Raw genomic sequence first — 72,089 nt, forward strand, 5'->3', positions numbered from 1 at the left:
TTGTGGTGGAACTTTAAAACAAACCAGGTAAGAATGCATTTTCTCTACTATCTTGATGGTCTGCATTGTGGAAGCCAGGGGACCTCCTCCTATCATCCTGGTCATGTTATGAAGCATTGACATGAAAGTGTGGGTGGAAATAATGCCATTTTTTTTTTTTTCAAGGTATCTGGGTGGAATCTGAGTGCTATTCTCAGCCAGGAGGAATTCTTATAAGTGTGTAGAGGTTGTGGTTGTCTGGGATTGCCAGTCTATCCCCTCTCTTTTTTTATCTTACACCATTCTGTATTCTAGCCACACAGATATCTATCCATATTCCCGTCTGCTTCATAACCCTTGTGTACATTGTTAACTAAGGCTGGGATGTCTTTCCTTACTGCCTAGAATAGGTCAGGCTCTCTGCTATATGCTTTATAGCACAGTGTATCTTTAATCACATTTACTGCTTGTTAGTTCATATTATTTGTGTGGTTGCTTAATTGTTTGGCTTCATCAGTGGCTATAAACCCCATGAAGGCAGAGACTTCTGAATATTAGCCTAGGCAAATAATTTATTAACATACCCCAGTGGCAGTCACAGTAATAAGAAAAATAAATAAATGGGACCTAGTTAAATTTAAAAGCTTCTGCATAGCCAAGGAATCAATCAAAAGAGTGAATAGGCAACCTAAGAATGAAAGAAAACATTTGCATGCTATACCTCTGATAAAGGGCTAATAACCAGAATCTACAAAGAACTCAAGCAAATCAAGAAAAAAATCAACCACATTAAAAAGTGGGTAAAAGATATAAACAGAAGCTTTTCAAAAGAAGATAGAGTAATGGCCAAAAAATATATAAAGAAATGCTCAACATTACTAATCAGCGAAATGGAAATCAAAGCCACATTGAAATACCATCTAACTCCAGTGAGAATGGCTTTCATCATGAAGTCCCAAAACAGTATGCTGGCATGGATGTGATGAGAAAGGAATACATACTTTGTTGGTGAGACAGCAAACTAGTATAAACTCTATGGAAAATAGTTTGGAGATCCTCAAAGAGTTAAAAGTAGACCTACCATTTGATCCCGCAGTCCTACTTCTGGGTATCTACCCAAAGGGAAAAAAGACATTTCGTCCAAAAGACACTTGTACTTGAATGTTTATTGCAGCACAATTCATAATTGCAAAGATGTGTAAACCCAAGTGCCCATCAATTCATGGGTGCATTAATAATATGTGGTATATATATGCCATTGAATACTACTTAGCTATTAGAAAAATGGTTTAATTTCTTTGGTAACAATTTGGATGAAACTGGAGACCATTCTCCTTAGTTGAAGTATTGCGAGAGTGGAAAAACCAACACCAATGTACTCACTATTAAGTTGGAACTAACCAAACAGCACTCATTTGTACATATGGAAGTAAAACTCAGCAGTAATCAAGCAGGTGGGAGAGGGGAGGAGAGGATGGGAGTGAAACCATGCCTAATAGGTACAGTGTAACAGGTATTATAACTTTGTCCCAAAGAGAACAAAAACAATCCACGTAACCAAAACATTTGTATATCCTATAATATTCTAAAATAAAAAAAAAAAAGATAAGACAGCTGCCCTTTCACATACCAAGATATTGTAACACTGTAATGATTAATGCACAGAGACAGACAGCTGGACAAAGGAGACAGACTCCATAATTCAAGAACAGGCGCATGTATGTGCAGAAACATGATACAATGTGAGGGGAAAAAATTACATACATCCCTGCCACAGAACGTATACAAAAATAACCAATGAAAATCCCTAAAATTTACAGCTACTAGGTATATGACCTCAGTGTGGGGAGGGATTTCTTAAATAAGGTGTGAAAAGCTTAATTCTGAGGGAAAATTATGAAATTTTATAGCACCAAAACTTAATGCTCTTTCAAGAGAAGAGATAATGAGGGCTAACTTTGTGCATGGTAGGGAATTTTGGGCTTTATTTTATGTGTGGTTGGGATAGAAGTCAAGAGGTCATTCACGCTGGAAAATGATACCTTATTTGCCTTCAGAGATAACCCCCATTGTGGTGTGAAAAATATTGGAAGAATTTGGAGTAGAAAAAAGTTATCTCAAGAAAATATTGGTAATTAGGACTACCATGGAAAGGGAAAATATGAAACAAATTTGAGATGTGTCTTGGGTGTAGAGTCAGCAGGACTTGTTGATAAATTGGATATTAGTGGTAAGGAAGAAAGGAGTAAGAACTATTGTGAGATTTTTTTTTTTTGCTACAGTATCTAGGTCTGTTTATAGAAATGGAGAAAGGGAAAATATTTCTTTTAAATGCTTTGAGTTGCCTACATATTAGACATCTAAGTGGAACAATCAGCTTTCAAGCAGACAGATATTTGAGACTGGGTTTCTGTGGAAAGTTCTGCAGCAAAGGATTGGAATTTAGGAGCTACTGGCATATCAGTGGCATGTAAATCATGCAGCTAGGTGAGGGTGCTACCTAGGGAGTGAATGATGAAGTGGGAGACTTGTGACTGAGTTCTGAGGCAAGAGCCTTCAGCGTTTAGGGGTTGAGGAGAGCAGAAACCAGCTATTTCAAAGAAAAGGACACTGACATAGGGGCAAAACTGGGACCATGTAATGTCACCTGATAAGAGAAGATTGGGGGTGGGGGTGGGACACAATTACAAGAGAGACTTTCCCTAACAACTGCAGTCAGTGTAATGTAATTCTTTGTATCCTCAATGAATCCCAAACAATAAAAAAAAAAAAAGAAGAGAAGATAGTGTGAGATTTATTTGCTATTTGTTTGTTGTTTTAATGAGGATGTTAACTGAGAGATCACACGAGATTAAGAGCAAGTTTCTTAGCCACATAGAGAATTGCTGAAATTTCAAGCAATTTTGGGAGTATGAAAGACATAGGAGCCGGTACAGCCTGTGTGTTAGGAAGAGAGAATATGCGGTGAGATCTTGAGTTGGTGACAGTCAAAAAGTATTCATGGGGTGGGGGTGGGGGTGGGGGTGAGGTGCTGCAAAAAGGGGTTGCAGCTACAAAAGCTCATAAATATGGTTTCTGATGGAAATGAAAGATCCAGACAGAAACTGGTAGAGGTCTTTGAGGAGAAAAGGGATGGGATCGTTAGAATATGTTAAAATCATCTCCAAATCTCTAACCAGATCCCAGGGGACCTCCAAAATATAGATTTCTATGGGATCCTGGGCATCTGCATGGTTTAATAGCTTTCCAGGTGAGCCTAATGAGTAGCCAGATTTGAAAATCTCTGACCTAAGTAAGAGTAGTACCAGGTCACTGTAGACCTGCAGGGGGATTTGTTTTGAAGGTATATTTACATTTCAAATACAGTATTTTCATTCACATTTTATGTTCATGTGGCACTGGTGGGTGAAAAGAGATGTGGATGGTCTGGAGAGTTTAACACATACGTTACCTCAATCCTGCACCTTCTCAGTGTAGCAAGCAACCACTGATAGATAACGCCTTAAGTATAAATATAAAATCTAATTTTGATTATTATGGTGGAAGTGCTATTATATAACTCCTTTTTTTTATTAATTGCATATTACAATTTTTTCCTTTAACTTTAAAACCATACCATGTTTTTGTTGGCCATATAAAATTGTAGTGTGTGGATTTGCAAGAATACAATTTAATTCTTTTTTGCAGAATACATTTTTTAACAATAAAAATGATCTGTGTATATCCCTGTATATAGTCTTTTATACATCTCTGTGTATTTCCTGTGCTTTAGTTTCTCGAAAGTGGTTAGTTGGATCAAGAGCTACATTAATTAACTTTTATAATTCATTGGATTTTACTACCAGAAAAGAAATATGTATTTCTGCCAAGGAAATTCACAGTATAGATGGGAGAAGGGGAGAGGAATCCCTTTTCCATGCTTCTTCCCCCATTCCTTTTCCCAGGAGATAATCAGCTAACAATTTCTTGCATACCTTTCCAGAAGTATTACCTGCATTTGTGTTTATCCTTAACAAACAAATGAAAAAACACTTACCAGAGTTCTTTCTTACAATCTTGAACAACTTGCATATTTTACTAAATCTATGGAGACATTACATTGGTCCTTAATAGTTTCATACAGTTCTACTTCACTTTTTCCCCAGGTTACATCAGATTTCCTTATATCAAAGACAGGGTCATTTATTTACTCGTTAATCATCGTTCAATTTCTTAACTGTTTTACTGAATGCAATGCAGTGGATTTCACGCAGTGTGAGTTCTGAGTGGAAGGCTGGCAGGTGTCAGTCGTGTGCGAGGCTACCCGCTCCTGCAAACCGGCGCTGCGGTTTTGCAGTTTTTTATGCAAAGAGTCAGGTCAGGGTTTTTCTTTTGCAGGTCTCCAGGCATTTGTATTTTCCTATGAATTGTCAATTTCCTCCTCTTTGCCCATCTTTCTGGCTTGATTTGGTCTTTATCTTGTTGGTTTCCAAGAGCTCTTCGTTTATTAAGGAAATGAGCTGGGTGTCTTTTGCGTGTCCCAGGTGGAAAGTCTTCCCGTTTATCGTTCATCTTGAGATCTCATTGTGTATGTTTTTGCCTGTAGGATTTGCATTTTTTTCATTTAGAGAAATGTGTAAATTTGTCTTTTTCTTTAGTGGTTTTGCATTTGACCATCATTAGTGGACTTTTCTCCATTGCACCCCCACTCCTTTGTGGGGGGCCGCACCCCCACCACGTACCCCCGACCCCCTTTCGGGGCCCCTTGCGCGGGCTCGGTTGACGTCAACCCCTAACCTTGGGGCCAAGCTGTTACTGTGGCAACCGCAGCGGTATTGGCATGGGGTGGGGGTGTGGCTAGGACCTCGGGCGAGCAGCGCCTGTGCTGATTGGTTGGCGGGAGTCCCGCCTCTGCGGAGCAGCCTGACAAGGAGGCGCTGTCAGCCCCTCGGTGCAGACTCCGGGAGCCGCAGAGGAAGAGGGTCTCGAGGCAGGGATGTCTACTCTGAGCTGGTGGCGCCGCCGGGCGCCGGGTGCTGTGTGGGCACGCTAGACATCCGCGCTCCCAGCCGGGGCGTGAGGTGAGGTGAGTCTGCCCGCCTGGCTGCTCACTGTGCCTTGGCGCCCGCACAGTGTCCTGCGGCAAGTTAACAATCCCCTCAGTAGGGGTGAGCTGGGTGGGGTGCAGGGACTGGGGGCCTGAGTAGATGGCCGCCTTGTGGAGGTGCTGTGGACAGGGGTCCCCACACCATCTTGCCTGCTGGGGTTGTGGGCTGGGGGTCAGGGGCAGCACAGGCTGCCGCGCGGCAATCTTGTGCAACGGACTGAATGGTCTAGGAGCTTCTGTCATGGGCAAGTCTGTGCAGTGTGGATGCCACAGGCGGGCGCAGTCAGTCACTGACTGCGCAGGGTTTCCTCAGGTGGGTCTGGGGGCTGTGGAGGACCACTGCGCCCCGCCCCGCAGGGCCTCTGATTGGTTGGGGCTGTTGGTCGGGGCGCGGCTTGTTTTGCCGCAGTGACCAGGGGAGGAGTTAGGAGCTACAAAGGGGCAGAACGAGGCCCAGGGTAGTTCTGCTGCCGCGGAGCAGCTCTTCCGGCCCCTCCGGGTTGGCCGACCACTGGTGAGGCAGGGCCAATGGCTGAAGTGACTGCAGGTGACTTTGGTCCTTGACGGGTCTCAAGAAGCCCCACCTGACCTGCGCTACCTCTGATGCGGGCGGCTGAGGTCTGCTGCAGGGGCGTAGCTCAGCTGGCAGGTGGGGGTGTGACAGCGGGCCCCGCCTTCTCTGTGTGAGGGGAGGCTGTGGAGGATGCCCTCCGTGTACCTGCTTGCTGTTGGAGGAACTGGCAGCAGGGCTTGACTTCTGACATAGGCCAAGATTTGCCGCAGCAGCTGATGCCGCAAAGCCGCTGCCCTGAAGGATAGGGCCGCAGGTTGTCAGTGTACCCGCGGTTACTCCTTGGCAAAGTCTGGGGACTGCAGAGGGGCACCAGTTCCCTATTGGTGTCTAACCCAGACTTCCTTCAACCTAGTGCGGGGGGGCACTAGCAGGTGTATTGTGCAGGACCCCTGTCTACAGAGTTGAGGGGCTGGTATGTTTTGGGACTGACATCTGTAGAGCCTTGCCTGCCCACTGTGGTGCCATCTTCGCTGGGTGCAGGTTCAGAGCACTTGAGGGTTACTGCGCAGGCGCTTTCTTCTGTGACAGCGAGGCAGGCTTTAGGGGGCGGGCCTGAGGGAGGGCTGTGTCTTCTTTAGTGACTGACAAAGCTGCAGAGCCCCGCCCACATGGGTGCCGTCTTTGCTGGCCCCAGAGGGGTGCTTAAGAGTTACTGCACAGACGTCATCTTGAACTACTGCTGGGTTTGCCGCAGGGGCGGGATCACGGGAGGGGCTGCTTTCTGAGTGACTAACCGGGGCCTGTTCCAGCTCTATGTGGCCAAAGGGGGGCGCCTGTAAACCTCAAGTTTACTGGGCAGGCACCATCTTGAATGACAGTGGGCTGTGAGAGGAGGAACTTTAGTGACGAGGGGTGAAGCCTATTCACTCTAATGCTGCTAGTGTTGGCCAAAGGGTGACAGTCTAAATGTACTGAGTAGATGCCACCTTGAATGACAACTGGGCTAGCTGGTGAGGGTGTCCTACCCTAAAGCTAAGTGCCAGAGGCCCGCTGTGCAGGCGCCATCTTGATTGACAGCTGGGCAGGTTCCTGAAGGTGGGCCCAAGCCCCACCCACCCTAGCACTAAGAGTATTGGCTCATAGTGGGTAGCAGAGGCGCACTGTAGGCGCCATCTTGAATGACAACTGGGCGGGCTAGTGAGGGTAGGCTGGAGCCTCTTTGAGTGCTAAGAGTGTTGGCTCATAGGGACCATCATGAATGACAGCGGGGTGGGCTGGTGAGGGTGGCCCATCCTCGTGCTTATAGTGGGTAGCAGAGGTGCACAGCGCAGGCACCATCTTGTGTGATAGCTGGGCGGGCTGATGAGGGTGGCCCACCCTAGTGCTGAGTATTGTTTTATGGGGGCAGCAGAGGTGCACTACGCGCGCGCCACAGTGAATGACAATGGGGTGGGCTGGTCAAGATGGTCCACCCTAGTGCTAAGAGTGTTGGCTCATAGAGGGCAGCAGAGGCGCACCGTGCAGGCACAACCTTGGATGACACAATCTTGAATGACATCTGGGCGGGCAGGTGAGGATGGCCCACCCTAGCGCTAAGAGTGTTGGGTCATAGGGGCAGCAGAAGCGCCCTGCGCTAGCGCCATCTTGATTGACAGTGGGCGGTTCAGTAAGGGCCGAGCCCCACCCACCCTATTGCTAAGAGTGTTGGCTCGTAGAGGGCAGCAGAGTGCACTGCGCAGGCGCCATCTTGGGTTCGTGAAGGGCCGAGCCGCACCCACCATAGTGTTAAGAGTGTTGGCTCATAGTGGGCCACAGAGGTGCGCTGCACAGGCACCACCTTAAAAGACAACTGAGCAGACTGGTGAGGGTGACCCACCCTAGCACTAAGAGTGTTGGCTCGTAGGGGCCAGCAAAGGCGCACTGCGCAGGCACCATTTTGATTGACAGCGGGTGGGTTGGTGAGGATGGGCCGAGCCCCACCTACCCTAGTGCCAAGAGTGTTGGCTCATAGAGGGCAGCAGAGGTGTACTGCAGCAGGTGCCATCTTAAATGGCATCTGAGCGGGCTGGTGAGAGTCACCCATCCTAGCGCTAGAAGTGTTGGCTCATAGTGGGCAGCAGAGGCACACTGCGCAGGCTTCATCTTGATTGACAGCAGTCGGGTTCGTGAAGGTGGGCCCGAGCCCCACCCACCCTAGTGCTAAAGAGTGTTGGCTCTTGGGGACAGTACACTGTGCAGGCTGGTGAGGGTCACCCACACTAGCACAAAGCCTGTTGGCTCATAGGGGGCAGCAGAGGCACACTGCGCAGATGCTACCTTGAATGACAACCGGGAGAGCTGGGGAGTGTCCCACCCTAGCACTAAGAATGTTGGCTCATAAGGGGAAGCAGAGGAGCACAGACGCCATCTTCAATGGCAGCTATATGGGCTGGTGAGGGTAGGCCCAAGCCCTTCCCGCCCTAGTGCTAAGAGTGTTGGCTCAGGAGGCAGCAGAGGCACATTGCACAGGCGCCACCTTGAATGGCAGCTGGGCGGGCTAACGAGGGTAGGCTGGCCCTTCCACCCTAGTGGTAATAGTGTTGGTGCATAGGGGGCAGTACAGAGGCAGTGCGCAGGCGCTACCTTGAATGACAACCTGGCTGGCTGGTGAGGGTGGGCCCGAGTCCCTCCTACCCTAGCACTAAGAGCATTGACGTATAGGGGACAGCAGAGGTACACTGCTCAGGCGCGGTCTTGAATGGCAGCTAGCGGGCCGGTGTTTGCCACTATCTTGAATGACATCTGGGCAGCCTGGTTAGGGTGGGCTTGAGCCCCTCCCTCCTTAACGCTAAAGAATGTTAGTTTGTAGGTGGCAGCAGAGGCGCATTCCCACTGCGCAGGCGCTACGTTGAATGACAGCTGGGAGGGCTAGTAAGGGTGCGCCCAAGCACTGCCCACTCTACTGCTTAAATGTGCTGATTGGGGGCGGCGCCTGTGGGTCAAAGGAATAGGGCGGCCAGCCCCATATGCCGGAGGTGGTGGGTTCAAACCCAGCCCTGGCCAAAAACTGCAAAAAAAAAGAAAAGTACTGATTGGGGGTCACAGGGACACAATACGCAAGCGCCATCTTGAATGACAGCTGGGCGGGCTAGTCAGGGTGAGTCCAACCTAGCACAAATGTGAGGGCGGATTGGGGCAGCAGAGGTGCAGTGGGCGGGTACCATCTTGAATGTCAACTGGGCTGAGTGGCTTTGGAAGTTAGCGGGGACTGCAATGTGCTATTCATTCATCTGGTGCCATCCCTGCTGGCCGAGGGGTGGGGCCTGGTTTGGAGCCGTCTTGAATGACAGCTGGCTGCAGGGACGTGCCCACCGAGCCCCGCCCCGCCCCGCCCCAGCCTAGTGCCGCAGTGCCGCCATCTTGGGCAACAGCGCAGAACTGGCTGGTGGCGCTGAGCTTCCAGCAGGGGGCTCCAACCCCAGTCCCAGAGAGCTTAACGCCTGAGAAAAGACGGTCCAAATCAGGGTTTTAGTATATTTGGAGGAGGGAGGGGGACGGATTCACTGATGCAGCTGTGGGGTCAATGAGATAAAAGTGGGTCTTTGCCCCAGATTAAGGGGTTTTTAAGAGATTTAGGGAAGAATGGGATTTTAATTGAGCCAATGTATTAGGTTGGCCTCCGGGTATAAGATTGTGGTCTGGATTACCTTTGTCAGCTTGGAGGGGTTTTAGACAGTCTGTGGAATGGCAGATTTGGAGGCACGGTTGGTCTTGTGAGGTCTCTGGGTTGGGAAGGGAGGAAGCTCACGGTTGGTCTCTGGGCTGGGGAGGGAGGAAGCTCAGTAGGCGGTGAGGGGGGGGTCCCAACTTCCATCTAAGCTGCTGGGATGCCCCCATTTGGGAGATAGGGAAAGTGACACTGAATTTCCACTCCCCACTGCATTTGCCAGTGGCTGTAGTGCCACATTTTATTGTGGGATCATTTTGTTATCGTTTTTAATTTTAGAATTTTAGAATATTACATACTTTGTTTTTTGTACAAATTAAACAAACGTGGAATAATTTTTGATAAATGAAATCTTTAACCTCAGGAATGTAAACCAGAGCTGCAATTGTGAAGCTATTAATATTTCCCCCAGGGGTCTCTAACTGATGCTCTGGGGCGCAGTAGGACTTAATTGTGTATGTGTTGTCAGTCTGTTGGGAGCACATTCATAAGTCCTGAACTATTGCCCATGATTAAGTAATTATACCATTAACAAATGACGATGACTACATTGAGGTCCTGATAGATGGATAGCTGTGCCATATAGCTAATCAGTGGCAAATAGGGTTCTTGAATTGATACCTTAATCAAGACCCCAGAGAAGGATCTAAAACAGGCTAGAGATTGCCCTGACATAACCTTGTTGGGGAAAGGGTGCAACCTAGCCTTGGGGAACAGGACCTGTGGCCCTTCATCCTGAGAGGAATGCTCTTCTGGTGTCACTTTGACTTCTGCTGTCAATGGAGATAAAGGTGAAGTATTACATTGATGTTTCCAGCCTGAGGAACCCAGTACTGTAACTGCAAAATAAATTGGGCATTTCATGTTTTTTTTTTCTTTTCTTTCCTTCTACAGCTCTGTCTTCTTGACCTTTCTCCACCCTTCTCAGAGACAACTGGCAAGAGGAAGAGGAACTAGGTCCAAACAATAGGTGGCTGGGTGCAGGTGAGTTGAACTTCCTCCTCACAGGCACACCTGTCCTTGAAGCAACCACTGTCCTTTCTTACCCTGACACTTTCCTGCTGCACACAGTTCCACATAACCAACAAACACTGTGTGTGCTCCCTGCAAACACACAGACTCTTCTAGTGGGTTGGGCATTCACCAGAAATTCTCCTCCTTCGTCTCACACCATTCTTGGTATCCTACTTCTTTTTTCAACACTCAACTACTCTCTCAGGCCTATTTTTTCTTTGTTGTCTGATGGTTAAGAAGCATGAGAGATTCATCGACTTACCTGGTGTTGTTGATGGAGTATGTACTTTGTGCCAGGTACTGGGAAAATGACTCCAATGGGAAAGGAAGTGTTTTCATGGACTGTATAGTCTATTGGGGAATTAAAGATGTGGAAAATACATTTGTGTGATTCATTTCAAGAGAACATTCACTGACAACTTCATCAGGGAGAGTCCACATAGGGCTTCCCTGTGATGATTGGGAAGTCCCTGGAAGGCTGTGAATGGTGTGTGTCATGGGGAGAGGAGTCAAAGCAGAGGGGACAGGGATGTTCCTGAGGGATGCAGATGGAGGAGCCGACACTCCAGGATGCCTAGCACAAGGGAAGAGTTGAGTGGCATCTGACTGAGGTGGGAAAAGGTAAGTTGGGAGTCATAGTAAAAGGCCTTTAATCAGTGGTAGGTATTTGGGCTTGACCTGAAGTACATTGGGAAGTCGTTGTTAATTTTTTAAACATGGGAATAATTGGACTTGTAGTTTTGAAAAGATCATCCATCTGGTTATAGGGTACAGTAGAGGAGGGTGGACCAGTGGGAGGAGACTATCTTGGATCTGGGTGAGGTGGCTTGGCTGTGGTCACATCCTGGGGATAATAGGGTGAATTTGAGAGGTGCTGCAAAGGAAGATTCCACGGGACTCACTCTTTGTCCATGGCTTACTGACTGATGCAGAGCAGGTACAGTGAATCATGATGAGGGCAAGTGAGTAAACACACAAAGGTTGTCCATTTGTTCACTCTGTTAGGAAGCATTGGTACTGGCCCTGATCCAGGACAGGGTCATGTCAGACTTGGGGTCACCAAAGGTGGGTGATGTCATCCCTCGCTTCAGTGTATACTCTTCAGTGTATTCTGAAGGAGGATTCCTATTAGAAAGAGAGGTGGCTATGCTGATCGTAGAATACTGTCTGGAGAGAGCCAATATGCCCAAGTGGCCCTGGGAAAGGGCTGGTATATTCCTGGCCTCATTGATTGCTCAAGGTATCCAGTACAGTGCTGAAGCCTGTGGAGACTTAGAAACCTTCCTTCACCTCAGGACCCAATGTCAGCAAATCTACACCTAATGAAGCTCAAGAGCCTTAAAACCATACTGGAGGCGTGACTTGAGATAGCATGTTCTCAGTCCCTCAATTCCGGCTTGTTAATTCATGGCAGGAGACCCCAATAGCAGGCACCCAAGGACTGAAACTGTGTCTGATCAGCAGATTCTCTCCCTGTAGGTAGACCTACATGGGAAGCAATGCTGTAGGGAGAAGGTTGCATGGTGAGTATGGAATTGGAACCCAGAGGATATGGGTGAGCCTTAACAGCACCATTGTAACATGGTCTGGTGTAGCCATCTGGTCAGAGTGGTAGCCCTTGCTAGAATTACCAGGGAAGCCCCTTTTATTACACCACTCACCCTTCTTATACTCCATGTAAGTTAGGTCTAACTAGAGTAGTTCTTGCTCCTGTAGGTGATTGGATGAACCATGCTTTGTGGACTGCTTTTTCATGCATCCCCACTTAAAAATGTTATAAGCCAATTATTGTTATCAGAATACAGCCAAATAAGTGATACTAGTCTGGAAGACATTTTATCTCTTTAAAGTAGCTATATTTGTCTTGAGCCATTTTTTGTGCTGCTCTTAAAACTGAACTCCTAGATAATATTTCTTCTTTTTCTAAACTTCTGGGGAAGTTCCTCAAGAATGGACAACAACAAGGAGATTTTGCTGCAGTGTGGTAAGTGCTAAGTAGATGTGATAGAAGCAAGCCCAGATGTTGAGATGGAGAAGCCACCCAGCAGAACAGAGGGTGGAGATGGTGGCCTGTGTGGTAGAACTGGTGGTCATTTACTTCTGGGCTCACATTCCCATATAAAGTTGTTCGCTTGACCCACTATTGTCTCGTATGTACCTTGTTCACAATTGAGTGGACTAGACTGGACACCTGAGTCCTAGAACACTGGTCTCAAAGCACAGCTCCTGGGTCACTCAGTTGCCTATTTCCTGGGGAGCCACAGAACCCCTGAGTCATTCCCCCCAAAGAGGCAGCACCCCAGGCAACCCCTTTGCAACCCTGAGTTTGAGGACCACTGTCCTAGAAGGAATCAGACTGCAGGGTGACGTTGAGAGTTGGGGTGAAAGGACATAGGCTGGCAATGAGTCTTTCAGTGTTGGGCACTTAACCCATGAGGTGAGGCTGGCCTAGGGCTGGGACGGCATCTTGCTGTATGTGCTGAAGTGGAGCACGTCGGTCTGCAGAGAGGCAGGAGAATGGAGCAAACAAGAAGAAACTGCATGCCACGCTGTCCCTGAGGCGGAGAGTGTGACCTCCTCTGTTCCTGACTATAGAGTTCTCAATTCCAGCCCTCTTTTATTGAGGTAGGTAGAATGAGTTAGAGGCAGAGTGTAGGTGCACCATGGGGAGGGGTCAAAGTAAGTAGACACAGGGCTGCAGGAGACACAACGGAGTTGCTTTAGTGTCCAGGGGAGTGAGGGAGTCTTAAGATAGTGGGGTCACAGTGTGTCCTCCTCCCTGCCTGCATAGGGCCCAGCCAGCATCTGATGCTCTTCTTCAGTTGACTTCTCCCCTGGTCAGTTCAACACTGACCCATGGCTTCTCTGAGTGAGGAGAAAGATCAAAGATCCCCCCCACTGGTTGTGAAGAGCCACAAGTATTTCATCTTTGTTATACATTATATTAATTGTGAAACTTAGTCCTTATGGGACCCTACTCGTAAAATGGAAGTGAAGTGTAATAAAATAGCTGAAGAAAGGCATCAGTACTACCATGCAGACCCCCGTGGCAACACTATCATGAACTGGCAGTGCCCCTGTTCCATGGTTCCAGACGTTCCAGGCCATGAATGGCTGTTTCATGCTTTTAGACACTCAGTGGGAACAGATTCTTGGAAGGCTGAAGAACAACTAGAGCCCCATAAGCACCCTCTCTGCCCTGCCAAATGGACGGATCCTTCATCACTGGCCCCATTATTTGGCTCCTCTCTCCCTCCCCTTGGAATTGGGGACCATTTTTACTCCCCTGGGACAGTAAGTTGGTCCCCATGGGTCCTACCTGCCCTTGGCTGCTCATGCTGAGATTCCCACTTTAAAGAGAAAGCTAAGGAAACTGGAGGGTTAGTAATGAGGTTATAGGGGTACACAGTTTCAAGCCAGGAAATAAAGATGGATTTGTCCCGGGGCCAAAATTCAGTGTTGACCTGTGAGATGGAGGGGACAGCTATCAGTGAAGTGAGGGGTTGGGATAGGGCATGGTGCCAGATACTGAGCCCCTCGGTAGCAAGCTCACTAGAGAGGGGTCACAGAGAGCAACTAGAGGATGCCCAGGAATGCTTAGGGAAGAGGAGGGGGTCAGGGATGTTGTGGGAACACTAGTGGAGAAGTCAAGGGGCTGATGGGGTATAACAAGAATACCGAAAGGAAAAGGAAACACTCCATAAGATGACAATTGAATTTACTTCCAAATTTTCATATTCCATTTTTTTCTGATTGTGAAATGGAAAAACACAGAAGCATATTTTATTAATGGTTTATTTTTTTTGATATATTTCCCCGTATTATGAATAGTCTTTATACAGGTTTATATGGAAGTTCTCTTCCAGTCTAGTTTATGTGTACTGCCATACATTTAAATAACTAGTATTGTTGTGTTTTTTGCTTCAGTGATTTCGTTAAACATGGCAAACTCAAGTCTTCCATCTATAGCTTTGCTTTCTGGAAACTGCACTATGTTCCATTGTGCGGATATTTTCATTACTTCCTGTGCAAACATAAATGAGTGTATTTGTAGTTGGAACAATATAGGTATAGATTTTAAAAGGTTTAGTACTAATTGCAACAAAATTTATCAGTGGACATGGCTTAGAGTTTCTACATTGAATATTTTGCAGTGCCTGAATGAAGTACCATCTTTTGTTTGTAATCAAAAAATCTACAAAATTTCTTAAAAACATGATTTAATGATTACTAACATTCTCTTAAAGACTTTTTCATTCCTTGTTTATTGAAATCTGAGGAGGAAAGCTGTTTATCGAGTGCTGTGACTTATTAATAGCCGTGGTGGCCCCCGTGGCCTTAGCCACTACCTATCCCTAATTTCCTAGGGGAGGTGTGATACTAGCAATAGTTTTATTGGTCTTTCTTAAGGTCAAAGGCCTACTCTGGTCTTGATAAGTGTTGGCTGTCCCCTCTTGTCCCTATATGTTATCATTTAGTCCTAAGAAATTTCCTAGTTTGTATGTAAATAGTGAATCCTTTTCCTGATTTAAAACCTTCATCATAACTAAGTCCCATGTATGTGAATACTTCCACACAAGCTGATTTCTAGACTCTCTTAGTCGAAGGGTGGACTTGCCCTCCTACCCATGTCCTCATGTTGGAAACAACACTTCATTTTCTTGTATTTAGGCCATTTTATAGACAAATCACCCCCTACCTCATAGACCTTATGCAGAGTTGTCTGGATATCGTGTGCATTTGTTCTTCTAGAAGAACTGCATTATTTGTTTGTCTAAGCTCCCCACCTTAACAAGAGGATATTTTTAATGGGATACATGTATCTTCATTTATTTGGGGCTTATTTCATGTCTAGCCCCACTGCCGGTTGCCTTTTAGGCTGCAAGTGGAGGACAGGGTGAGCCAGGTAGGGGTAGGTAACCTGGCCAGGAGGGCAGCTGATCTCATGTATGGCACATTTGGTGACCGGTAGCCCAGCAGAGGGTGTCAGCCACACTTACTGTCCCTGGCTTTGGCTCTGGGTTGCTGCAACATGACCTGTGGTCATGGTTACATAGCAACACACAATAGAGCACATGCTGACCTCTGCCTGGTGCTCACTTCTCCTCATTTCCTTCACATGCAGTTCCTTTACCTGCCATCATTGTTCAGTGCTCCAACTTTCACCTTTTACATACCAGAAATTAGATGTATATGCCAGGATTTAACCATAGCGTACAGCTAGCTGACTTTTAGCTTTTTAAAAAAACTAATATTTTATCTACTTGACTATCTTTGTCCTTAAATGGAGACTTGCTGGTTCAAAATTGAATCCTGTTTTTGTAATGTCTTTAAAGAGAGGCTAAAATGGCATTCAGAAATACAGCTCATGCTTGCACCAGCGAGCTTCTTCCCACCCTCACCAGTGTAGATTTTTATCTTTTCGTTATTTGCCCATTTGACATCAAAAAAATGTTCATTGTTATCTTTTATGTTTCTTTGATTTCTGAAACATAACTATTGGCTTTTATTATGCCAATTTTATGATCTCTGTGTATTCGTGTTTTTTATTTTCATGTTAGGCTATTTTTTTTTGTAGAGACAGAGTCTCACTTTATCGCCCTTGGTAGAGTGCTGTGGCATCACAACTCACAGTGACCTCCAATTCCTGGGCTTAGGTGATTTCCTTGCCTCAGCCTCCCGAGTAGCTGGGACTACAGGCACCTGCCACAACGCCTGTAGCAGGCGTTGTTGCAGTTTGGCCGGGTTCAGGTTTGAACCCTGCACCCTCAGTATATAGGGCTGGCGCCCTGCCCACTGAGCCACAGGCGCCGCCCATAGGCTATCTTTTTATAATGTTAAGAGCTTTGTACCTTAGAAATCTTTTCTTCTATATTGCAAAATACTTTCCCCCTCTGTTGCTGGTTTGTTTTTATTTTGGTTGATTTTTATAGTGCAGAACATTTGGAACCATCTGTATTTTCCTATCTTCCATATGGGGGTCTTTTCAGCAAGCTCTTCTGTTGAGGTTATGCTTCAGCTCTCTCCCCCTCTCTCTCTGCCATGGTACACAGTGCTTCTGCAAACATATTTACACACTTTTTAACTCTTCATCTTTGTGTACCCAGGCTGATAGTTCTGTGAGCATGATTTCAGAGGGGAAAATGGCAGGACAGGGTATGGCATTATATTTAAGTAGTGGTAATTGCTGGGGTAATTGAGGAGTATATTCAAATTGCAACTGCAATTTCCATAAGTATATATTGGGTCCCAGAGGTTTCCAGGTTGGTTGTTCAGGGTTTTCTAAATTGACTATCAAGTCATTTACAAATGGCCAGGTTAGGACATGACCCTGGACCCAGCTGGGATGGGGGGAGCAGGGGAAGGGAGGAGAGCCTGGGCCCAGCATTGGTGTGAAGCTGTTAGTACTTTCTGTGCCCACTCCCTGGGCAGCACAGCCTCCAAAGGCCTCTGCTAGTGCTTTTGTTTATTGTTTTGTTTTAACTTTGAATTTATTTTTTTGACTAGGTAATACATGCTCATGGTAAAAAAAATAAAAACAAAAAACAAAAGGAGAATATACAATGAAAAAGTAAGTTGCCTTTCCTTTCCTGGCCTCCAGCTCCCTTCCCCAGAAGCAGTTGCCAACAGGTGCCACTGACAGTCTCTTATGTATCCTCCTAAAACTTTCTGTGTCAACGTACCTGTCTTTATAGTTTCTTAGAGTGCTATACATGTCATTGCGTCTGTTTTGCATTTAACTATCTTAAAGGTCATTTCATATCCATTTATTTAGAATTGCCATGTTATTTTAAAAGGTTTTGTAATAATCTGTGATAGGAATATGCTGTATCTTGTCCATAATCAACAGCACTTAAGTGAATACATTCTTGTACACAAACCGTTACATAGGTGGGGGATAAATTCACAGATGTGGAATTTGTAGGACAGGATATGTGCACTTTTGATTGTATAAAATTTTACATTGCCGCAAGCCGTAGACGAGTGTGCCTCTCTTCACAAACACACAGACGTACATACAGGGTGGCCATAAAGTCCGTGTGCAACTTTAAATTGCACACTATTTTAAATTGCACACGAACTTTATAGCCACCCTGTATTGTTCATCTTTATGATTATTCTGTTCTCAAATCTGTTCCTTAATTCTCAAATGAGTTTCCTTTGCTGTGATGGAAAGGAGTAGCTAAGGTCTGATTCTTTTTTTTAAGGTTTTTCTGTTAAGAATCTTTCATTTTTTTCTTTTTCTTTTTTTTCTTAAATTTCAGATTAATATGAGGGTATAAAAATTAGGTTATAATGTTTGCATTTGTTAAGCAGAGTCCCTCTTGTAGTTGTATCCCACACCTCCGAGGTGTGCCGTATACCCTTATGTTGTGCCCATTAGGTGGGAGCTTGCCAATTCCCTCCTTCCCCTCTCCCTCCAGCTTGAACTCCCTGGAATTTGAAAAAAAAAAACAACTTTTATTTTTCAATACTCTTGTTGACCAAAGTTTGTTCTGTTGGCCTGGTAAGAAAATCTTGAGCATGTTAAATGAAGATTGTATTTGTTTACTCTTGTCCTGAATTTCTGGAAGAAAGAAGTGTGATTTTTTTTCTTTTTTTTTTTGCACAGAAGTTGACATCCACTTTGTGGTAAGATACTTACAGACATTCAATTGATCACATTAGGTAATGAGCAGCAGGAAGTCTTTCATCTCTTTTCTGTATTCTGGAAATGTTTTTTTATAACATGGTAAATACTTTGTTCATGGAAAGCCTATTTGGGAAATTGCTCCTAAAATTATTTCAACTTTTTAGATTTCCTCTTTGGTGGTCATATTTTTCTCTACTTCCTTAGTCAGGTTTGGCTATTTATATTTTCTTTAAAAAATTGTTGATTTCCTATTAAACTTTTTAGGCCTATCATTCTGCTACATGGTTCTCACCAAGCGGTGCATTATGCTTCAAAATGTGTCTATTAGAGAGAGAAATTCACATAGTACTGAAACGTATTCATACAAATTTTACATAAGAGAGTGATAATTTATATCTTTTTGTCTTTGTGCCTCGGATTGGTTTAAACGTCGTATCTTGTAACAAGCTAGACTCTGTGGAACAGTGTTCAGTAATAGCAGCATTGACTTTTATTTCTGCTTTCATAAGCAAGTTTGGTCCACAGTGGGTTAGTACTATCTTTCTTGGGTTTTTGAATTGTTCCGGTTTCATAAAGACAATTTGAAAGTTTGCTGTTCCTTATCTCTGGCATAGTTTATATGGCATGGGAGTGCTCTTTCTAGGCCTTAACACTGTTTGAGTCCCTAAACAGTAGGGAGTTAATTCTCTGACACTCCTTGTACATTTCTTCCATGTTTCTTTGTCCACATATTTCTTTCTTTAAAACATCTGTAGGTGCCTGCGTTTTGACACTGTTCCTGTGGAGGGCTGCTTGGTCTGAAGTCCCAGGAAGGACCCTATTCCCACACAGGTGATTACATGCCTGAGGTCATCCCATTGCCCAAGAATGGGGCCCAATGTCATCTCAGACCCCAGAGTGGTCTGAGCCTCGATGGAGCAGGGCAGGACTGGGCCCTCGGCCCTTGCCTGCCTCATTCACAGGGACAGCACTCTGACTTTGGCCTGTCTTGGATTAGAGTGACCACGTCCTGGAGTCTGAAGTGTCACATAGTCATCTGGTGCCTGGTCTCTGACCTACAGCCCTCCCTCGCTGGGACTATTCTACCAAGCATAGTATTATCTGTGCTGTCCTCTCTGTTGTGTCTTAGTCCTCCTCAAGGAGGACAAGGAGGAAGTGGTCAAGTGGCCAACTGTGCACTGTGAGTGAGGTCCCAAGCCTCCCTGTGAACTCAAGTACACAGAGGAGGTTCTATGATGATGGAGGTACTCCTTACTGTCCAGCGGGGCAATCACTGGGCATTTGTGCCTACAGAGCACTTGAAGTATGCAAATGAGAATCTGAATGTTTAATTTGTTGAGTTTTAATGAAATAGCCAGTATGGCCAACAGTTGTATTATACAGCAGCACAAATACAGAGAAATTTATCAGTGAAAAGAAAATGCAATCACTTGCCATCAGAGTTGAGTACTTTTAACATTTTTGAGTGGTGTATCATCATTTACATGTTGTATTCTATGTTCTTGTGACTGTGTTAAGGGAGGAAATGCCTAGAGATGGCAAGATTTGCCTCCATCCCTAGCTCTCCCCTTCCATTTTTGCTAAGAAAAAAAAAAAAATTGACATCTGATTTAGTGATGGCTAGGGCCTTGAGCATTTTTCATATACCTTGTGTTAGACAGGTAAGGCTTTTTTTAGGATATTAGCTTATTTAAGCCTTCTTATTTCTAAAAGGGATATAGGTAGTACTCATTTCACTCTGTACTCATTTCACAGAGTACAAAGACAGGCTCCAGGGTATTAGAGACATTGCTCAGGATTACATAACAGTTGGTAGCAGAGCTAATTCTAGGCACAGGTCTATGCAAAGCGGGGGTGGGGAGGTCTTGTCATAACTGCTGTGCTGAGGCAAGATTCCCATGGTTGTGTGTGTGTGTCTACTGACCAGGGCCTTCATACCCAGAGCATTGCCAAAGTCCCAGTAGGGTTGCTTCTCACTTCTGCCTGGTCCTCACCTTCTGGGACATGTGTATATATATCTCCTTACGATCCACAGGTCCCTGAGTACTGACTGTCACAGGCTGCTGCGTCTTTCCTGTTGACTCATGTTGGGTTCCTCCAGTGAAAATTTTACTTAGAGAAATGCTGCCTCCAAAGCACTTGTCTGCCACCAAACCTAAGAAGTCCTGGGCCCCAAATCTGTATGAGCTAGACAATGACTTGACTAAAGAGCCGGATGTCATCATAGGAGAAGGCCCAACTGACTCTGAGTTCTTTCATCAGAGGTTTCGGAACTTAATCTATGTGGAATTTGTTGGGCCTCGGAAGACCCTGATCAAACTCCAAAACCTCTGCCTCAATTGGTTGCAGCCGGAGACTCGCACCAAGGAGGAGATCATCGAACTCTTGGTCCTTGAGCAGTTCCTGACCATCATCCCCGAAAAGCTCAAGCCTTGGGTGCGAGCAAAAAAGCCAGAGAACTGTGAGAAACTCGTCACTCTGCTGGAGAATTACAAGGAGATGTACCAGCCAGAAGGTGAGACTCTCCAGAGGGGGGATGGAGGTTGGCACAGGTGGCAGACACTCCTGTGGGCTCTCAGCCGTGGCACTATGGACAGACATTCTGAACCAGAGCCTTCTTGGTCATGGGGTGGGGTACAGCACCATCCTGTGCACTGTGGATGTTGAGCCACATTGTGGCCTTTTCCCTCCCACTGGATGTGACCATCAAACCATCTCTACACATAGCTAAGTGTCCCCTGGTAGCTGAGAACCATGGAATCACCACCTTGAGTCAGAGAAGGAAAGGAGCCACTTCCATGGAAGGACTAGAACCTTTCCTGATCCAGGAAGTTGCCCACTGGCTGCTGGATGTGCCATGTCTGGGAGAGGGAGAGGGCTGAAGGGGTGGTTGCAATCATACTCTCCATCCAGTCTTTAAGTATCAGGAGCAGTCAGAAGCCACTGACGGGTTGTTTTGATCTGAGAAATGACAAGATCAGGTCACTCTAGGTGCTTGTGTATTTGAGGGGTGGAGGGAGACTGGTGTGAGAATACAGGCTAGATGTGACAAAGCATTAAGTTGGTGTCTCACATCCCCTCAGACGACACCAACAGTGACATGACCAGTGACGAGGACATGAGCCAAGATGGGAGAGAGACACCCCCACCTCGTGCAGGCCATTCTTTCAGCAGTGAGTAGCCAGCCCTCCCAGTTGCACCACCTGTGGGAGGGGGCAAGGCCTCTGTGGAGGTGACATGCTGTCCCTGGAGTGCTTGGCATCACTCACTGATGGGAGTAAATTAATCGATGACGTATGAAATACTTTTATATGTAAACAGATAGCAATAAATGGAACAAAATACAGGGTTTTATTAAGCATGAAAGTATTCTCAGCTATTTGGAATTTGCAGCAAGCTGTGCCCCCAGCCTCCTGGTGGGGGGCATTAAGGATACAGTGAACTTTTTCAAGGAGTATTGCATTCACAGAGGGTGTGGGCTTAGCTCCTCTGCAATAGAATGATGTGTGTTCTGAGGTCAGCAGCAGGAGCAGATATGGGGGTCTGCCACCCATTGCCTGAGCATGGACTCAGTGCCTTAGGCTCTGGGAAACCAGCAGGGGTCCAGAGGGAGAGCTGGCCCTGACTGAGCTTTGGAACTTGCCTCAGAGCAAGCCCCATGGGGTGATGCCCTGGAACCAGGTTACAGGATGGGGCTAGACTGAGCAGGGTTTGGATCTGTCTCCTGAAAGGAAGAGTAAGGATGGGTTGGGCACAGCAGAGCCCCTTGTTCATACCTCTGATGTCTGATCTGCGCAGGTGACCAGGATCATGACCAGGACTTGGATAGGAGGGGCCGAAGCAGAGATGTGGGGCCGCGAGACCGCTGGTCATATAGCAGGAGCCCTAGAAGCAGTAAGTGTATGCTGGCTGTGCTACAACCTATGCTGTGTGCACGGTGTGTATGTGGGTGGCATGTGTTCTGATCCTGGCTCCCAGCTGGCCCAAGGCTTCTGTCCCCTGTTAGCAGCTGTACCTTCAGGTCCTTGCCCCATGCACCACTCCTGACCATCCCACCATCTGCCCTGTGGATTCTTAAGCTGGCGTGTTTTTAAAACTAGCAGTTTCTATATAAAGGACTGCACTACCAGAAAAATGTAAAACTAAGGCACAATGACCAATAGTTAACACATTGTGGCAGTGTTAACTGACCAGGAGACCTGCCATAGCCTCCACAGGATCAGGGATATCATCCCCAGCACAAGCGAGGACTTTCTTCCTGCTGAGAGGAGGGCTTTATTGTCAGAGTTCCTGCCTCCTGCCATTGGAGAACACCACAGAAGGGCAGTGGGGTATCACCACAATTGTGATCAAGAAAATATTATCAAGAGTCACATCTGTTCCTCTTCAAAACATCTGTGGAAAAAGAGAAAATAATTAAAAATTAACAAAAAAAAGTGATGTCTAGTGATGGCTCGTGACACCTTAGGTACTGTTCAGAGCAGTGACCCTATAGCATGGCACCACTGATGCCATCTCTGTGTCACATCACAGCTGAGGATACCCAGAGATTAAGCAACCAAAGGACAGGGCTGGTGGGTACCACATCCAGACCCACGCAGCTCAGGGTGTGATCTGAGCTGCCTAGGGTTGGGATCACAGTGATAAGGTGCTGTCCCTGGTCTGCCCTGCTTATGGGATGTTTATGGGGCTCTTCAGAGCCTGCCACAGAGTGCAGAGAGTCACACTTGTGCACATACTCATCCCCAGGTGGGTGCAGAGCTAGCTGGGACAGACTGGCGATCTGCTAGCTTAGGCTGGGCCTGACTCCTTCCTCATTTCTCTTCTCTTCCCAGGGCTGCCTCAACGTGATCTTTCCCTTCCTGTGATGGCAAAAACGAGTTTTGAAATGGAAAGAGATGACGACAGGGACTCAATGGATTATGAGTCCCGATCTCAGGTATGCTTAGGTTTCCTCTCTTTCCAGAAAGGACATCTTCATTTCATGGCAAAGATGCCTTTCTTTCCCCAGATGGTGTGTTCATCCACCCCCAGATTCCTTTGAGAGTCCCTTTCACTCCCTGAGGAGCCTGGGCCCACCACTACAGGTGACAAGAGGCCCGGTTCTCCAATTCATCCATATAGACAGAGATACTCTTGACCCCACTAGTGTGTGTCCCTTGGTAGGTTGGTCACATGAGCTGTTCATTTTGGGCTAGGACAGAGCAACTCTGGAGATGTTTTTGGTCCCCAGGAGGGAGCAAGGGAAGCCACAGGTTCACAGAGCAGACTGACCAGGGAGAGCAGAGGCTTTGGAGCTGATGAGAGCTGGATTTGAAGCCTGGCTCTGTCACCTGCTGGCTGCATGGCCTCAGGCCATTTACTCAACTAAGCTGAACCTCAGTTTTCTCATCTGTAAAATGGGCATGGCGATTTCTCCAGGGCTGCTGTGAGAAGCCAGTGAGAATCACTCACATGCACACATAAAGTGCCTACTTGGCATGTGGTGGGCACACCGTAAGAATTAACACTATGGCAGGAGTGGGTGCACAGGTTCACAGAGATTGTGAAGGGGAAAAGGACCTGGAATTGGAGACAGCCCTTAGAGAAGAGGAAAGGGATCACATAGACATGGCGGAGTGTGAGGGGGTCTGAGCACCAGCTAGACTCTGAGGAGGAGGCGGCAGTGAGCTGAGCTGCCTTTCACAGAGCCTGGGTCAAACAGGAGGCCATGGCCTCGGGGGTAGAGCAATGACCAGGACAAGTGGGGCCCTGCCCCAAGAAACAGTTGGCATTTGCACATATAAATATTCACATAAATATGTGTAACTGCTAATCATTCTCATTTTGGCGAATGAAAAATAGAAGGATAACAAGGAATTCTAACAGGGTCTTGATTTACATTGAAGGAAAATGTCTTTGAGGCAGTAACACTTGACATGTCACAACTGGAGGAAGAGGAGGCCGGGCAAGGAGGGTGTTGAGGAGACAGGACCCAGGGCATCAGGAGGAGTGCAGGATCAGGCCCTGGGGCACCAAGGAGGAGTGTAGATGGGCAAGAGGCATGGGTGGGCCTGGTCACTCCTGTCCTGATAGCTGGACTTGACCTTGTTTAGCTTTTTAAGTGCCCTTCTTTGACAACATGGAGAGTGGCAGCATAGTCCAGAATCTGGAGCCCACTGATTCCCACTGACTCAGTATGATAGAAATGGCAGCATCAGTTGATACAAACTACACTCTGAATTACAAAACAGAAAATCCTCTCATCTTTTAGTGTCATTTACCAATTTCTTAGTAGTTCATGTGAACAGGTCATGTTGTGAAATTAAATTGTGCCATGCTGGCCTTGTTCTCAGCATAGTGTCTCTTCCAGGTGAACTTCCTGGCAGCGGTGTACATACACATGCCCTTTGTCAATTTCAAATACAAAGTGAGCAACTGCTTTATGGCTATCGACTAGCATAGATGAACTTGATTTTGAGTCACAGCATCTTTTTTTTTTTTTTTTGAGAAAGAGTTACATTTTTGAAGCTCTTCTTCTTTTCCTTGTCCTGCTTAATTTTTGTTGTTATGTTTTCTTTTTGAGTCTGGACACTGGCAGTTGTGTAAATAGACTTTTTTACTCAGACCCTGATGATTATGTCTCTTTGCCTTTCTCAGTGGGTGACGCACCTTGGTTGGCAATCTCTCTTTTCTCACATTTTTCATGTTGTTATAACATTCATGCCTCTTCCTACCAGTAGAATTCCATTAAACTTAATACCAAAACTTTTATATTTTCTTTACAAAACACATCACACTGTAAAAAATCTTTACCCTTACAAGGCAGGTGGATGCTCTTCTCCCCATTTTAAAGATGAAGACCCTGAGGCTCAGGGAGATTTCTGTTCCCCGAGGTTTCACAGTTTACAAATGGCGTGACCCTCCTTTGACCCAGGGTTCTCTCCAGCTCCAAAGCCCCTGGGCTTCCCCCAGCACCATCTCCCTGTCCAATCTCTCTCTGGGCCTCAGTGCTGTCCTCTCCAGGACCATGACTCATCAAACCTAGTGATATTTTAGTGCAGCCATCTGGCCAAAAGCAAAGATGCTTTAAGATCCTGAATAGAAAGGCTTGTCTGAGTAATTCAGGGGATTCTTAAATTCCTTCTTAGGTAAATGTCCCCTAAAACAGCAAAGGCAGTTATAAAATAAAGGCCCTCAGTGCTAACAGTTGCTTCTGGGTTATTTGGAAATTCTACAAACTGGAAGTGATGGCACTGTAGCCCTGCTATGCAGTGGAGGAACAGGAAGGGAGGTTTAAGTCTTGAGCAGGTGTCTGCTAAGTACATCTCCTTTCTGTTCCCCAAGTACACTACGCATGCTTGAACTTAGCCCATTGGAGCTTTCCCGCCAATCCCTTTCTGTATGTATCATAATTTCACCCACCATTTAAGCCCCTACCTAAGGCCCTCTGTAAAACCTTTGCTCACTGTTCAGGCCCACCCTGAACTATCCCTTTACAAAACTTTAGCACTTATTATCTATACCCCAATTTATTGTTTATTGTTCTCTAATTGTTTCATGAGTCTTTTCTCTCCAACCAAATTATAAGCTGCATGAGGGCAAGGAATATGTGTCATGCGTCTTTCGGATCTGCCTCAGAGTGTAGCACCAAGGTAGGTACGACGTAGGCCCCTAGTAACACTTGGCTTGGATCACTCAGAACCCCAAATACTGTGAGCGCTTCCTATATAACTTCATATATGTAGCACCCATGTCGCCAACATTATTCTTCTCTCTTTGGATATCCATGGGGACAGACTCCATTGAGAGATGTGTATTTGCTGTTTTAGGATGCTGAATCATACCAAAATGTTGTGGACCTCGCTGAGGACAGAAAACCTCACAACACAATCCAAGACAACATGGAGAACTACAGGAAGCTGCTCTCGCTAGGTAAGCAGCTCCCTATCTAGTTGCTGGCACATTTTGTCACCTTGCTCTTTTCAAGCTGCAATTGCTAAGAGTCCATGTTAACATATTTGGACTTGAAGGGTAATAAGACGCCTTTGAAAGATTTCAAACAGGGGAGTAAATGGTGAGATTTGTTTTTTTTTAAGAAATCCTGCTTTTTGTGAAGAATATATTGTACAAGGGTAGAGGGGAGGCAACGTGTTTGCTAGAATGGTGGTGCTGGAAAGCTTCAACGTACGTTAAGAGTGGGACCCGCAGTTCTCGTGCAGACTCTCCTGGAAGGCATCTAGCCCAAGTGGTGCTAGGCAGTGGGCTGGGTAGGTCTGTGAGGCCATGGGGCGTCGAGGAGCTCCGGTGTTTGGAGAGCAGGTGGAGAGAGAACAGTCAAGAGGTAAGAGGAAGACCACGGAGGCCAGTGAAAAAGAGGATATCAAGACTTAAGAGTTGTTTACGAGAAAGTGAAGACTAAAAAAGGATGCACTGAATTCAGGCACACAGGGTATTTTTACAAATTTCTGGGTGGAGTGAGAAGAATTAATTAAAATGCAGATTAGAATGTGTTAAGGAATGGATAGTAGGGAAATGAGACAGCAAGTGAAAGACATCCAAAGAATCGGATATGAGCCACTTCATGTTTAGTGGCACAGAGAAAGACGGAGCTCAGTGTATGATGATGAGTCTTGGTCCTCAACTCAAATTTGAGCCGTCGTATTGTTTTGTGACCAGGGGTGCAGCTTGCCGAAGATGATGGCCACTCCCACATGACACAGGGCCACTCCTCAAGGTCCAAGAGAAGTGCCTACCCAAGCACCAGTCGAGGTAAGCATCAGGCAGACCCTACAGAGAAGCCACACAACCAATGAGATGCCTATTGCGAAAACTTCTACATTTTCCATTCCTACACATGAGAGAAAGGTGCTCTCCTCCAAGTCCCACTGTCGTTTTATACAAGTACAAGGACTAGGGAGTATTTATATTGGGGTTTCTTTCCAGGTCTGAAAACTATGCCTGATGCCAAAAAGTCAGCCCACCGGCGGGGAATTTGTGAAGATGAATCTTCCCATGGGGTGATAATGGACAAATTCATCACAGATGTGTCACGCAGCTCCAAATCAGGAAGAACAAGGGAGGCAAGCGATCAGCCGCAGAGGTTCCCCAGAACATCAGATGATAACTGGAAGGACATTTCGTTAAGCAAGAGGGATTCAGTGATCCAGGAGAGGGCTTGTGAAGGGAATGCGTTCAGGGGAGGCTCTAGGTTTAACTCAGACCTTGCTTCCAGAAAGAGAGTTCTTGAAAGAAAGAGGCGCTATCATTTTGACACAGATGGGAATAACTCAACCCATGATCAGAGAGGCTGTGCCAGAAAGAAGCCCTTTGAATGTAGTAGTGAAATGAGAAAAGCTATGAGCATAAGCAGTCTGAGCAGCCTGAGCGCCCCCTCTTTCACTGACTCGCAGCCAGTTGTTGATTTTGGGGATATGCCATATGTGTGTGATGAGTGTGGGAGGTCATTCAGTGTCATCTCAGAGTTTGTTGAGCACCAGATCATGCATACGAGGGAGAACCTCTATGAGTATGGCGAGTCCTTTATCCACAGTGTGGCTGTCAGTGAGGTTCAGAAAAGTCAGGCTGGAGGGAAACATTTTGAATGTAAGGAGTGTGGGGAGACCTTTAATAAGAGCGCCGCCTTGGCTGAACACCGGAAAATTCATGCTAGAGAATATCTTGTGGAATGTAAGAATGAGGAGTATGAGGAGACCTTCATGCCTAGCCCAACCTTCACTGAGCTTCAGAAAATATATGGCAAAGATAAATTCTATCAGTGCAGGGTGTGTAAGGAAACCTTCCTTCATAGTTCTGCCCTGATTGAGCACCAGAAAATCCACTTTGGTGATGACAAAGATAATGAGCGCCAGCGTGAACGGGAGCGTCAGCGTGAACGGGAACGTCAGCGTGAACGGGAGCGCCAGCGTGAACGGGAGCGCCAGCGTGTGCGCGAACGTGAACGTGAGCGCGAACGTGAACGCGAGTGTGAGCAAGCCTTTAAGCCTAACTCAACCTTCAGTGAATTTCAGAAAATGTATGGTAAAGAGAAAGTCTATGAATGTAAAGTGTGTGGGGAGACCTTCCTTCATAGCTCATCCCTGAAAGAACATCAGAAAATCCATGCTAGAGGAAACCCATTTGAAAATAAGGGTAAAGTGTGTGAGGAAACCTTTATTCCTGGTCAGTCCCTAAAAAGGCGTCAGAAAACTTACTCTAAAGAGAAGCTCTACGACTTTGATGATGGCAGGGATGCTTTTATGCAAAGCTCAGACCTCAACGAGCATCATAAAACTCATTCTCGAAAGAAACTCTTTGAAGGCAGAGGCTACGAGAAATCTGTCATTCATAGTGTACCCTTCACTGAATCTCAGAAGAGTCATACTATAACAAGACCACCTGAAAATGAGGAGAATGAGACGGCATTCACCATCAGCTCTAACCCTAATAAAAACCAGAATTTTCTCATCAAAGAAAATGTCTATGAGGGGAGACCACACGAAAGATCTGTTATTCATAGCTTAGCCTCTGCTGAAGCTCAGAATAGTCACAGTGCAGTGGGGCCCTTTAAACCCAAAGTGATTGCAGAATCTACCATTCAGAGCTCCGATGTTATTAACCATCAGAAAGTCTGTGCTGGAGGAAATACCTGTGAAGGAATGGAATACAAGAAGTCCGTTATTCATAGTTTGGCAGCTTCCAAACCTCTGAAAATTCACAATGGAAATGAACTGGTTGAATGTAATGAGAAGGGAGAATCGTCCACTTATATCTCAGACCTTAATGATAAGCAACAGAAGATTCCTGCCAGAGAGAAGCCTTATGAAGGGGGTAAGAATAATGGTCATGAGGACTCTGTTATCCAGAGTGTATCTCATGCCAAACCTCAGAAAAGTCTTACTGGAGAGGGATCTGGTGAATTGAAGAAGGATGGTGAATTCTCTGTTCCCAGCTCAAATGTCCGTGAATACCAGAAGGCTCGTGCTAAAAAGAAGTACATTGAGCGTAGGGGCAAGGAAACCTCTGTAATTCACCCTCTACCTTTTGGTGAACGATACACAGTTCGCCCCAGAGAGAAGCTCTATAAATGTCAGGAGTGTGGAGAGTCCTTTGCATATAGCTATGACCTCACTGAACACCAGAAGATTCATGATAGAGAGAAGCCCTCTGGAAGCAGAAACTATGAGCGTTCTGTCATTTGCAGCTTGGCCCCTACTGATCCTCAGACAAGTTATGCCCAAGAGCAATATGCAAAAGAACAGGCATGCATCAAATATAACGAGTTCAGGCAATGGTTTGCCACCAGCGAAGACCACAACACACATCAGAAAATCTATACTCAAGAGAAGTCCCATGATGAGGACACCCATGCTGAGAAGACTCATGGTGAAGAGCCCCATGGTGAGAAGACTCAAGAAGAGGAGACTCATGAAGAGGAGGCCCCTGATGAGATGACTCATGGCGAGGAGACCCATGATGAGATGACTCATGGCAAGACCACCCATGGTGAGGAGGCCCATGGTGAGATGTATCATGGCGAGGAGACCCAGGACAAGGAGACCCAGGATGAGGAGATGGTTGAAGACTCTGTCATTCAGGGCTCAGACCTGGATGAATCTCAGAAGGAAGACCCGGATGACACAATCTATGAATGTCAGGACTGTGGGCTGGGCTTTATAGATCTCACAGACCTCACAGACCACCAGAAAGTCCACAGCAGGAAGTGCCTTGTTGATAGCCGTGAGTACACACATTCTGTAATTCACACCCATTCTATCAGCGACTATCAGAGAGAATACACTGGCGAGCAGCTGTATGAATGCCCAAAGTGTGGGGAATCTTTTATTCATAGCTCATTCCTTTTTGAGCATCAGAGAATTCATGAACAAGACCAGTTGTATTCCATGAAGGCGTGCGATGATGGTTTTATTGCCCTCTTGCCCACAAAGCCACGGAGGAATCGTGCTGCAGAAAGGAATCCTGCACTTGCTGGGTCAGCCATCCGATGCCTTCTGTGTGGACAAGGCTTCATTCACAGCTCCGCCCTTAATGAGCATATGAGACTTCACAGGGAAGATGAGTTACTGGAGCAGAGCCAGATGGTTGAGGAAGCTATCATTCCAGGCTTGGCCCTCACTGAGTATCAGAGAAGCCAAACTGAAGAGAGACTCTTTGAATGTGCAGTCTGTGGAGAATCCTTCGTTGAGGCTGCGGAACTTGCAGATCATATAAGTGTTCATAAGAATGAGCCCTATGAGTATGGGCCTTCCTATACTCATACCTCATTTCTTATTGAGCCCCTCAAAGGAGCTATACCATTCTATGAGTGCAAGGATTGTGGCAAGTCCTTTATTCATACCACAGTCCTCACTAAGCATAAGGAGCTTCATCTTGAAGAAGAAGATGAAGAAGAAGCGGCAGCAGCTCAGGAGGTTGAAGCCAATGTCCTTGTTCCACAAGTTTTGCGCATTCAGGGGTCAAATGCAGAGGCTGCTGAACCAGAGGTAGAGGCTGCTGAGCCAGAGATGGAAGCTGCCGAGCCAGAGGTGGAGGCTGCTGAGCCTGATGGAGAGGCTGAAGGGCCAGATGGAGAGGCTGCAGAGCCGAGTGGAGAGGCTGAGCAACCAAATGCAGAGGCTGAACAACCAATTGGAGATGCTGATGAACCAGATGGTGCAGGGATCGAAGATCCAGAAGAAAGAGCTGAAGAGCCGGAGGGAAAAGCTGAAGAGCCAGAGGGGGATGCCGATGAACCTGATGGCGCAGGGATTGAAGACCCAGAAGAAGAAGATGAAGAAGAGATTGAGGTGGAAGAACCATACTATGACTGCCATGAATGCACAGAAACCTTTACTTCCAGTGCTGCCTTCGGTGAGCACCTGAAAACCCATGCCAGCATGATCATCTTTGAGCCTACCAATGCCTTTGGTGAGTGCTCAGGCTACATTGAACGTGCCAGCACCAGCACTGGTGGTGCTGACCAGGCTGATGAGAAGTACTTCAAATGTGACGTCTGCGGGCAGCTCTTCAGTGACCGCCTGTCCCTTGCCAGACACCAGAACACCCATACTGGCTGAGAGCAGGGGAGTTTAGAAAACCTTCCCCTAGGACTTGACTCTTACCAAATTACAGAAAATTCAGACCAACCTTTGATAGTGCCAGTAGCAAACTTACCTTAATATGTACACACCTGACTTAACATCCAACAGCTCAGACTGAGAAGAGACTGGATGTAGATACCTCTTCAGTATTAGTCTCCCCGTCAGACGTCACTGTCTGCATGGGGGACAGCCACAGCAAACACCTGACCTTTCATCCATAACCAGAGTGAGGGAAAAACCCGCAAAGTACTCAAGTCTACAAAGATTACCCCAATCAGTTGTAAATGACACTCCTATAAATTATATATAGTATTTCCTGACGTGTATATATAATAGCAAATCATAGCAAAACAGTGATCACATATATTTGGATTTAATATGATATTCAGTTACAGTTTGCTGTGCTGAGGTACCTTACTTGGTACTCTTTTATTTTTCTTTTTCTGGAGGAGGGAGAGAGCAACAAATTACAGTATATTTGTAAGTGTCTTAGATCCTGAGAAAGATTTATTGTGCATTATTTGAACCCTGTCAGTATCTTTTTGAGTAATCATATTTTGTTTCTTATTCTTAAATAGTCTTGTGAAGGTGTAGGCATGAAAGATAACATGTCTTTTACTCTTTGCTGTCTGAAAAGAGAAATACCTTTAGCTTCTTTCTGCAGCCATTTGGTCTGCACCAAAACTTCAGAACCTAATGTTGTGTGAGCTTTTACAATATACAGATTGGCCTCTTGTGAGCCAAATTGATCAATTGCCACATTGTATATACATTGTAGTGGTTCTCGTGCACAAATATTACAAGTTTGGTTGTTTTTTTAAAAAACCAACTCAATGTGTGTTTGATAGTGAATTCATAAAACCTTAAGCTTTTCCCTGTAAATCTTGTCTTTGCCTTTAAAAAATGGGTTACAACCATCACTAGATCACGGTAGTGCCTAATGAAGGTTGAGAACTGGAGGAGAGGCTCTCATGCTGTAAATAAGGATGCAGGCTAACAACCTTTCATCCCTTCCTTTGTGTGCTTCCTGCCTTAAGTGACAAGTAGCAATGTGGCTTGGGTCCCCTGTGTGTTAGTGTGTGCTACCACAAGTCAGTTTGCACCCTGGGTGCCCAGGAGCTAATATCCTTAGATCTTTTCATTGCTATTTTTCCTCTTCTCTATCCCCTCTAACCCCATGTTTAACTTGCATTTAAAAAATAAAAGCTTTTTTTACAGTCCAACCCAAGCTTAACATGGACTCAGGTTCCCCAGCAGCCTTAATTTGTTTTGTTATCATGTGCTCCTTCTCTTCCTGCCCTCAGTATTTCTGAGCTGTCCATGAGTGTCCTGTTTGTGTGATTCCCCTTAGTTTTCCTCTTACTCCCAAGTCAAGGTTTCCCATGTCCTGTGGACCAGCTATGCTCTTTTGCTTCCCCTCCCCTCACATAATGGCTATCTTAAGAAATTTTTTGGCCTTGAGTTGGCTAGAAAAAAAAATTTAAAAATTTTAAAAAACTTTTAAAAAAGTAGATCTGTAGATTAAGTAAGTAAAAGATAAGTGGAGATCATTAAGTACCCACTGGGGGAAATGTGTCTGAATCTTAACTCTCCTAGATTGGGATTAGGGCTCGTGGGAGTGTGTCAAAGCTGTAGGTAATGCCAAAGTCCTGGAATAGTGCAGAGCTAAGAACAAGAAGCTAAATCGAACAAGCCAAAGAAAGGAGCCCTAATACATCAGCAGACCTAGGAGGGGGAGGAGACAGACAGAAGAAAACAACTGAGGCAGGGACTGGAAGGCCAGTTTGGTCAGAATGAATTGAGTGTGTCCTGGGCAGTGTGGAGGAAGGTGTTTTTTCGATGGTGTGGTGTAGGTGAGAGAGAGCTGCATAGGAAGGCTTGAGGTTGGAATGGACTCATGTAATGCCAAAGGGCAGTGAGGCCCTGCACGAGAAGGGGAGTCTTGGGAATTCAGCCTTGATGCTGGGGTAATCTTAGCTGGCTGGTTTCTGTTGGCAGTGTTCCTCAGTAGACTCTTTTCAGGGGGAAGATTGCCAAAGTCAGGGTATCTGTTCCAACCATAAGTTAGTGAAAAGCTAGTAACAACTTAAATGGCAAACAGTAGGGGCATGATTAAATCAGTATCTATGGACTCTTATGCAGCTGTTTAAGTGATAATCATAAGTTACGTAGCCACATGGAAATATATTTACAGACTATGTAGTGGAGAGAGCAGGACACAAAATTATATTTATACTACAATTATAACTGTTTAAAAAATGTACGCTTATAGTCAAAAGCTGTTGTGTTGTTGTTGTTGTAGGCTTATAGTGGAGCATTATTTTCTTAAATTCCTTGATTGTTCTTTATGGTAGTGTTACTGATCATGTTTTCATTGTGAACATAATTTGAACTTATTATCAAATACTTGGAAAATACAGAAAAGTGGAGGAAAAATTCATATCCCTACCATCCAAAGACAGATATATTCTCTAGTATCTTATTTACTCTTGTTTCTGTGGGCAGGTTTATGAGTATAACTGTGTCAAAGTGTATATTCAAAATAGCTATTATCTTACCTTTGTGGAATTATGGTTAAATACTTTCATCTTAATTTTTTCACATGTTCCATAAAGTAGTGTCCTGATAACAAAATGTATTATGTATGTCTGTTACAAGCATAATACATACCCAAAGGAAAAATTGGAAAATAACAATAAAGTAGAAAAGGAAAAGAATTCTCCCATATTCCCAACACCCAGCCACTACTGATAACATCTTGAACTATTTCCTCCATCCTATTTCAGTGCACAAGCTTGTGATTATAACAGTGTTAAATATGTATGCATAAAGTCTAATGTGAAAAGAAATGTGGAAAATAACTAAAATAGTATTGTCATTGTGGGATTATGGTTAAATATTTTGTCTCGAATTCCTTGAATAATCTTTCGTGTTTCGGTAATAATTTTATGTATGTATTTTTCCATTACAAATATAATACATACACATAGAAAACTTTCAAAATTCAGTAAAGTAGAAGGAGAAAATTCACCCATATTCCCCACATCCAACAACATCTGCTATTAGCAACATCTTAATCTGTGCACCAGTCAATGATTATTAGAGTGTTATGATAAATATGCATAAGTGTCAAAGATGGGAAGAAAGCTGGAAAACAATTAAGAAATAGTTGTGTGGTTGTGGGATTATGGTTGTCTGTTTCCTTGAACGATCTTCATTATAGTGTTTTGGTAGTCCACCTTTATTACATATATTTCCATTATATTCTATATGAAATATGTGTTTATTATAGAAACTTTGAAGTTACAGAAATGTAGAAGAGAAACTCACCCATATTTTCATCGTCCAAAGACTGTGGTTAACATCCTGATATATTTTCTTCATCTTGTTTCTGTGCACAGGTTTTTGGTTTGTTAATATGGTTGTGATTGTTCTATCTGTAATAGTGTCAACAATAAAAATAAAGTTAAAAATAAAATATTTCTCAGTCTCTTGTTTGTGAAGTGTTTGAGGTGGTTAGATAGGTTTTTTTTTTCCTTTTTCTGTTAAAATTATAAATCCAGAAACCTAGTGTCTCTTTAGCCTAAAAAAGTTTGGCTTGGAAATCTTATTCTATTTTAAAGTATTACATATATCATCAGTTACATCTAAGGGACCTTTTAATACTACTTGATGCCACATTTTCAACTTACTTACAAAAGTAAAACAAATACTCCAATAATATTTTTAAACTTGATAATAACCACAAGTATATTTTTGTTACTTGAGTGGGCATTTTTAACTGAAATTAAGAGGTTCTCTCAAACTTAAAAAAAAAAACAACTAATGAACCTTTAATATGAAATTGTCAATATTATGGTTTAGAATATCTTTAAGGTGTCTATTCCTAACTGCTGCCTGAGGTTAAAAGTGATTATCCTCAAAAGGGTCATTTTCATATTTTTTGGCTCCCAAACTTATTAACCATACATCAACTTGACTTCAGTACCAGAAACATAATCCTACATAGACAGTAATTCTCAAACATGCCTGCGGTTCCACCAGGGATTTTCAGCCAAGTCTTTACCTCGACCACAGATACCCAACTCTTGGGTGCTGTGTCACTGATTCCCTAACTGAAAGGGGATGGTCACAGGCCCCATGTCCTTTTTGGCTAGAAGTTGGGAGAGGGTGACATGAGCACTCTCCTGGCCACCACAGCTGGGTGAGTCTAGAATTGCCATCCAGTGGCTGAGGCCTGGAATCTGGGGCTTCAGGAATCTGCCTGGTGCTTTATTTTACTGTGGCTGAGCTGATACCTAAGTAGCAAGAAAAAGACCCATGTACTCTATCTTTCACTATCCTCAGCTGCCCTGCCTGGGGCTGGGGGAGGAGTGACATAGGTGCTCTTGGCTGCTACAGCTGTGTCTCCCTGGGTTATATGCCCTCAAAGTCTACTGATTCCCAGACCAGCACAAGAACTTGCCCAAGGACTGCAGTCTAAGGCCTGCCTGCCTTTGTCAGCTGGTGGCGGAGCTAGCCAACACTGAGACTCAAGTTCCTACTGCTAGGGTAGAGGATTCCCTCAGGTCGGCACTGGTCTAAATATCCCCTCTGTGGGCAGAGGCGGGATTCTGCCCTGTGTGGTGTAGGGTAGTCACTTAGCTCTCTTTCCCTGGCACATAGAGTCTCTCTCCCCTGCCATCTTGGGAGCTGAGTGTGGTGGCACAGGTAGTGTAGGGCTGTCTTTCCTGTCATCTTCAGTGTCTCTTTCCTTGATATGTTTTTAAAACCAGGTACTGTGATCACTCACCTGAATTTTGGTTTTTGCAAAGGTGCTTTTTTGCATGGATGGTGGCTCCAATGGGTGTTCCTGTTGGGAGCAGGACAGCTGGAGGGTTCCATGCACCATCTCTCTTTGTCCCCTCACCCCCAGCCATTTACTTTTAAACATTTTCTATCCTTATATTTAATGTGTAACTCCTTTAAGCACTGTAAAGTTGCATGTTTTTAAATTCAGTCTGATAGTCATTGTCTTTTTATTGGGGCATTTTGTTCATATATAAATTATGTGTAGGGAGATAAGGAGAAATATTAGTAACATTAAATAACAGTGGAAATAGGAAAATATTTAGAGGTGAAAAGTAATGAAAATACCAAATTTGTGGGATTCAGCCAAAGCAGCACTTAAAAGAAAATGAATAGCCTTAAATCTTATTTTAGGAAGTAACAAATGTTAAAAATTGATTATTTAGGCATATATCCTAAGAAATTGAGAAATAAACAGCAAATATATCTAAAGAAAGTAGAAGGGAGAATAATATTATATAATAATAATGACACAAGTAGAAATTAATGAAGTAGAAAACAAGCACACTGCAGAATTTAGGCAAAGCCATTTACATATGCACACACATTTGTAAGTTTATATACACTTATAAATACATATACACATTTACCAATAAACATATAAATATACACATAAACATACACAAGTATGCCAATGTATAGGAAAAGAAAAAGGTCTCTAATGAGTAAACCTAGTCATTTGTCCTATAAAATTTTCCACCCTCCCTTTAATAAAGGGATTTGTACTGTGACGTTTGGATTCAGGTAGAGGGGGCATACTTAGGATCTGGAGGGCCACACAAGGCCTGAGGCCACTTTGCCCATGAGTGTCCTTTTGTAGAATGACATCCTGCCCTTGGAGACATCTGCCTCTCTTGCAGGAGTGCTGTGTAATTGGCACAGGCACAAGACTCGGTGTCCCTAGAGTTACAGGTTGCCCAGCGTGACAGCAACTGTTGTAATGTTGCACTTAGTCTCAGAATTGCCATTCTGACTGATGACTGCACACTACACCAGTGAGACACGTTGCAGGATACAGTGGTGACAGAGTGCATCACTGTTCCCAGTTCTTCCCCCTCTCCCTGGCAGCCCCTTTGCCATGTGACACTCGCACTAGAGGAAAAGGTATTCCCAGCTGGATTCGGACTGGCATGGCTTTGTGATTCACCCCACCCACTGGAATGTCCGCAGAGGAAAGGCTGGAAATGTGTGTACACAAGTGGGCTTGTCCTCTTGTGCTTCTGCCATTTAAACTAAAGGAGCACACTCCGGGGAGCCCACTGACCCTGGGAAAGTGAGAGACTAGTGGGGAAGGCCAGGACCCAAACAACCTCAGAGCAGACCTGCCCCAGTTGATCTTTAGATGCTTGAAAGAGAAATAAATGCTTACTGATGGAGACCACTGGAACTTTGCAGCTGTGTGTTACAGACCACTGTGCAATAGGTGACTGTTATAGGAATTGAGGTTAGTTTAGAGCAGATCAAGGTGACCCTGGGCAGCATTACATGTTGCTGAATCACAACCTACTTTTCAAGAACCTTTCAGTCCATCTGCTCACCTTATACTAAATATAAAGGGGCAAGGCTTTGTTGGTGGTGCACCTTTGATATCTCCCTACCACTTTTTTTTTTTTTTGAGACAGAGCCTCAAACTGTCACCCTGGGTAGAGGGCCATGGCATTACAGCTCACAGCAATCTCCAACTCCTGGACTCAAGTGATTCTCCTGCCTCCGCCTCCCAAGTAGCTGGGACTACAGGCACCTGCCACAATGCCCGGCTATTTTGGTTGCAGCCATCATTGTTGTTTGGCGGGCCTGGCCTGGATTCGAACCCACCAGCGTAGGTGTATGTGGCTGGTGCCTTAGCTGCTTGAGCCACAGGCGCCAAGCCTACCACTTTTAACAAAGACAAAGCAGGTCTTCCTAATATCAAAAGGCTATGCAGGCATTTGCATTCAGCCAGAATGTAATTTTTTCAAAAAGCTTTGGGGTGATCTCATTGTAGATATTTTTTGCCATTACCTCTGATTTAGCAAAAATGAAACTTATTTCCATGGATGGCAGTTCACTCATTCTCCACGTATTAACTGTGTACTTACTATATGCCATGCACTTTTCTAGGCAATAAATACACAGAGTGGACAAACACACAAAAATCCCCGCCCTTGTGGAGCCCACTTTCTACTGGGGGGAGACATACGATAAACAATTGAATAAGTAAAATAGTGAGTATATGGTGATGATTGGAACTAAAAAGAGAATAAAGATTGGGAAGAGGAGGGAAGATCATGCGACTCCCACAGTTATCCAGCATGTGCATCTGAGGTCAGCCAAGTTGGGCTGTTTTTCAGATAAGCCAGGCAGTGCCAAAAAGCCAAAAAAAAAAACACCAAAAAACTGTGGTTCCTAAAAAACAGTCATGGGAAAAGAACAAATGACTTGGTTAAATGCTAAAGCAAGATCAGTTCTTGATTTTCCCAGACAAGCCTGGAGTTTTTTTTAATGTGATTCACTTTATTGAACAGCTAAGACATTTTAACTTCCTCAAGCAATGCATGAGAACTCTGGCTGCTCCACAGCCTCACCAAACCTTGATGGAGTCTGTTTTCCTTAGTGTAGTCATTCTAAATCCATGAACCAGAGCTAGACAACCCACTAAGCCATGCTGGGACTCCTGACATCTATGAACTATAAGACAATAAAGGGATGTTTGAAAGCCTTTAAATTTGTGGTTATTCAATTAGAAATAACCAGTGGTGTAACTGGAGTAATACTAGCAAAAATAGCTGCCATTTATGGAACAGTGGCCCCGGTTACATGCATAACCTTATTGATTTATGAATACCAACTCCATATTACAGATAAACTGAAGCCCAGGAGGTCTAAAATAGGTACTTAGGCTGGGTGTGGTGGCTCATACTTCTAATCCCAACCCTTTGGAAGGCTGAGGCTGGAGGATCCCTTGAGGCCAGGAGTTCAAGACTAGTCTGGGCAACATAGCAAGACCTCATCTCTTAAAAGAAAACCCAGGTATAGTGACAGGTACCGATAGTCCCAGCTACTCAGAAGGCTGAGGCAGGAGGATCACTTGATCCAGGAGTTCAAGGCTGCAGTGAGCTAGGTTCACACACCAACCTCCCACCTGGACAATAGAACAAAACCCTATATCCTTAAAAAAATTAAATAAAATATGTGCTCAAGGTAACATAACTGGCCAATGGCAATCCTGGAATTTGAATCCAGGAAGTCTTAATGTGGAGTCCAGGTACGTGACTGCTCAAGTATCTGGTTCTCTCAAGAGGCTGTTCTTAAAAAGTGTCAGCCAGGACTGCCCTCTGACCAAAATCAGGATCACTGAGGAATATCTTAACCCAGTATCCTGGCCCCACTCTGACTGTGCCACTTACTGTGTGATCATGAGCAAGATATCACTTCTTTGAGCCTTAGCAATCCCTTTCTGTAAAATGGTCATGATAGTTTCTACCATCAGAACCCCTTTGTGCATTCTAAAAGTAATGTGAGTTACAGTGCTTCTCGATACTACGAGGTTTACAGATCATTGGAGCTCACCTTTCTTCTCCCAGCCCCTGCAGTGTCCCCCAAAATTCTACTCTGTGTGTTTCTTGTCTCAGGGGGAGCAGGGGTTGGGGACTGGAAGTGGGAGACTGGACTCTCTGTGCCAGCCTGGGATGCCAACCTCCATAGTGCCTGGGGGCCTGCTTCACTCAGTCCTCAGAAGTCTTTGAAACATGTAGGGAGGTGTTCTGTCCATTTAGTGACCCAAATGCCAGGCCCCTGGAGCAAAAAATTATCCCCAGTTCAGAGGCTAAGACTCCAGAAAAACTTCAGGGCTGAGGTTATCTCTATAGCCAGTTAGAATCCATGATTTCCTTCATCTTCTTTTCCAAAGTGAAAAGCAGCATTGTGTAGTCTCATTTCTGTGTCTGAGATAACCAAAAACTTCATTTGCTGGGCTGGATTATAGACCCAAGGAGTCTCTGGAACCAAGCTGGAATATCCTTTTTGATACAAATCCAAAGATAATAACTTTAAAAGGCATGTTAACCAAGAAAAGAAAGAGACAGAGAACAAATAAACAGTATGAGTAATGAGAGAAGGGATATCACTACTGATACCACAATCACAAAAATGAGAATAAGGCACACTACTAACAATTCTATAAATTTAATAACTTAATGAACTTTAAAAACTTTAATAACTTTAATGAACAATTCTTTGAAAGATACAAACTACCAAAACTGATTACAAAAGAAATAGATTACCTGAATAGGCCTATATAAAAGAAGATTGAATTTGTAATTAAATTTAATAACTTAATGTAAATAAATTTAATAACTTAATGAACTTTAATAACTTTAATGAACAATTCCTTGAAAGATACAAACTACTAAAACTGATTACAAAAGAAATAGATTACCTGAATAGGCCTATATAAAAGAATATTGAATTTGTAATTAAAACCTCCCAAAATAAAACTCCAGGCCCAGATTGTTTGGTTCACTTGTGAATTCTACTAAGCATTTCAGGAAGAAAGAACATAGATTCTACATTCTCTTCCAGAGAATAGAAGAGAAGCAAACACTTGCCAACTCATTTTATGAGGCTACCATTACACTAATAACAAAACCAAATTATAAGAAACAAATATAAGCCAGTATCTCTTCTGAATGCAAATATAAAATTCTTTTAAAAAATTAGCAAATCTATGGTTCAACGCCTGTAGCTCAAGTGGCTAGGGCACCAGCCACATACACCAGAGCTGGCAGGTTCGAATCCAGCCCGGGCCTGCCAAACAACAATGACAACTACAACCAAACAATAGCCAGGCATTGTGGTGGGTGCCTGACGTCCCAGCTACTTGGGAGGCTGAGGCAAGAGAATCATTTAAGCCCAAGAGTTAGAGGTTGCTGTGAGCTGTGACGGTACAGTACTCTACCCGGGGCAACAGCTTGAGACTCTGTCTCAAAAAAAAAAAAAAAAAAAAAAAGAAAAGAAAAAATTAGCAAATCTAAGCCAGCAATATATAAAAAGGATAATATATCATGAAGGCATATAGTTTATTGTTTGAATGCAAGGCTGGCTCAATATTTGAAAATCAATCATACAATTTACCATATTACTAGACTAAATAAGAAAATCATATGATCACATTAATAGTTGTAGAACAAGCATTTGACAAACTTCATGATAAAAACTCTCATCAAACTAAAGATAGGAGAAAAATTTCTCAGCCTAATTAAAGGTATCTATGAAAATCTCCTACTGGTGAGAGGAAACAGTTATTGAATGCTTTATCCATAAAATTTCAAATAAGACAAAGGTATCATCTTTCACTACTCATATTCAACAATATACTAGAAATTCTAGTTAGAATAATAAGTCACAAAAATAAAAGTCATACTGTTTGGAAAAGAATAAATAAAACTACCTTCATTCTCAAATGATATGCTTGATTATATAGAAAATAAAAATGAATCTATCATAAACCTGAACTAACAAGTGAGTTTGTCAAGGTCATATGATGCAAGATGACTGTCCAAGAGTCAATTGTATTCCTATATTCCCCCAATAAACTAGTGGAATATGAATTTTTAAAAAATCAGTTACAATAACCCCATACAACTGAAGTCCTTGGCTATAAATCTAACAACACATATGGAGGATTGCTATGGAGAAAACTAAAAGCATTAATGAAAGACATCCCTAAATGAAGTGGGCAAACAACACAGAAGATCAATGAAAGAAAAAGTTGGTTCTTTGAAAAGATAAAATCAACAGACTGCTTGCAAGATAAACCAGGAATAGAAGAGAAAGGAACCAAACAACCTCAATCAGAAATGAAAAAAGGAGACATTACAACTGATACCACAAAAATACAAAACATCATCCATGAATACTATGAAAACCTCTATGTACATAAACTAGAAAACATAGAGGAAATGGAAAAATTCCTGGAAACACACAATCGCCCAAGACTCAATCAGGAAGAAACAGAATTCCTGAACAGACCAACAATGGACAATGAAATTCAAACAGTAATAAAAAATTTTTCTGGCTGGGTGTGGTGGCTCATGCTTCTAATACTAGCACTCTGGAAGGCTGAGGTAGGTGGATTGCTTGAGCTCATGAGTTCAAGACCAGCCTAAGCAAAAGCAAGACCCCCCATCTCTACTAAAAATAGAAAAACTGAGGCAAGAGGATCACTTAAGCCCAAGAGTTGGAGGTTGCTGTGAGCTATGATACCACTGCACTCTACCCAAGGTGATAGCTTGAGACTTTGTTTCAAAAAAAAAAAAATTTTTTTTCAACTAAAAGAAGCCCTAGACCAGATGGATTCGTAGCTGAATTCTACCAGACCTACAAAGAGCTAGTACCCATACTACAGAAACTGTTCCATAAAATAGAGAAGGAAAGAATTCTCCTAAACTCATTCTATGAAGCGAGTATCACTTTGATATCAAAGTCATAAAAAGACACAACAACAACAATGAAAAAGAAAACTGCTGGCTTGGTGCCTGTAGCACAGTGGTTACAGCACCAGCCACATACACCCAGGATGGCATATTTGAACCCAGTCTGAGTCAGCTAAACAACAATGACAACTGCAACAAAAAAATAGCCGGGCATTGTGGCTGGCACCTGTGGTCCCAGCTACTTGGGAGGCTGAGGCAAGAAAATCGCTTGAGTCCAGGAGTTGGAGGTTGCTGTGAGCTGTGACACCATAGCACTCTACTGAGGGCAACATAGTGAGGCTCTGTCTCAAAAAAAAAAAAAGAAAGAAAACTACCAACCAACATCCTTATGAATATAGATGCAAAAATCCTCATTAAAATATTATCAAACAGGATTCAGCAGCATAATCTAAAAAATAATAAATAAAAAAATAAATCTGCTGTGACTAAGTAAGCTTCATCCCAGGAATGCAAGGATGGTTCAACATAATATAAATCAGTAAGTGTGATTTATCATATTAACAGAAGCAAAAACAAAGACCATGATCATTTTAATATATAAAGAAAAACAATGAACAAAATTCACCCTTTCATGATAAAACCCTCAACAAACTAGATGTAGAATGAATAATTTCTCAAAATTATAAAAGCCATGTATCACAAATGCACAGCCAAATTCATGTTGAATGGAGGAAAGTTGAACACATTTGCCCTAAGAACTGGAACAAGACAAGGGTGCCTGCTGTCACCACTTCTATTCAACATAGTGCTGGAAGTTCTAGCCAGAGCAATCAGGCAAGAGAAAGAAAGAAAAGGGTATCCAAATCAGGAAAGAGGAGTCACAATATTGCTTTTTACTGATGACATGATCTTGTACCTACAAAGATTAAAATAATTGGAACAATATACTGTGTGTATGGGTAGTTAGACTTGGCATTAAGATGTCAGTTCTCCCCAGTTTGATTTAATACAACCCAATCAAAATCTCAGATAGCTTGTTTATAGATTATCAGCAACCTTACTCTAAAATTTGTATGGAAAGACTATGACATTAAAATAGCCATAAAAAGAAGAAAGTTATAGGTCTTATATTACATAATATGAAGATTTACCATAAAGCTACAGTGATCAACACGGTGTTATATTGCCCAAAGGACAGACACATAGTTCAGAGAAAAAGAATAGAGAGTTCAGATATAAGCCTAAACAAATATAGTTATGCACCTCATAACAATGTTTTGGTCAATAATAGACTATACATATGATGGTGGTCTTGTAATATAATAAAGATGAAAATTTTTTATTGTCTAGTGCACTAGCTGCCATAAAATCACAGTGTGATACATTACTGTGTTGGTGGTGATGCTGGTATGAGCAAACCTCCTTGTAGGTTGTATAATACATGCAATTATGCATAGTACATAATACTTGATAATGGTGATAAAAACTATGTTACTGGTTTATGTATTTCCTATGTTATACCTTTTCTTCTGATCTGTACACTTGATTTTAGCTAAAAGGCTGAGAAGCAATTCTTCTGATATTTTAGGGTATAATTCTCCTACTTATTAAAAAAAAATGTTAACTGTAACTTAATTGCCTCAGAGAATGACATCAGCAAGGCAGCAGAAAAGAATTTACCCTTTCATCACTCTCCCCACAAAAATGCTACTAGCAACAATTCAAAGATAAGAATTGAGTTGACCTTGAATTCACTAGGATGCGGGAAAGAAACAGTAAAAGCCCTGGGCCTACAGAATTGAGAGAATCTGTCTCCAGTAAGACACACAGCCATTTCAGACTATGCATTCCCTCCTTGGAGCTGGTATAGCAGCACCACTCACAGTGAGTTTCTTTAGAACCACAATTTCCACCACCACCACCCTTTTTTTTTTTTGAGACAGAATCTTACTCTGTTGCCTGGGCTAGATTGTTGTGGTGCGCCAGAATCAGTTTCTGAGTTAAGAGGAAGATACTGGAGGTGAACATTTGATCTCCCCACTTCTCTGGGAATTTGTGTAGATGTCCACTCTTGTCCAATTCATGGGAACCATTGGGAATGACAGAAGAACTGAACCACCTGGGGTGAGCTGTGAAAACAGAGGCACTGATTGCAGCTACTGGCAGGAAGCTTGTGATCACTGCTGGTGTGTGGTTCACAGCACCTGTTTTGTGGTTCTGTCGGTGGGGATGCCATTCTGAAGAGACTGGTGACATAGTGCTGCAGGGACACAACCTATGGGAAGGGCCTAATCCCAACTGGACTTTCCACAAAGCCCAGATGCTCACATGGAGCTTTCTCCTGGTCTGTAAATGTTTAACATTTTGGGATCAATATCTGTTGTCTGCATAAGTTTTTCCCAGACTAGGAGGATAATGACAGCAATATAGTTCCCAGAGTAGGAGAATAATGACAGCAATGTTTAATTTCCAGTGCTCACTATAATTCTTGCCCAGACTGGGACACACTGGTAGGAAAATGAGTTAGTTCCAGCGCAGTGTTTTAGTTCCAGTGTTCACTATAAGTCCTTCCCAAAATGACAAGCAACAACTGGCTAGCATTTAAGATTCAATGCTGAGTAACAAACTTCTAACATCATATAAGAACACCTGCAAAAACTGGAAGAGGCACTTGTTTTCCCAAACATACACATACTTACCTGGAGACACAAGGATTGTGAAAACTCAGGGAAATATGATATCACTAAGAGAAACTCATCAAAGATACAGCAATGGGCCCAGAAGAATCAAAATTATATTAAATTTCTGACAGAGAATCCAGAGTAATCCTCTTAAAGATAAGTATTAAAATTTGTTAGAAATCTTCAAGAGCAGACTCATTCAGAGGACAGTACTAGTACATGTGAAATTAGAACATATAAAATTACCCAATCAAAGGAGGAAAAAGAAAAAGAAGAATAAAAAGGAATCAAGAAATCCTATGAGAATTATGAGATGCCATTAAGTAAGCTAACCTCCACATAGTAGGAATTCCCAAAGGAAACAAGAGGGAAAGGCCTAGAAAACATATTTAGTAAAATAATGATTAACAATTATCTTTCTTTTTTTTTTTTGAGACAGTGCCCTAAGCTGTCACCCTGGGTAGAGTGCTATGACATCACAGCTCAGAGCAACCTTCAACTCTTGGGCTCAAGTGATTCTCCTGCCTCTGCCTCCCAAGTAGCTGGGACTATAGGTATCTGCCACAACACCTGGCTATTTTTTGGTTGCAGCTGTCGTTGTTTGGCGGGCCCAGGCTGGATTCGAACTTGCCAGCTCAGGTGTATGTGGCTGGCGCCTTAGCCACTAGAGCCATGACTAACAATTGAGTGCCGAGCCATGACTAACAAGTTTCAAAATCTGGAGACAGATGACAACATCCAGTTATAGAAGGATCAGAGGTCACCTGTTCAAATTCAAACCAAAAAAGATTTCCTAAAGTACATCATAATCAATTTAGCAAAAATGAAAGACAAAGAAATAATGCTCAGGTAAGCTGCAGAAGAAATATTTTACATTCAGTACAGCCCTAATACAGATTTTAGCAGATTTCTCAGCAGAAACCATAGAGGCCGAAGAGTCGGAGGTTATTCAAAGTGATAAAGAAAAAAAAAACAAAAACTGCCAACAAAGAAACTGAATCAGCAGAGTTCTCTTTCAAACACAAATAAGAAATACTTTCCCAGACAAACAAAGGCTGAGAGAATTCATCAACATCAAGCCCGTCCCACAATAAATGCTAAAGGGAGTTCTTCAGTCTAAAAGAAATTAATGCTAACATGTAGCAAGAAAACATACTCAAGTATTAAATTCACTGGCAAAAGAATGAAAACAGACAAATTTAGAGTACTACCAATACTATAACTGGATTAAGTAAACTCTTTATATCCTAAGTTTGAAAAATAAAAGACAACTATTAAAAACAATTACTACAACAGTTGGTTAAGAGATAGGAATTATAAAAAGATGTAAATTGAAACAACAAAAAAGTCAAAATATTATTAAACTTTGCTTTTCATTCAAAATTAAGTCATTATTAGTTAAAGATAACCTACTATAATTATAAAATGTTTTTATAAACCTCATGGTAACCACAAAGCAAAAACATATAATAGATATGCTAACAAGAGATGGCACAAATCAAAATATACTCCTAGAGAAAAATCACCTAAACTTAACAGACTGTAAGAACAGAAAAAAAGCGGGGGGGGGGGGGACTACAACTAGAAAATTAGTAACAATGACAATATAAACCCTCACCTGTCAATAATAATCTTGAATGTAAATGGATTAAATTCTTCCATTAAAAGTCACAGAGTAGCTGAATGGATAAAAAGATACCCACAGACTTGAGAGAAAAGGATGGAAAAAGATATGCTAGGCAAATGGAAATGAAAGAAGAGCAGGAGTAGCTATATTTAAATCAAACAAAATAAATGAAGTCAAGAATGGTAAAAAATTTTAAAACCCATTATATAATGATAAAGGAGTGAACTCATAAAGATGATATAACCATTGTAAATACATAGTATATGTGCAGCTAGTACCAGAGGATTCAAGCATGCAAAAAAACCCTAAGACATAAAAGGAGAGAAATAAATGAAATTGAGACAAAAATACAAAAGATAAACTAAATGAAAAGTTAGTATTTTGAAAAGATTAAAATACTGACAAACTTTAGCTATAATTAGCAAAAAAGAGAAAAGGTTAAAAATAAAATAAAATCAGAGGTTAAAAAGAAGATATTACTTGGGTGGCACCTGTGGCTCAGTGTGTGGGGCGCTGGCCCCATATACTGAGGATGGCAGGTTCAAACCCAGCCCTGGCCAAACTGCAACAAAAAAATAGCATGGTGTTGTGGCAGGTGCTTGTAGTCTCAACTACTCGGGAGGCTGAGGCCAGAGAATCGCCTAAGCCCAGGAGTTGGAGGTTGCTGTGAGCTGTGATGTCACAGCACTCTACCAAGGGTGATAAAAGTGAGACTCTATCTCTAAAAAAAAAAAAAAGAAGAAAAAGATTCCAACCACAGTGGTAGTCCCTGCACTTGAGGTCTCCTCATATTTCCAAGTTACCTGAAGTTCTTTCATCTATCATCTCCAGTTCTTCACCTCCAAAATGATCAGCAAAAAAAAGGTGATAATTTGGAAGCAATTTGGTTCTATGATCACCATTTGAGGATCTCTGCTGAAGAATTAGTTGTTTATAGCTCTATTCCAGTGATTTTCAACTGGTGTTCCTTGAGAGGATCTTAGTTGTCTGTGGAAAAGAAGTTACACTGAGGAGGAGACAAGATGGCTGACTGAAGCCAGCTTTCCACAGAGGCTCCTGTTCAGAAGGAGAGTTAAAGGACAAAAATTCAGCAAGTAACCTGGTGGATTTGAGCTGCACTAAGAGAGAAGGTTGTAGAACGCACGTCAACCCTGCTGAGGAGAGCTGTGACCACAAGGATACAAACAAAAGGTACAAAATCCATCACCAAGCGGACGGGAGTCCCCTCCCCCATGAGAACAGCTCAGAGTGCCCCACAAACAACCGGGCAGAGTTCAAAGGTCCTCCCACTACACTCCATGGGAGAGACCCTCTAAAAACTGGACCTACCTCCCCTACTAGGGTGCCACGGCGTCCTCCTGGCAGGCATAAAACTGTATAAACTGTATATAGTCTCTACCTGGAATTCTGAGCTCCCAGCACTCCCCTTTGCTCACACTGGGGTCTGGAGGCCAGTCCTGGTTGGTCGGCGGAGAGGGGACTGCACCGGACTGGCAGTTCCCTGAGGCACAGTGCGACAGCCGTCTTTTGGTGACAATACGGCCAGGCATAAAACTGTGTAAAGCTGTGTGTGTTCTCTGCCCGCAACCCCAGGCTTCCAGCGCTCCCCGCGCTCCCCTCTGCTCTCGCTCCAAGGTCTGGAGGCCTGTCCCCCAGGGGTCCAGACTCTTGGGCAATTGCTCGAGGGGTGTAGACAGTGCTGGGATGCAGCCGGTCGGTGCAGACTCTGGGATACCGGAGCGGAGAGAGGACAGTTGGCCGGAGGGGAGCTACACTGGAGCAACGGTTGCCTGAGCCATAAGGCAGCAGCCCTCTTTTGCTAGCAATACGGCTCACTACAGAATATTCTGAAGCCACACCCCCTGTCTCCCTGGGCAACCAGAGACTCTGAGTTTGCCTGAGGCAACTCCAACTTGCAAACTTGGAAACTCCCAGGGCGGGGCTAACCCAGAGGTCCGCTTTACTAAACCTAAGACGCACCTGGCCCTCAGGGGATCATCAGCCTATAGACAATACAAGAGCAAAGACAAGCTGATTTGGAACTCAATTCAGCTTCTCTTCTGCAGGGGAAACGCAGAGTTGTTCTGTTCTGTCAGTAACATTAATCAGGGGCGAGACTGGACCTGAGTGAAAACCCCTCAACCTTCATCTAGTGCCCGAGGTTGTCAGGCCTCACCTCCTCCTGCTAGAGAGAGGCAGAGCGCAGCGGCCTGGCAGACTTCCTTGTGATTCAGGCAGGTACAAACTCCTGGAGTACCGATTCACTACAGGCAACTGGGTCAGCCAACTGCAGGGCTATCAGTGACTGGGTGTGAAGTGGTGCAAAGTGGGGAAGGAGGCAGCTACCTTCCCAGACTGATTTATAGGCTGGGTATCTTCTCCTGACTCCATGCAGCACTGGAGCAAGCCACACCAGAGTAGTCACCAGACCCCTGTGATCCAGTTCCCAGAGACCTCTTAAACTCTCTCATCCAAGACAGGTGCAGACTGAGACAATTAATTTGGACATTTTTGAACTGAACCAATCACCTGAGGACAAATCAGGTGGTGCCCTAGGTGCACGGTGGTAGGAAGGTTTGATTTTTCTTTTCCAATTGTTTGCTGGTGGGGGGTAGGGTGACTTAATTGCTGATATTTCTCCACAACTGAGACTTCAATCCAAAGTATCTGTTCCACTAGGGTGGAACAGAAACCAGCTGAAAACAAGGCAGAACCATTTAGCCCCACCACACCAGACAGAGCCCCAGTTTCTCAGGCCACAACACTGTACGGGCCCTCGACAAAGCCCCAGGGGAAAAAATCAGAGGGAGTAAAACAACCATGGGGCAGAATCAGCAGAAAAACTCTGGTAACATGAATAACCAGAATAGATCAACCCCCAAGGAAAGATATGGCAGATGCAATTGAAGATCCCATTCATAAACAACTGGCTGAGATGTCAGAAATTGAATTCAGAATTTGGATTGCAGACAAGATTAACAAAGTGGAATTAGGAATTCGAGGAGAAATTCAAAAGTTGTCTCAAGAATTTAACGAATTTAAAGACAAAACCACCAGTGTGTCTTGCTTAGACACACTGAAGCAAGAATTTGCAGCCCTCAAAGATATGAAAAATACAGTAGAATCCTTCAGCAACAGAATGGAGCAAGCAAAAGAAAGGATTTCTGACATTGAAGATAAAGCCTTTGAACACTCCCAAACTCTCAAAGAGGAAGAGAAATGGAGAGCAAAAACAGATCACTCTCTCAGAGAGCTCTGGGATAATTCGAAGAAGGTGAATATCCGAATCATTGGAGATCCAGAAACAGATGAAGTGGCCTCGCTGGGCACAGAGGCCCTTCTGCATGAAAGTATGAAAGAGAATTTTCCAGACATGCCTAGAGATTCTGAAATTCAGATAGCGGACAGCTTCAGAACCCCATCACAACTCAACCCCAATAAGACATCCCCAAGGCGTATCATAATTAACTTCACTAAAGTTAATATGAAGGAGAAAATCCTCAAAGCTGCCAGGAGAAAGAAAACCATTACCTTCAAAGGGAAGAATATTAGAATGACTGCAGATCTCTCTGCTGAAACTTTTCAAGCCAGAAGAGGGTGGTCACCGACTTTTAATCTCCTAAAGCAAAATAACTTTCAACCCCGGATCTTGTATCCAGCTAAACTGAGTTTCATTTATGATGGAGAAATTAAATACTTTAATGACATTCACATGTTGAAGAAATTTGCCATAACCAAACCAGCTCTTCAGGATATTCTCAGACATATCCTCCATAATGACCAACCCAATCCTATACCACAAAAGTAAACTCACTGAGAAACTTCGGATCAAACTCCAATTTCCACACTGGCGAAAGGATTAAAAATGGCCACTGGACTTTTGAAAAACTCGATACCCAAAACTTCACCAGACTTATCAATATTCTCCATTAATGTGAACGGCTTAAACTGTCCTCTAAAGAGGCATAGGTTAGCTGACTGGATACAAAAACTCAGGCCAGATATCTGTTGCATACAAAAGTCACATCTTAACCTAAAAGACAAATACAGACTCAGGGTGAAAGTATGGTCATCCATATTCCAGGCAAATGGTAATCAGAAAAAAGCAGGTGTTGCAATTTTATTTGCAGATACAATAGGCTTTAAACCAACAAAAGTAAGGAAGGACAAGAATGGTCACTTCATATTTGTTAAGGGTAATACTCAATATGATGAGATCTCAATTATTAATATCTATGCACCCAACCAGAATGCACCTCAATTTATCAGAGAAACTCTAACAGACATGAGCAACTTGATTTCCTCCAGCTCCATAACCATTGGAGATTTCAACACTCCTTTGGCAGTGTTGGATCAATCCTCCAACAAGAAGCTGAGCAAAGAAATCTTAGATTTAAACCTAACCATCCAACATTTGGATTTAGCAGACATCTACAGAACATTTCATCCCAACAAAACTGAATACACATACTTCTCATCAGCCCATGGAACTTACTCCAAAATCGATCACATCTTAGGTCACAAGTCTAACCTCAGTAAATTTAAAGGAATAGAAATTATTCCATGCATCTTCTCGGACCACCATGGAATAAAACTTGAGCTGAGTAACAACAGGAATCTGCAAACTCATACAAAAACATGGAAGTTAAATAATCTTATGCTGAATGATAGCTGGGTCAGAGATGAGATTAAGAAAGAAATAGCCAATTTTTTGGAACAAAACAACAATGAAGACATGAACTATCAGAACCTCTGGGACACCGCAAAGGCAATTCTAAGAGGGAAATTTATAGCACTGCAAGCCTTCTTCAAGAGAACGGAAAGAAAGGAAGTTAACAACTTAATGGGACATCTCAAGCAACTGGAAAAGGAAGAATATTCCAACCCCAAACCCAGTAGAAGAAAAGAAGTAACCAAAATTAGAGCAGAATTAAATGAAATTGAAAACAAAAGAATAATAAAACAGATCAATAAATCAAAAAGCTGATTTTTCGAAAAGGTCAACAAAATAGATAAACCTTTGGCCAACCTAATCAGGAAAAAAAGAGTAAAATCTCTAATCTCATCAATGAGAAACAACAAAGATGAAATAACAACAGACTCCTCAGAAATCCAAAAAATTCTTAATGAATATTACAAGAAACTTTATTCTCAGAAACACGAAAATCTGAAGGAAATTGACCAATACTTAGAAGCACGTCACCTTCCAAGACTTAGCCAGAATCAAGTGGAAATTTTGAACAGGCCTATATCAAGTTCGGAAATAGCATCAACCATACAAAACCTCCCTAAAAAGAAAAGCCCGGGACCAGATGGTTTCACGTCTGAATTCTACCAAACCTTTAAAGAGGAAGTAGTACCTATATTACTCAACCTGTTGCAAAAGGTAGAAAAAGAAGGAAGACTACCCAACACGTTCCATGAAGCAAACATCACCCCGATCCCCAAACCAGGGAAAGACCCAACAAGAAAAGAAAATTATAGACCAATATCAGTAATGAATAAAGATGCAAAAATATTCAACAAGATCCTAACAAACAGAATCCAGCAACACATCAAACAAATTATACATCATGACCAAGTCGGTTTTATCCCAGGGTCTCAAGGCTGGTTCAATATACGTAAATCTATAAATGTAATCCAGCACATAAACAAATTAAAAAACAAAGACCGTATGATTCTCTCAATCGATGCAGAAAAAGCTTTTGATAATATCCAGCATCCCTTCATGATCAGAACACTTAAGAAAATCGGTATAGAAGGGACATTTCTTAAACTTATAGACACCATCTACAGCAAAGCCATAGCCAATATCATATTGAATGGAGTTAAATTGAAATCATTTCCACTCAGATCAGGAACCAGACAAGGCTGCCCATTGTCTCCATTGCTTTTCAACATTGTAATGGAAGTTTTAGCCACTGCAATTAGGGAAGAAAAGGCGATCAAGGGTATCCATATAGGGTCAGAAGAGATCAAACTTTCACTCTTCGCAGATGATATGATAGTATATCTGGAAAACACTAGGGACTCTACTACAAAACTCTTAGAAGCGATCAAGGAATACAGCAGCGTCTCAGGTTACAAAATCAACATTCATAAATCAGTAGCCTTTATATTTACCAACAACAGTCAAGTTGAAAAAACAGTTAAGGACTCTATCCCATTCACAGTAGTGCCAAAGAAGATGAAATATTTGGGAATTTATCTAACAAAGGATGTGAAAGATCTCTATAAAGAGAACTATGAAACTCTAAGAAAAGAAATAGCTGAAAATATTAACAAATGGAAAAACATACCATGCTCATGGCTGGGAAGAATCAACATAGTTAAAATGTCTATACTACCCAAAGCAATATATAATTTCAATGCAATCCCTATTAAAGCTCCATTGTCATACTTTAAAGATCTGGAAAAAACAATACTTCGTTTTATATGGAATCAGAAAAAACCTCGAATAGCCAAGACATTACTCAGAAATAAAAACAAAGCAGGAGGAATTACGCTACCAGACCTCAGACTATACTACAAATCAATAGTGATCAAAACAGCATGGTATTGGCACAAAAACAGAGAGGTAGATGTCTGGAATAGAATAGAGAATCAAGAGATGAATCCAGCTACTTACCGTTATTTAATCTTTGACAAGCCAATTAAAAACATCCAGTGGGGAAAAGATTCCCTATTTAACAAATGGTGCTGGGTGAACTGGCTGGCAACCTGCAGAAGACTGAAAGTGGACCCACACCTTTCACCATTAACTAAGATAGACTCTCACTGGATCAAAGATTTAAACTTAAGACATGAAACTATAAAAATACTAGAGGAGAGTGCAGGGAAAACCCTTGAAGAAATCAGGATGGGTGAGTATTTTATGAGGAGGACCCCCCGGGCAATTGAAGCAGCTTCAAAAATACATTACTGGGACTTGATCAAACTAAAAAGCTTCTGCACAGCCAAGAACACAGTAAGTAAAGTAAGCAAACAGCCCTCAGAATGGGAGAAGATATTTGCAGGTTATGTCTCCGACAAAGGTTTAATAACCAGAATCCACAGAGAACTCAAACGCATTAGCAAGAACAGAACAAGGGATCCCATCGCAGGCTGGGCAAGGGATTTGAAGAGAAAATTCTCTGAAGAAGACAGGCGTGCGGCCTTTAGACATATGAAAAAATGCTCATCATCTTTAATCATCAGAAAAATGCAAATCAAAACTACTTTGAGATACCATCTGACTCCAGTGAGACTAACCTATATCACAATATCCCAAGACCAGAGATGTTGGCACGGATGTGGAGAAAAGGGAACACTTTTGCACTGCTTGTGGGAATGCAAATTAATACATTCCTTTTGGAAAGAGATATGGAGAACACTTAGAGATCTAAAAATAGATCTGCCATTCAATCCTGTAATCCCTCTACTGGGCATATACCCAGAAGACCAAAAATCACATCATAACAAAGATATTTGTACCAGAATGTTTATTGCAGCCCAATTCATAATTGCTAAGTCATGGAAGAAGCCCAGGTGCCCATCGATCCACGAATGGATTAATAAATAGTGGTATATGTACACCATGGAATATTATGCAGCCTTAAAGAAAGATGGAGACTTTACCTCTTTCATGTTTACATGGATGGAGCTGGAACATATTCTTCTTAGTAAAGTATCTCAAGAATGGAAGAGAAAGTACCCAATGTACTCAGCCCTACTATGAGACTAATTTAGGGTTTTCACACGAAAGCTATAACCCAGTTACAACCTAAGAATAGGGGGAAGGGGGAAAGGGAGGGGAGGGAGGGGGGAGGTGGGTAGAGGGAAGGGGATTGGTGGGATTACACCAGCGGTGCATCTTACAAGGGTATATGTGAAACTTGGTAAACGGTCTGTGAAGCTAGTGAATGATGCCCCATGATCATATCAATGTACACAGCTATGATTTAATAAAAAAAAAAAAGAAAAAAATCATAGAGAAGGATTGAGACACGGGCTTTCAAACCAAAACAGTCGGAAGTGATGTGACTTGTCTGTATGAAGGCTACTGAACTCTGGCCTTGAGCAGAGCTTACAAAATTTCAAAAGGAAATGGACTGATTTTGTTTGTTTGTTTCTAAGTCAGTTATCTAAGATTTTCTGAATCATTCGTGGGCTCACCATTTCTACATACAAAAGCAAAATTTCACAAAGGCAGAAGATGTTCCTTCCTTCTTGGTGTCAATCATGAATATTCAGATTTCTGAGCCATCTCCTAAGCTGCTTCTGTGGTTTTGCTAGCAATGATTGTATATTTTCTCTGGTCTTCTTAAAAGCATTTCGTCCCTTATTTTAGATGTGCTACACACTATATGAAATAAAGGCATTTTCTTCTTTACTAAAAAAAAAAAAAGAAGAAGAAAAAGACATTACCTCTGGTGCTACAAAAATACTAAGGATTATTAGAGACTATAATGAAAAACTATTCCAACAAATTAAAAAATCTAGAAAAATTAGACATACACACAACATACCAAGATAGAACCATGAAGAAATAGAAAACCTAAAGAGACAAATAACTTGTAACAAGACTAAAGCAGTAATAAAATGTCTTCCATCAAAGAAAAGCCCAAGATCTGATGTCTTCACTTGGAATTCTATGAACCATTTAAAGTAGAATACCAATTCTACTCAAATCCTTAAAAAAAAAATGAAGATAGAATACTTTTAACCTCATTCTAAGATCTCTACAATGAAAATTAAAAAACACTGATGAAAAAAATTGGTGAGGACAAAAAAAAGGAAAAAATAACCCCCTGTTCATGGATTACAAGAATTAACATTGTTAAAATGCCCAGCATACCCCCAAAACGATCTGTAGATTCAATGCACTCTCCATCAAAGTATCAATGATGTTCATCACTAAAACAGAAAAAACAACTCTAAAATTCATATGAAACCAAAAAGAGTCCAGATAATCAAAGTAATCCTAAGCAGGACGAACAAATCTGGAGGCATCACATTATCTGACTTCAAATTGTACTACAAAATGATAGTAATCAAAACATTATGGTAAGAGTATGAAATTTAGACTCTTATATCAATGGAAAAGAATAGAGAATCCAGAAACAAAGCCACACATCTACAGCCAGCTGATCTTTGACAAAGTTGACAAGACCATACATTGAGGAAAGAATACCCTTTTTAATCAATAGTTCTGGAGAAATTGGATTATCACATGTAGAAGAATAAAACTGGACCCCTGTTTTCACCATACACATAAATGAACTCCTGATGGATTGAGAACGTAAATCTAGGGAAAACTTTTCTGGACATTGGCCTAGCCAGTGTTCATGACTAAGAACTCAAAAGCACAAGAAACAACAACAACAACAACAACAACAAAATAGACATGTGACTTAAACTAAAAAGCTTCTGCACAGCAAAAGAAATAATCAATGGAGTGAACAGATGACCTACAGAATGGGAGAAGATATTTACAAATTATGCATCTGACAAGGGAATGATATCCAAAGTTTACAAGGAACTCAAATAATGCAACAACAAAAATCCCAAATAATCCCATTACATGGAAGATAGCGATATTGATGAGCCTGACTGTGTAGGCCTACTCTAATATGTGTGTTTGTATGTTAGGGTTTTTTTTCTGAGATAGAGTCTTACTTTGTCACCCTCAACAGAGTGCTGTGGCATCATAGCTCACAGCAACCTCAAACTCTTAGGCTTGAGTGATTCTCTTGCCTCAGGCCCCTGAGTAGCTGGGACTATAGGCACCCACCACAATGCCTGGCTATTTTTTAGAGGTAGGGGTCTCACTCTTGCTCAGGCTGATCTTGAATCGGTGAGCTCAGGTAATCCACCCGCCTTGGCCTCCCAGAGTGCTAGGATTACAGGCATGAGCCACCCCGCCTAGCCTTGTGTCTTAGTTTTTCATTTAAAAAACATTTAAAAGGGCACGATGCCTGTAGCACAGTGATTACGGCACCAGCCACATACACCAACGGTGGTAGGTTTGAACTTGGCCCGGGGCAGCTAACAACAATGACAACTGCAACAAAAAGTACATGGGCGTTGTGACAGGCACCTGTAGTCCCAGCTGCTTGGGAGGCTGAGGCAGGAGAATTGCTTAAGCCCAGGAGTTTGAGGTTGCTGTGAGTTGTGATGCCATGACACTCTACTGAGGGCAACATAGTGAGATTCTGACTAAAAAAAAAAAAAATGTTTAAAAGATAAAGCAAAATTTAAAAATAGAAAAAAAAAACTGCTTATAGGATAAAGATAATAATGAAAGAAAATCTATAATCCTTAGATTATTATGAAAAACTATATTCCAACAAATAGAAAAATCTAGAAAAATTAGACACACACACAACCTACCAAGTTTTGTACAGCTACATGAAGTATTTGTGTTTTGAGCTAAATGTTATTACAAATGAGTAAAAAAGTTAAAAAATTAAAAAGTCAAAGTAAAAAGTGATATAAGCTAAGCTTAATTTATTATTGAAGGAAGAATTTTTAAATAAATTTAGTGTAGCCTTAGTATAGTGTTTATGAAGCCTACAGTCATGTATAATAATGTCCTATGCCTTCACCTTCACTTACCACTCACTCTCTGACTCACCCAGAACTTCTAGTTCTCTGTAGGCTCCATTCAATGTAAGGGCCCTATACAGATGTATCATTTTTATCTTTTATTTTTCATTGTACCTTTCCTATATTTAGATACACAAATACTTATACCATTGTAAGTTATAATTAACTACAATATTTAGTACAGTAACATGTGGCATAGATTTGTAGAAGCCTAGAAGCAATAGGCTATTATCTCAGTTTCTGAAGGTTGGGAATCCCAGCACTGCTTAGCTCTCATCCTTTCAAGATGCTGCACTTAATGTGTCAGCTAGGGCTGGCCTCTGCCTAAAATCATGATCACCTGGGGAATTAGCTTAACTACAGACTCCTGGGCCCACTATGGCTCTGCCACTTACTTGCTGTTTGTGAACAAAGATCACTTCTTTGAGCCTCAACAATATTTTCTGTAATACAGTCATGAAAATAGTTTCTACCTTCAAACCCCCTAAGTTGTGCATTCTAAAGGTAATGTGAGTAAAAGTGCTTCTCAAATATCATGAAGTTTATAAATCACAAGAACTCACCTGAGTTTCATCCCCTGCTTCTCCCAGCCCCCATAGTCTCCTCCTAAAACTTCTCTGAGTGCTTCAGGTCTCAGGGAGTGCAGGAGGGGGTGACGGGGGTTGGGGCTCATCTGCACAGGCCTGGGAGTTGAACCCTCACAGTGCCTTGGGGCCTAGTTCTTCCAGTTCTCAGTCTTCAGTGACCAGTTGGGGTGGTATTCTGTCTACTTGGCAACATAGATGCAGGACCTGGGAGCAAAAATTCATTTCAGGTTTGAAGTCTAAGACTCTGGAAAAACTTTAGATTGAGATTATCTCTGTAGCCAATCCAAAACTGCATTTTTCTTCTTTCTCTTTAGTAAGGCAAGAAGCATCTGGCCATTTCCTAGGCAATAGGCTGCACATTTCTGTCTCCATGACAACCAGAGACTTTTCATTTTCCAGGAAGATTGGAGTTCAGGACCAATGAGTCTAGGTGTGGGCTCTGCAAACAAGCTGGAATCTCCTCACTGTAGGAAACCCAAAGATAATGGCTTTAGAAGACAGGCTAATCAAGGAGGGAGGTGGAGCGAAGAAGGACGGGAGAGGAAGAGAACAAATTACCAACATAAAAATTGAAAGCAGAGAACTCACTACTGATCCCACAAACACTAAGTGGAGAAAAGGGTACCCTAACAGTTCTATGTGGATTAATTTTAATTTGGTTAAAAGTGAACAATTCCTTAGCCAGGTGTTGTGGCGAGTGCCTGTAGTCCCAGCTACTTGGGAGGCTGAGGCAAGAGAATCGCCTAAGCCCAAGAGCTGGAGGTTGAACCTGTGAGTTGTGACGCCAAGGTACTCTACCGAGGGGGACAAGGTGAGACTGTGTCTCTGAAAAAAAAAAAAAGCGAACAACGGAAATTGTCAAAATTGACTACAGAAAAAATTGATCACCTGGATAGGCCTACAGCTAAGCTATAAAAAGAGATCGAATTTGTTGTTAAAAACTTCTCAATAATAAAACTCCAGGCCTCAATGGTTTTACTTAATTTTTCAAAACATTTAAGGAAGAAATAACACAAATAATACATTCTCTTCCAGAATATAGAAGAGAAGGGAATACTTTCTGCTCATTTTATAAGGTTAGCTTTATTCTAATGCCAAGATGAAAGATGTCATAAGAAAACAAAGTAATAAATCAGTATCAGTCATAAACATAGATGTAAAATTCCTTAACAAAATATTAGCAAATCAAACCTAGCAATATCTAAAAAGGATAGATAATACCATGACTAAGGGACATTCATCATATGAATGCAAGACTAGTTCAATATTTGAAAATGGGTTAAGGTAATTCACCATATTAATAACTAAGAAAAATCATGTGATCACATCAATAGATACAAAAACAGCATTTGATAAAATGATTGATAAAAACTCTCAGCAAAATTAGAATAGAAGAGAACTTCCTTAAGCTAATTAAAGGTATCCATGAGAACCTCAAGATAGTATCATACCTACCGGTAAGAGAGAGAACCTATTAAGTGCTGTATTCATAAAGTTTGAAAAAGACAAGAATGTCTTCTTTCTCTACTATTCAGCATTATACTGGAAATCCTAGCTAGTGAAATAAGGCAAAAAAAAAAAAAGAAGTCAAATGCTTGGAAAGAAAGAAATAAAACTGCTTTTATTCTCAGATGACCTGGTTGCCTATAGAAAATCAAAAAGAATCTACAAGAGGCTCGGCACCTATAGTTTAGTAAGTAGGGTGCTGCCTACATACACTGGGACTGGCAGGTTTGAGCCCGGCCTGGGCCTGCTAAAACAACACTGACAACTACACCAAAAAATAGCCGGGTGTTGTGGTGGGTGCCTATATTCCCAGCTGCTTGGGAGGCTGAAGCAAGAGAATCACTTAAGCCCAAGAGTTTGAGGTTGCTGTGAGCTGTGACACCATAGCACTCTACTGAGGGTGACATAGTAAGATTCTGTCTCAAAACAAACAAAGCAAAAAAATCTACAAGAAAAACTCTAATAAGTAATTTTACATGGGTCATGTGATACAAGATAAATATCCAAAAGTCATTGTATTCCCATATGACATCAATAAGCAAATGAAATAGAAAATTTTTTTAAAAATCAGTTACACCAGCCACATAAAACTGAAGTCCTTAGGTATAAGTCTTACAAAACATATGGAGGATTCTATGAATAAAACTACAAAGTACTAATGAAAGACATCAAAGAAGATCAAAATGTACTTTGAGATATATATGTTCATGGATTGGAAGACTCAATATTATTAAGATGTCAGTTCTCCCTGACTTGATCTACAAATTCAATGCAGTCTGAATCAAAATCCCAGCTGGGTATGGTTGCATATTGTGGCCTAAGATGTCATCAGTTTTGGAGAATGTCTCAGGTGCTAATAAGAAAAATGTATAGTCAGTAGTTTGGGGGTAGGATGTTCTGTAAATGTCTGTTAGGCCCATTTGCTCTAGAGTTCCATTTAGGTACTGTGTTTTAATTTTCTACTTGAAGGATCTGTCCAGTTCTGTCAGTAGGCCATTAATTACAACAGTCCCTAGCTATTATGATGCTTTTGTTTATCACTTTGTTCAGATTTAGTAGGGTGTGCTTTATAAACCTGGGTGCATCTGTGATATGTGTTTAAATATTTAGGATTGTTATGTCTTCTTGTTAAATTATTCCCTCTATCATTTTATAATGACCATCTTTATATTGCTATACTTTTGTTGCTGTGAAGTCTATGTTATCAGATATAAAAAATAGCTATAAGTGGTTTACATTTGCGTGGAAGATGGTTTTCCATTTCTGCACCTTGAGTCTGAATGAGTCCTTTTGTGTTAGATGTGTTTCCTGGAGATAGAAAATGCTTAGTTTATATTTTTTATCCATTCAGCCAGCCTAGATCTCCTATGTCTCTTGAATGGGGAATTTAAGTCATTCACATTTATTGAAATAATTGATAAGGATGGTGGTCTTCTGTTCATCATGTTTAATGGAACTTTGTTGCTTTGTTTTATCTCTTGAGCCAGGGCTCTGAACTTTAGCTTTCAGATAATTTTACACTGGTGGATGTCTCTTGTGCTGATCAGCGTATAATGCAGATCTGAATACTTCCTGAAGAGTGGGTCTGGTCTTGACAAATTCCCTCAGCATTTGCTTGTCTGGAAAATACTTATTTTTTCCATCAAATGTAAAACTTAGTTTTGAAAAATACCAAATTCTAGGTTAGCAGTTGTTCTGTTTAAGAAGACTGAAGATGTCAAACAGTCTAAAACCAGTGTATGGTGCCCCATGATCGCATTAATGTACACAGCTATGATTTAATTAAAAAAAAAAAAAAAAGAAGACTGAAGATGGGGGGCAACTCCTTTCTGGCCAGTAGGGTTTCTGTTGAAAAGTTTCCTGGTCTGTTGTTATCCTGATGGGTTTTCCCTTGCATGTCAGTTGTTGCTTACATCTATCTGCTTGCAGAATTTTCCCTTTCATTTTGACTTGTCCAAGTTGAATACTATGGGTCTTAGAGATGTCCTATTTGCTAAGAATCTTCCCAGAGTTCGATGATCATCTTGTATCCAGACATCTTGACCTTTGGCAATACTAGGGAAGTTTTCCACAATGATTACCTCAAATAGATTTTCCAGGCTTTGAGCACTTTTTCTTCTCTCTCAGGTATACCTACAATTTGTGTTTGTTCACTTTGCATAGTCCCATATCTCTCTGAGTGATTGCTCTGTCTTTGTTCTCTTTTCTGCCTCTGTAAATGACTGGATTAACTCAAGAGCCTTCTATTCAAGCTCTGAGATTCTTTCTTCTCCTTAGTTTTAATATTTTGCTAATGCTTTGTTATGTTTTGGAAATCCCTAAATGACTCTTTCATTTCTTTAAATCCAATGATATCCTTCCTAATTTTGTCTAGTTCTTCGGTGACTTTTTCATGCATGTAGCAGTTATTTATAGCTATGAGAATGCTGTGTAAAAAACAACAAAACCTCGGGACACTCATCAGTGAAGGCTCAGTTAGGTCTTGCTGGGCTTACATCTATATTTGGGGGATATCTGTGGTATCTGCTAATATAAGCTGGCTTCCCTGGGGGCCCTGATGACATGGCACAGTTCTATATGTCTGTCCTTCATGCTCCAGCAGGCTAACCTAGGCATGTTCATTCTCATGGCAACAGTAGGACAGCCCAAGGGAATGAAGATTTCTAGTTATATAAACATTGTTCAAGCTTCTGCTTATGACATAGTTTGAATATTTGTCCCTTCCAGATCTGATGTTGAAATCTGATCCCCAGTTTTAGAGGTATAGGCTGGTGGTTGGTGTTTGAGTCATGATGGTGGATCTCTCATGAGTGGCTTGGTGCCATCCTCACAGTAATGACTGATTTTTTGCTCTATTTTTCACCACAAGAGCTGGTTGTTAAAAAAAGCCTGGAACCTCCCTCTTCCCTCTTGCTTCCTTCCTCTGACCATGTGATGCTCACTCTCTTCCATCCTCCATCTTAATGGAAGCCCCCTGAATTTCTTGCTAGATGCAGATGCTGCTGCCATGTTTCTTGTATAGCCTACAGAACCAGCCAAATAGAACTCTTTCTTATAAATCACTCAGTCCTGGGTATTCCTTCATAGCAACACAAAACAGACTAAGACAGCTCACGTCACATTTTACCAAGATCCCACCAGTCAAAACAAGTCCTATGGCTAAGCCCTGGTTCAGAACAAGAGGACAAAGAATGGTAACATGGCAAAGAGTACAGTCATAGGGCAGGGTGAAAAACTGCAGCCATTTTTGCAGTTGACAATGATGCAGAATTCTGAACACATCCCAAATGTCCACCAGCTTTTGTCTCCTCCCCCCTGAGCCAGGTAAGAGAACAGTCCCTGAGAAAATGGGAATGGGGGTTTTGTGTTACAGGAACAAATAACCTTCAGGATTGTAGCCATGTACTTCTCACAGTAGGAGTGGCAGCTGCAGGAGCCTGCTCAGAAACACCTGTGGAGGGACGTGGTGCTGCAGAACTATGGGCAAGTGGCCATGGTGAACTCGCTCTCTTTGTACTGCTGTCTCATACGTACCTTTTATTACCAGCGTCAGCAGTCTCTGGGAAGATAATGTAAATTCTCCTGCATTATAGCAGAAGGGATAGACTTGTCCCAGTGTTAGATATGCCATACACACCCTCAAACTATGGCAGGGGCCAGTCGCTGACCTCATAGCAGGAGATCGTGACATCACAGAGGCTCCATGGAGATCACAGATTCCTGCATGAGCTATTGTGGCTCAGATGGACCCTTCTCTGTCTACAGATTGTGCAGCTCTCACTGCTAGAGGAAATAATACTAGAAGGGTAGGCTTACCTTTCTCAGTTGTTAAAAAGAGGGAGAAAAATGCCTAAAATGTGGTGGCAGAGAGTCTGAGTCTGCTACTTAGCTTGACACCTTTCACTTCACATCCATTCCAAATACCACACATTGGTGTCTCCTTACTGAGGCCTCTGGAGACCCTCTGAATCCCAATTCTCATGATCATTTCAATACACTATTAAAAAAAGAATAAGGGGGCTGGGTGTTGTGGCTCATGCCTATAATCGCAGCATTTTGGATAGATTGCCTAAGCTCAGGACTTCAAGACCAGAGTAAGCAGAAATGAGACCCTGGCTCAACTAAAAACATCAAAACTAGCTGTGGTGGGTGCCTGTCGTCCCAGCTACTTGGGAGGCTAAGACAGGAGTTTGAGATTGCTTTGAGCTACGATGATGCCACAGTACTCAACCCCAGGGTGACAGAGTGAGACTCTGTCTTTAAAAAAAAATAAGGAAACCCCTTGGTATTAGAGACTAACATACTCATCCTCCAGAGCTTATAGAATGGCTCCATGCAACTGAACAGGTAAACTGCACTCTGACAGAGGGAGAACTTTTATTTTCCCAGTATAACAAAAGACACCTCCCTCTTGGAGCCTCAGCCATTCAGCTGGTTAAGAACCACTTCCTGAAGTGGTTATGTCTTTGTCTGTGGCTTACTCACCATAAAGTCCCCAACTAAAAGTCCCTTACAGTTTTACCCTCCCCATTACTTGCAGTGGCTTACCCATGTGTGGACAATGAACTATATGCAGGACAATGTCCAGTAGGCCTTCTGGGGCCCATCAGAATAATGATCCATCACACAACCAACTATCATAGTAGGTCAGAAAGGGCTATTGGGCTCATTTTGTCAGGTGTTGGACTTGTGGTGGGTTGGCTGCCCCTTGGGGAGGATTAGTTCATCATTAAGTCACCCTAAGAGACCTGACTAGAACACTAGAGTCCTTAGTATCTAACACTGGCAAAGACCTCTGGAACTGCAGACCTCACTCCTTGGCCATGCAGTACTGGACAGCTGCTTAGCAGTAGGCTACCTCTTAGTAGAGCAGGGACAAGTGTGTGCAGTTACTAACTCCTCTTGCTGTGTAAAACATTGCTGGGTAAAACATTGGGGGAAAAAGAAGTTAATATTAAATAAATTTATGCCCAGGCTTCTTGGTTACCCACTAAATCAACACAGCCATGCTTCTGACTCTGTTTGTGAACTATGAAATCAGCAATACTGAGTTTTACCAGGTTTTAGCCTTAATAGGACTGCTGGTTCTACAGCTCTTGTTGCTGCTACTGGGTCCTTGAATCTTTAATCTTCTAGTGCAATTTGTATCTTCTAGGTTAAAAGTTTTTTTCAACTGCAGCCAATTCTACAGAAATCTTTACAACCTATCCCAGGATCACCTAAAATTTATTTAGATTTAGTATCTATACATTTTTGCTCCTCTAATGTCACTAGACATGGTGCCACTGATCAGCATGAAGAAGTTACAGAAGGATGACCTTTGTTTGATCTTGATCCCTCAAGCATGAGGAGGCGAATAGATCTCTAGGGGGGATTTTGTAAGCAGGTGGGAGGGTTTTCAGGGACCTTAGAAATACATCCAACTTGAGCAATCAACCTTGTTTTTCAAAACCCTGTGAGACCTATGGGTCACCCAGCCAGCTAAAACTAGCCCCTGACAGACCCTGGAAGCCTATAGTGAGCCTGAGTGAACTGTCCTCATCCCCAAGCTAATGACATACCATACACGTGACCTATGTGCTAGCATGACAACCCACAATGCCTGTGCAATTGGAATCCCTCCCTTGTGTGTGATAAAACATCTTACTCTTTCTCTTTTGCCCCTTAAAAACTGTAAGGGGCTTGGGGAGATACTACTTTGGAAAACGCTGCTGGTGTTCTCCTTACTTGTTATAAGTAATAAAACTCTGGCCGGGTGCTGTGGCTCATGCTTGTAATCTCAGCATTCTGGGAGGCCATGGTGGGTAGATTGCTTGAGCACAGGAGTTCAAGACCAGCCTGAGCAAGAGTGAGACCCTGTCTCTACCAAAAAAAAAAAAAGAAAGAAAAAGAAATGAAAGAAGGAAAGAAAGAAAGAAAGAAAGAAAAAACTAGTCAGGCATGGTGGCAGGTACCTATAATCTCAGCCATTCTGGAGGTTGAGGTCAGAGGATCTCTTGAGCCCAAGTGTTTGAGGTTGCTGTGAGAGCTATGATGATGCCACAGCACTCTACCCAGGGAAACAGAGTGAGTCTCTGTTTCAAAAATAAAAAAATAAAAGTAATAAAACTCCTATTGATCAAGGCCTGAGTTATCACGGAGAGTCACTTGTTATTTCCCAGGTGAATGAACCTTGATGTTTGGGTACCAGTTATCTGTTTAATGCATCCTGGCCAGGACACATTCCGGGTCTTCCTGGGGAAAGAAGAGAGCCTCAAATGAGCGTGTGGACAGTCAAGTCAAACCACTGGTTATCAACTGACCTAAGTTTTAGTCTTCTCTCAACCATGTCTGCCTGTTATTTTGAGCCCTTTCTCTGAGCTTCAGTTTCCTCATCCAGGTTTATTGTGAGGGAAGAATCCATCTAACAAACTTGAGTTAGAACAGCAACTGGCATGTAACCAGTGTTCAAGACATATTAACCAGCCTGTCATTATTGTCATGACCAACATTTCCATAGAATATTTGCTGCTCATATTTCAGTATACCTATGCACATATTTTGAGACCCGGATAAATGCACATTGATTAAATACAAATGGTTCCTAAAAATAGGGGAAAAAATCTCCACTTTACTCATGAAAAAATAAGTGTATAAACTAGAATTACCCTAGGTATGCTTTCTCAACTCAATTTTTGGAAAAACTGAAATAGATTACTATAACAGTGTGGCTGTTGGCATGTTTAGATAGGCGGGTGATTGTGAAATACTGCTTTTGGAGGGCATTTAGAAAATCTCTATCAAATGCCATATACATGTCTCCTTTGCCTCAGCAATTCTGCTTCAGAAGTTTTGTCTTACCAGTGGATTTTCACACAAGATCATTGAAGGTTAAAGATATATATTCAACACTGGTTGTGGAAGCAAAAGACTGACAATAACTCAACCATACAGCAGTCAAAAACCAATTAAATAAATGAAGTCACAACTATATAACAATCTAAGCAGCTGTTCAAAAACAGTGAGCAAACTGTCTTTGTACTGACATGAAAAACTGTCTAAGATATACTGGTAAGTGAAAAATAAAAAAGGCACAGGACGGTGTGTAAAGTGTACCATCTTTTGTATAAAAAGGGAATATACAAGTATTTGTGGGAACATATTTAGAAATCACAGCTAAACCTGCCCTTTCCCCTTAATCTGTTTCACTGAAAGATCAACTCACAATTATGATGGATTAATAAGAGAAAGGCTTATTTCCAAATGCCATGTACATGGGGGGAACCACAAGAATGATTTCCCAAAATCTCAGTGATGGTTGGTGGCTTTTAAAGATGCCTTTTAGAAGGGAGGGGGGAGAGAAACTGGAAAGTATAGATGTAGTTAAGTGGTTACTAGGGGGCATGTGTAGATGGGTAGAAACAGATTGAATTGCAGATTAATCTGAGAGGCAGGGTTCATGCTTCAGACAACCTTCGGGCCAGATCTATTTGTATGCAATAGGGAAGTCAGCAGGTTTTTTGATTCTAAATCAAGTTACTCAGGTTTTATAGAGGAGAGGCCAGTGCTTTCTGATAAAAAATGGCCTTTTAGTTTAAAATATTCTCTGTATCAAGGAATCATATTTTGGGGTGAAATTTCCTTAGCTCCTTCATTCCCCTGGTCTGGAACTTCCCTAGAAGTATCACACATTAAGAGCTGAGTTGGTAGCTGAGTAGGTTAGTAATTACTAGATTACTAATAGTAATTACTAATAGTAAATAGTTGAAAGAGTTACAAGAACATAAACTAGGATGAGAATGAATAAGCAGAAAAGAACAGATTTAAGCATATTTCCTCACACCCCATTAAACCAGTCTCCCATTCCTTGGAATAGGTTAGTAAAAGAGTTCTATCTTAGTGGTGTGGGTGCACAGATTACATTTTTAATCCCCCTTTCCCAAAGTCCAAAGTCTAATTAAGACAAGTCCCACGAGGAATTTCCTCAGGCCTCAGCCATATGTTGATCAGCCAGCTCCCAGTATGTGGCTGGAGCAGGGCACATTGATCACCTCAAGTTACCTTGCAGGGGTTGGCTGGACCTGTTTTTGCTTCTCACAGCTCTCTCTAGATCCTTGATGGATATAGGTGAGGTTCTCTTTCATCTTTGCTACTGTGGGTGTGGTCTGGATGATACTGTAGCGTTCTTTCTACCTTGGTTTGAGGGGGACTGGTTCCAATATTTGACCTAGACTTGATTCTTTGGAGAGAAAGAGTGTACAGACATAAAAGACTAAATAGAACACAGTTAATTACTCAAGTGGAGATCTTCTTTGCTTCTCTTCCCAGGGCTTTTAACTGCCTATCAATTCAGTTTCTCTCAGTTCTTTTAGGAGTCTCTGTTAAATTGCAGAGGATTGGTGAAGGCAGGTTATACATTACTTCATAAGGGGAGTACTTTAATTTTTAGAAGGGGGTACATTTAATATTGAACAAGACCAGTAGCAAGGCCTATACCCAATTACATTAGACTAGAAGAATGTAAAAGTATTTCTCCAGAAGTTTCTTAATTTTCTTTTTTCTTCTATGCCTCATGCATACAACCTCTATGATTAACCTCAGATTTTTACACAGTAAGTTTTGATGTTTGGTGATGCATGAGTTGGTCAACCACTAGTGTCTTTTGGTGGTCATAATAGTGACCACTGCATATGGTATCTAGCCTCTTGAATTTTGTCCTAAAGTTAATGTATTAGCCTCTTGTACTAGCATGGAAGTGTCTACAAGTGTTTATCTGGCTTCTATATGACCTTAGCCACCTTCCATATGTTTGTGGCTTTCTGGCTTTCCTACACTGACAGGGAATGGAGTCAAGTTTGGGTCTAGGGTAAGAAAATGAAACCATTTAGCAGTCACTTACAAATATATATTCTGGATTTCAAGGGTAAGGTTTACAAAATGAGAACATTTTATAGTCCTAGCAGAGTTCTTAAGATAATACCTAGTTTTAAGAGTCTTTAGATATCTGATCTAAAGTTCTGAGCAATTCAAGTGAATATTCCTGAATATCATTTGGGTGTGGGGTACTTATAAGGCCAAGTTACAGCCACACCATTTACTGGGGAATTCTCTTTTGGGTTCTAATTTTTTTCTGAGGTATCTACATATACACAGCAGATAGTGTTTAATACTGCATAAATTTTTCCAGGGTAGCCAACAGGCAACCTTTGTTGAGCCTTAATTCTTCAGAGTAAATATTACTACTGTATATAATTCTATATATTTTTTTGCCAGTCCCTTAGTCCTGTTTAACAGTTTATCAATTTGTAAAACAGCTATGTCTCACTTTAGGAGCTAGCACTTCAGGCAAGGATGGAATCTAATACAGGTGGGCTACAGTTTTTTTCTTTCTGAACTATTTTTCTTCCTCTGATTTTTCACTTTATTAAAAAAAATTACAGCTGAACTAATTTAATTGTCAAAAATAAACTGTACTTTCAGTATACTGAGTCTGATTGTTTGCATAATGTGCAGCAGCAAGAATAATTATTAGCCATCTAGGCTTTTCTCTCTTTTAAAATTGGCTTTGATGGAATCTTTTACAAGGAATCTCAGGTTAGACTTGAAAGCCGTCCATGAGCACACGTTTCATCTGTGCAATTAGATACCTGTATGCAAAAAAAAAAAAAAAAAAAAAAAAGATACCTGTATGCATTGGGTAAATTCCCCTTCTCTTGAAGTTCCCAAGCAAATTTTGATTCTCAGACTTATAAGAAAATGACATTCTTTACTTACTGCAGAAATGTTATCAGGAAAAGTTATTGGTGAGGTATTTGGCCAGTCTTTCTAATGGGCTTCTTTTTATTGGCCTTATAAAATCAACCTTAATTCCTTAACATAGTCTGAGTACTTCTAAAAGTGTTATTCTAGTCAAAGCCTTCATAAAAATAACCAGTGTCAGGAGGTGCCTACGGCTCAGTGGGTAGGACGCTGGCCCTTTATACCGAAGGTGGTGGGTTCAAACCCGGCCCTGGCCAAATTGCAACAAAAAACAGCCAGGCATTGTGGCAGGTGCCGTAGTCCCAACTACTTGGGATGCTGAGGCAAGACACTCGCCTAAGCCCAGGAGTTGGAGGTTGCCGTGAGCTGTGATGCCACAGTGATAAAGTGAGACTCTCTCTCTAATAAATAAATATAAATAAATAAAAATAACCAGTATCTTTCATCATGTCTTATGAAACAAAACAGATGCTTATTGAACTTACGCAAGTAACTATATTGTCAGAAATTAAGAATACTTACAAATGGTTTTCAAATTTGGGAGAAATCAAGGAGAGAGAAAAAAGTTTCAAATTTTTCTCATAAGTACAAAATAGCTTAAAAGATAGAAAATGGTTTTCTTGAGTTCTGGAAAACAAAACACAGAAAGAATCAGTTATGTTTTAAACAAAAAGTCACAACAAATCAGCTTGGTTCCATGTAACAGATTTCTGTTGTATTTAAAGTTCGGTTAGCAATACTCATGGACGTGTCAGCTTTCTAATTAAAGTTCTGGAAGTTTAGTCTCTAGTCTAACAGTATTTAATCTCTAAAGTTATAGCCAGTTACAAAAACTCTTTCTGAGATGAATTAAAATCATTACTGACAATATACATACACTAAGACCAATAATTTATAATATTGGAACATACATACAAACATAATCCACACAAAATTAACCACCATTTCATATTTGATAATATTTCTTATACATTTTTAACATACTAAATAAGCCTAATATGTCTTTCTCAGACTTTCGGTGCTCTAAATATTTCTTTTTTTCTTTCTTTCTTTCTTTATTTTTTTTTTGTTTGAGACAGAGTCTCACTTTGTTGCCCTCAGGAGAGTGCTGTGGCATCACAGCTCACAGCAACCTCCAGCTCTTGGGCTTAGGTGATTCTCTTGCTGCAGCCTCTTGAGTAGCTGGGAATGCAGGTGCCCACCACAATGCCTGGCTATTTTTTTGTTGCAGTTTGGCTGGGGCCAGGTTCGAACCCACCACCCTCAGTATATGGGGCCAGTGCCCTACTCACTGAACCACAGGCACTGCCTGGTCTTAATATTTCAAAAAAACTAAATTTAGAGTTTTGATTTTAGAAGGTTTATTAAATATCAAAGGCTTAAAACATTTGTTCAAATGAGATTACAAGCCAAAAGATTCTAAAGGTAATACACAGTTAACTGGATTGCATGCAAATTCCTTTACAAATTTCCTTTTATGAGCCTTATTCAACCTGCACAGATAATTTGCAAACATTCTAAACCTCCTTTCATTTTCTTAAATAACCATTCTGTTTCAGGATAAAATTTGCCACACAAGACCCTTTCCTTACACAGTACCATTTTCCTTTCTGTCTAATTTTTCTTACTCTTAAAGAAACCACTTTTCACAAAACAGGATCATGGTTTACTATGAAGTTAATTATTAACTTAGCTAAACTGATAATTAGAAGGTTTAAAAGGTAAGAATCTTTTTTTTTTTTTTTTTGAGACAGAGTCTCACTATGTCTCCCTTGGTAGAGTGCCATGGAGTCACAGCTCACAGCAACCTCTAACTCTTGGACTTAAGTGATTCTCTTGCCTCAGCCTCCCATGTAGCTCAGATTACAGGTGCCCGCCACAATGCCTGGCTATTTTTTGTTGCAGTTGTCATTGTTGTTTAGCAGGCCCAGGCCAGCTTCAAACCTGCCTACCTCTGTGTATGTGGCTGGGTGCCCTTACCCACTGAGCTATAGATGCCACCAAAAGGTAAGAATCTTATTCTTTGACAAAGACTCAGTTTCTCAAACAATTTAAACAATCAAATTATTACATTTTACAAAGGAAAGCCATTTTATGGAATATAAAATTGATGTGTTTTTTTACCCCATTCAGGGCTGAACAGGGACTCCCCCCACTTTTTTTAAGGCTCAGGTAAGCTCAGATATCAGACCCCCATCTCTAGGCACAAACAGGCTGCACCTTGCAGGCCACAGCCTCTGAGGTCCAGCAAGGTTACGAACAAAGCAGCCTGAAGCACCCCCTGGGCGCATACTTCATTACTTTTTCCTGAGGAAAAAAACTGCAAAGACCTAACATCCTTACTCCAGGGGAGGGACTACATTTATTCATTGGTTAAAACACTCATTCAGCTTGTAAAGGTGTTTTCCCATCTACCAAGTCCTGGCCAAAATTTCCCCTAGGGCCAATATTTACCCCTAGACAAATGATCTATACAGGAGACCTCTGACTTGGGTCTCCTCTTCCCTGCCAGAGGCTCTGTCACTCTCCACTCTCTCTGCATGCCCCTTTAATGAGATCAATAAAATGTCATTTTATCACTGATCTGTGGCCCATGGGCTAATTTCTTGATTCTGCAAGACCAAGGACTCACTGAAGAAAGAAATTCCAGTAACAAAACCACAACACAGCCATCTTTTCTGATGTCTTTTCATTGTCCCCCTAAGTCTTACATGGCCATATGACATCAAAGATGGCCACAAAGGATAGGACCTGTGTCTTTAATTCATTTACCAGGCACAGAGTTTAATGTAGAAAGCAGGAAACCAGAACATCCAGTTTCTCTTAGAATAGCCAGGGAGCAAAGTCGGAGCAGGAAAGAAGGGGCCATTTGGGATGGATGGTGACCTGTAGTTGCGGGCCTAAGTATGGGGAACATGCCCTTAGGCCTCACAGAATTCAGCGGCTTAAAATCAAGAACATAGGCTCAGCGCCTGTGGCTCAGTGGTTAGGGCACAGGCCACATATACCAGGGCTGGCAGGTTCAAACCTGGCCCAGACCTGCTCAACGACAACTGCAACAACAAAAAAAAGTAGCTGGGAGATGTGGTGG

At 42.3% G+C, this 72,089-nt stretch overlaps 1 protein-coding gene across 4 annotated transcripts; it reads left to right on the forward strand.

The window, feature by feature from the left end:
- The first annotated feature begins 4,905 nt into the window (after window positions 1-4,905).
- PEG3 (paternally expressed 3) lies at window positions 4,906-34,494 on the forward strand. 4 transcript variants are annotated; one of them, XM_053607056.1, is made up of 10 exons: window positions 4,906-5,044; window positions 10,180-10,269; window positions 18,688-18,763; window positions 19,968-20,447; window positions 21,016-21,105; window positions 21,731-21,826; window positions 22,768-22,871; window positions 25,744-25,846; window positions 26,591-26,683; window positions 26,858-34,494. In XM_053607056.1, exons 4-10 carry the CDS (start codon window positions 20,054-20,056, stop codon window positions 30,985-30,987), a joined length of 5,010 nt encoding a protein of 1,669 aa, XP_053463031.1. In that variant the 5' UTR covers window positions 4,906-5,044; window positions 10,180-10,269; window positions 18,688-18,763; window positions 19,968-20,053; the 3' UTR covers window positions 30,988-34,494. The 4 variants fall into 4 exon arrangements, with proteins under 4 accessions (XP_053463031.1, XP_053463034.1, XP_053463032.1 ...); XM_053607059.1 differs by having other exon boundaries at window positions 20,282-20,447; XM_053607057.1 differs by lacking the exon at window positions 18,688-18,763.
- The last annotated feature ends 37,595 nt before the right edge of the window (window positions 34,495-72,089 follow it).

This window comes from Nycticebus coucang, chromosome 10, assembly GCF_027406575.1.
Source record: "Nycticebus coucang isolate mNycCou1 chromosome 10, mNycCou1.pri, whole genome shotgun sequence".
NCBI lineage: Eukaryota > Metazoa > Chordata > Mammalia > Primates > Lorisidae > Nycticebus > Nycticebus coucang.

Bases quoted from the DNA above. Each gene is read 5' to 3' on its own strand.
- PEG3 (XM_053607056.1), top strand. From the start codon at position 20,054: ATGCTGCCTCCAAAGCACTTGTCTGCCACCAAACCTAAGAAGTCCTGG. The intron at 21,106-21,730 runs GTGAGTAGCCAG...TGATCTGCGCAG, and splicing joins TGCAGGCCATTCTTTCAGCA to GTGACCAGGATCATGACCAG. The intron at 21,827-22,767 runs GTAAGTGTATGC...TTCTCTTCCCAG, and splicing joins TAGCAGGAGCCCTAGAAGCA to GGCTGCCTCAACGTGATCTT.